The 72,089-nt window shown below is 35.0% G+C and overlaps 1 protein-coding gene and 1 long non-coding RNA gene across 2 annotated transcripts; both read right to left on the reverse strand.

Moving 5' to 3' along the window:
* Positions 1-7,166: 7,166 nt before the first annotated feature.
* On the reverse strand, positions 7,167-17,065 carry LOC149190164 (uncharacterized). The gene is made up of 3 exons (XR_016255958.1): positions 16,436-17,065; positions 14,369-14,755; positions 7,167-8,285 (listed from the first exon to the last, which is right to left on the reverse strand). It is a non-coding gene; the product is annotated as an uncharacterized LOC149190164 (long non-coding RNA).
* A 23,991-nt stretch (positions 17,066-41,056) lies between these two features.
* Positions 41,057-44,293, reverse strand: LOC149190165 (putative disease resistance protein At5g05400). The gene has a single exon (XM_089410445.1). The coding sequence runs from the start codon at positions 44,291-44,293 to the stop codon at positions 41,057-41,059; it is 3,237 nt and encodes a 1,078-aa protein (XP_089266571.1).
* Positions 44,294-72,089: the final 27,796 nt, after the last annotated feature.

Raw genomic sequence — 72,089 nt, forward strand, 5'->3', positions numbered from 1 at the left:
AATTCCTCTCCTTTAGATTTAAGACTATCAAGATTGCTAAGCAGAATTAATTCCTTGACAAACTCCTTTCAGAGTCTAGAATTCCTTCACGTAAAGAGAGACAACAACAAAGAAGCCGATGCCAAAGCCAATAAAGCAGTTCTTCTCCCTCTCGGAGTTCTTCTAAGAGACGGAGACGAAGGCTGGGATCCCATCCCCTAAATTGTCTAATAAAAATGTTTTACTGTCTAATATTGGAGTAGTTTGTTTGTATCTGCAAATTAGGAAAGATAGAGAAAGTCGCAAGTACTCCTTGGTGGCATAAGTTGTTCAAACCTTGTACTCCTCATTTGTGTGGTGACACATATTAAATGCACAGATAATATATAATATGTGTCGCCGCACAGATTATAATGATAATATATAATATGTGTCGCCACACATATTATAATTTTTTTTTTTATATAGGTTTAAAACCAACAATACGTAGGTTTACAACCAATTATAGAGGTTGAATCTTACCATTTATAGGTTTTCTTTTGAGAGTTTCACTTCCACACAAATCCTTCCAATACGTGAAATCCATTGTTGGGAGATGATCTTTCCATTTGTTGACCAAACTTGTTTCTCAAGTATACTATTAATTTTTCATCCCAAAAAATCAACTAATATTGTGGAAGGCAAACCCATATAGAAACAACTAAAAAGATATTGAATTTTGGATTGAGGAACATCCCTCAAGTACAAGTCACCCCTAAAGATTATATCAGTATCCTCCTTCACTTCAGACTGAAAAACCAAAGTAGCCTCTTCCAAAAAGATATGTGTTTTAATGCATCCACATGTTCAAATTCCCTAGCAGATGTCAAACCATATATTTGCAATGACTTAAGGAGAACCATAGGCATACAAATTTGTTATCAAAATAGTTTTGTGGTATGCCAAATATTTTATTTCCATAAGAGAGTGGGTGAAGCAATAGGATCTCCTTCAATTTGTTTACAAACTTCAATCGGAAGGAGATGGTTGGTGTGTCACTTGTTTGTAGTTGTGATGAGGGTTTTGAATGTCTTAATATCTTAGTGGAAAGAATTCACTACAAGGTCGAGGAAGTTTTTTTCCAATTATCAACATTGATTGTTCAAAATTATATATATATATATATATATATATATATATATATATATATATATATATATATATATATATATATATATATATATATATATATATATATATACTTGGAATGAAAGCATGAAAATTTTAGGAGTACTTCCACACATTTTATGGATGGTAAAGTGGCTAAATTGTTGACCCTAATTAACAACATTATTCTTTTACTTATAATGATACTGATGTAATAATCATTTCAATATCTTTTAAGTATTATTATTTTTGAAAATTAAAATTTGAGAGTTTTTAAAATATTATTAAGATACATTTGAAATCATAAAGACATTTATAATTCACATCACTCTTACATTATTTCACTTAAAAATTAAATAAATTTAAAATTATATAAATAATACCACACTTAAACTAAAGTTTCATTAAATATATATCACTCTTAAACTAGAATTTCACTTAAATGTTCAATAACTTATATATTAAAATTTCACTTAAATATAATTTTGATTTTACACACAAAACTAAATGAAATAAAGTGAAACATTGAAATAAAATGAGAATTCTTTGTGATTCAAGGACCCAGATGGTGATCACTACATCCATAAAATATTTGTACCACTACATCCATAAAATATTTGTACCAAATAAATCTACCCAAATTATTAACTGTCGGCTTAATCACAAAACTACCACTACATCCATAAAATATTTGTACCAAATAAATCTACCCAAATTATTAACTGTCGGCTTAATCACAAAACCTGACCCAAAAATCTTGAAAAAATTAAACTTGTAACCTCTAAATAATAAAAATGCTTTAACCACAAAATCTTAACCAATTAAACTAACCCTCAAAACTATTAACTATTTCAAATTTTATTTTAATAACCAACAAATATAAAAATAAAATATCACTTCTTTGAGTGCTTATACTTTATTCGAACAAAGTGAGCACTTTATTCGAACCAAACAAAGTGAGTAATTCAAGAAGAAAAGAATAATATAGAGTTATTTCGGACTCCATCCTTTATTTGAACAATCAAATGGATACTAATTCTTATATTCTTTTTATTAGGTTTATTTGTTCAAATGGATACTTAATTCTTTTTATTAGGTTTATTAATTTTTTTGTTTAAATATTATTAGTACAATTTATTTTTGTTTAAAAATATATATAAATCATGTTAATGTCCAGGCCAAATGTTACTTAGGTTCATTAATTGTTACTTAGGTTCAATATCAATTATATGCACCAAGGGTACTTAGGTTCATCAATTGTTACTTAGGTTCAATATCAATTATATGCACCAAGGGTTTAGTGGGATGCGTTATTTCACTAATTTGTTTCATAACAAAATTGTGTTTTGCATTATAGCTTGTAGAGTTTTGTTTTGTTTTGGTTTTTTTTTTTTTTTTATATATACACTAAGGTTTAGTGAGATCTCTCATTTTTACCAATTTGTTTCGTAATTAAGTTTTATATATATATCAGTTTGTTTTGTAATCAAGTTATATATATTATTATTATTGTAATGGTAGTATAATTACATATTTGGTTTAGAGGTATGGGTTTATTTAGTTTGATGATTATATGGTTTGTATACTTTAATTTAATATAATTATGTGGTTTTTATTTTTTATTTTGTTAAGTTTATTTTTACATGATTATTTAATTAACAATTTTTTAGTAATTTATAGTTTGATTATGTGTTTTTACTAGTTATTTTTATAATTAAGTTGTATTATTGGTCATTTTATTATAGTTGTGGTTTTGCGTTTCTAAGCATGAGCCTACTCAATTTGATAAATATAGAGGTTTTTATATTAATTTTGAAATTAGCTCTTCATATGGCAATTCAATTAATAATTTTTAGCAGTAGTCTATGGCCTAGTTTTTTCGTCCTTCACTAATTAGTTTCATAATTAAATTGCGGGTCACATTATGTTATAGAACTCCTACTAAGTTCTTATACATAACTTTGATTCATCATATTTACATTAATTATAGTTACGTTAACTTACTATTATTTCATTCTAGCTCTCTTTTTTTCTTATATATACAACAAGCAAATTCATTTGAATAATCATCTTACTTTGCATATTTGATGTATTGTAAACATGGCTTTCCCCAAAGAGGTTTCTTTTAAGTTAGTTTTTCACTTGATTTAGTCATGGCATTCTTGAATTTGGTCATTTTTGTGATTGTTTAGTTATCCATAACATTTAGTATCTAAGTAGACAATTCTTGGTTTAGCTACTTCACATGAGTCATTTTACCATTTTTGCTCTAACTATTTTTTGATAATTATAATTGGAGTAAACTTTCAAGTTCAATAGGGAACATATCAAATTACACTGGATAAAAAAATTATAGTTTAGTTTACTATATTTTCAAACTTATAAGCTATGTAAGTTAGGTTTTTTCATCTGGGCCTCAAACTAGGATTAAATAAGTGGTTTTGGTAGAACGATTATATCTTAGGTTTATGAGCTCAAAATTGAGTGTTAGTGATAGCATTGGATAGAAGAAAAAATCAGGTCTTTCAAGTCCAAATTTCATATGTGTTAGGAAATACTTATGAATTTGTGGTATATACATTTTTTCTCTTTGAAAATAGGGGGGAAACAAGTTCTTGTGATTTCATCCTAACTTTAATCTTAGAATATCCAAATTGCATGTGATCAATGCAATCCTTGACAATAAATATTATGTTACATCTTCTAAACATTTATCAAAATAGGAATAGATTTGGTGAGGTTATACTAGGTTCAATGTCAACTAGTAGAGTAGACCTTGCAAAATCTTAAGCACATCGTTTCTAGACTTAATAAGCCAAGTGTGACACCTGTAAAGGATTTTGAAGGCTCATCATTAATATAGAATAAGAATCAAGAAGTTGGATATAAGGTGTCCAATTTGAAAGAGCCAATAAAGATCATAGAATGTATAATGGCAAGAAAGTTTGACATCCTAAATATGGTAACCAAAATAAAACAATTAAAAATACACCTATGCCCATAAAAGTGAGATTGAGTGTATTGTTTAAGAAAATGCTAGAGGTTAGCATCATTTGACCTAGCCAACATGATTTCTCTTCACCGATGATGATGGTTTAAAAAAAAATTCTTCATGAAATCTATATCCAAATTATAGAAAACTCAACCATATAACAATTAAAATAACTTTTTATTCCTATAATTGATGAATTTTAAGTTGAATCATGGGGAGTTGTTTACTTTAATAATTTGGATCTCCAATATTAAAGATATTGTCTTAGTAGAATGAGAGCAGAAGACATCCTAAAAAATACTTTTAAAACTCATGAATGTCATTATGAGTTTTTATCAATGCCTTTTGGGCTTACTAATGCACCTTCCACATTTCAAATCTTGATGGATGTTATTTTCAAACCCTTAGTCCTAAAAAATATTGTCTCTTTTTTTATGATATTATAATTTACAATGAATGTTAAGAAGAGAATGTGCAACATGTTGGTATGGCCTTAAAAAAATTGGAGGAGAAACAACTATATGAAAACACTTCCAAACATGCCTTTGGCATTCAAAAATTGGGATATTGGGGTCATATTGTATCTCATGAGGGTGTCAAGGTCCTTTAGTGCCTAAAATAATTGTCCCCTAGAAGAACCTTAAAGATAGCAGGATAAGAAACTGACTAACAATTTGGATGGAAGGTGATCTAATGTCCAATCAAATAAAGCATCAAAGACATTGTAAATATGCATGAAAGAACCATAGGAAACAATGGGGCAAGGGAAGATACAATAACTCTTAAAGAAGGTGACCCAACGGTTTATCAAGAAAATCCATGATAGACATTGGAAATAGACCTCGAAGAGCCATAAAAGACCACAAGAAAAGAAAGGTCCAATAACCATGGTGGAAGGTGATTTGATGGTCAAAGTGAAATAAATTTCAAACAATATATAAAATAAAACCTTAAAATAGACATTGCATGAAAAATATATAAAATAAAACCTTAAAATAGACATTGCATGAAAAATATTACTTGATGAAAGAGGCTGATTAAAGACAAAATCAAAATAGACAACAAAGAGGTTTTATCTCATCTTTGAGTTATTATTTGCTTGATTTCTTATGTATCATATTTACTACTAGCTATCTTTTTTCATGCTACACTTGAATTATATAAAATGAATAAGATAGAGAAAAAAAATGTTATTAGAATTATGTAGTTGTTCCAATAGTTAGTTTTAATCATATTGTGGATTAGTTATTCTATTTTTTCAAACTCATATTGGTTAATAAAGTTGTTATTAAACATGTAACCAACCAAAGAAGGAAACACACACACACACACACACACCTTTGGGTATTATAGATTCAGTTTAACCACCTTGGGGAATTGTATAAAAATAGTGGGATGATCACTTGATATTCTGTAGAATTGGTGGTTATTAATTACTAGATTCCATAATGACATGTACTTTTGTTTATCATGGACTAAGGTAACTTCCTAACTAGCACCATATTTGGTTCAATTACCTTTTACATCCTATCTAGGGTAAAGCACAGTTGATATGTTATATCTTTTTTTGTGATCATATATCCATGAATATAGAATAAAATGGATTACCAAGCCTAATAAAATATTATAATCTTTAGGATCTAAGTCAACTAAAATTTACAGTGTTGTGAAAAGATATCCTTGCTCCATTTAGTAATGTGTTACCACCCTAGTATATTTTGAATGGGATTTCCCCTGTAACTTACTCGTAGTTCACATGATTAGTGTCTAGTGTTACAATTCTCTTGGTTGTGATAGGATTTCAAATTGGGAAGGGAATGCTCCCTAAATGTTGGTTATCAATATAGTCATAGTCCCCATTTTACCATAAATTGAGCTTATTATCCACATAACAAAATATATTTTTTCATATGAATTACAAAAATAAAATTAATGCGTTAAGTGAAATTCATTTAAGTAGAAAATAAACACATCCAAATCATTGATAGAAAAAATTGTGGTGGGAAAACCTCAAGATGAGGGAAAAACTCACTCTCAATGATAATATAACTTATCTCAATTTAGTCAATTGTATTTCAATATAAACCCTTATAAGTTCTTCCAATTTTAATAGTATAGAAAAATATCATCTTCCTTCTCATATAGTCATATAACATAAAATACTATAAAAAACTAACGTACACACACACACACATTCCATTGACTTTCTTAGGTTAATCCAACACCTTAGAAAGATCCCTTTGATATTCCCTTGTTCATAAAAAGTGTACATTTGATCTCAGTGAGGGTTTTTTATCCTTGGCACCATAGATTTATGATAATAAGACAACAAAGAGATAAATGGGATGCCAATGATGGTTCTAAGAACCCAAAGTGTAGAAGTGGGACATAGGGAAGTCTAATAACAAAAGAATTACTAGGACCTTTGATCATAGTTTGGGTCCTCTAACAATCACATAGTTAGTTAATATATAAAATTTTGTTGGACTTGGCTAATAAAAATGTCATGAACATCCTAGATAAAGACACAAACAAAAGGACACAAAGACCAACCAACAAAGAAAAAATTGGCATAAGTGTTTAGTCAATTTAACGTCTTAAATTGCTCTACATAAATTATCAATCCGGGTATCGTAAACTGATGAAGTGTGGTGCACTATATGTGCTTAGTTAACCTTTCTCTTACTTCGTTGTTTTATAGTTTATGTTCAACTCTTCCTAAAACTCTGCTTCAAACACATGTGCTGTGTAAAGCACGATTAAGAAGTAGTCAGAAATAAGTCCAAAAAGTAATCAAGCTCTAAGGTGACAAGTAAGAAAAACCACTTTAAAGACCAGTTATAATGTTAAACTCTTCCTAAAACTCTGCTTCAAACACATGTGCTGTGTAAAGCACGATTAAGAAGTAGTTAGAAATAAGTCTAGAAAGTAATCAAACTTTAAACTTGCAAAGAAAGAGCTTGAAAGAAATAACTTGAAATGAAACTGAAAGCAAAGAACTTGAAATGACTTGAAAGTAAATGACCACTTCCAATGGCATTAGACACCATTCATGCTGCTGCAAATAAAAGAAAAGAAAGTCACTTTTAAAACCAAAGATAAAGATTATCTCTCTCTAACTCGATGCTTCTAAGCACATGTACTGTGTAAAGCACGGATAGAAAGTAGCTTAAGTTGAATTAGAAAAGTGAGAAAAATCTGCTTTAAAGACTAATGATAATATTTTGCTCTTTCTAATTCTCTACTTCAGCCATATGTACTATGCAAAGTATGATTAGAAAGTAGTGAAAGATTAGTCTAAGAAGCACTTAAAACCAAAAATCTACTTTAAAGACTAGTAATAATATTTTGCTCTTTCTAACTCTCTACTTCAGCCATATGTACTATGCAAAGTATGGTTAGAAAGTAGTGAAAGAACAGTCTGAAAAGCACTCAAAGCCAGCTGCAAGTTAGTGATATTTTGATCTTAAAATATAACAATTTATGATGAAGATCATTTATGTGTTAGCAGCTCTTTGAGAAATAAAATTAAAAATCAGCTATAAAAACAAAGGCAGCAGCTTGAACCTGTCAACTTCAAATACCATTAGTTTGTAAAGCAAATACATAAACATAAAAACAAATCCCGGGAGAAAATAAAATGCAATAATTCAAACTGTACAAGGCAGGGGCCCCCTTCTACCTATGAAATCAAAGCAAACTTAAAATTGCATGAATGAAAATCTAATCTACCTTACATTCTACAAAGCAATATTTACAAAATGAAATCTAATCTACTTACATCCTAATATGCTCCATGACATCTACTTCACATCTCCTTCCATGTTGAGAACATCAAAGCTTTATTCAATTTCTTCAAAAGTGCAAAGTACAACAAAGCTCTCCAAAGAGAGACTAAAAGAGACTAAAAAGACCAACTAATGAAGGAGAGAGATCTCCTATTTATACAAAAAGATGAGAGCCATCTCATTAATGATAATCCATGAATCTCTCCCTCTACCTCTAGAGTCCTAATCAAAATAGGAACTGATAAGACACATGTCTTTTAGAGTTACAATACAATTAGGAGATGTGACACATATCCTCATGATCCCATGATTCTTTCCAACCAAATTCGAATTTGGCCTTAGAGTGCCACATAAGGGTCTTCTAGAAGTCTCCTTTCAACCTACACATGTCAACAAACTCAACCCATTTGTTAGGTATAAGCATATGCACATTATTTTCTAATGTTTAACCACAAATTCACTTAAAAGGCTTAGAAATAATAAATATTGGAAAAACATAAAGGTAGCCCAATGATAATGAAAGTGGGATGAATGTGGTGATATAGCAGTGAAATGTAGGTAAAATGGAGGTGATATAATGGACATAATAGTGAAAGTGTAATGGAAATGAATGACATTTTCAAGACTCAACATACCCCCCAACTGAAGCTATTGCATGTCCTCATGCAACATATATTACATTGACTCTTTTGATCCTTGAGTTTTGGCTTAACTTTGCATGATATCATTTGATAACTTCATATTTCTGCAAAGTGTTTCACTTGAATTGCAACATGGTTGGTTCTTGTGTTACAACCATTTTTTTTATTGTTGCCTTCTATTTTGATCTTTGAACTTTGCATAATGATATTTTGATTATTGTTGCAAAGTATATCTTTATTGGATTGCATGATGGTTGGTTCTTGTGTGACAACCATGATTTTGTTTGTATCCAATTTATCCTTTAAGCACTTTTTCAAAAGCCATTGTATGCTCATAATAGCAATGTAATATTTAATATATATTGGAAGTATGTGAGCTCTTGAATATGATATGGACATGGCAAGATATAAATATGAATGTATTCCCCCCCCAACTGATGGTATTGGCAATTTTATGAAATGAGGAAGAGAAATGTTTTTCCAACAATTATCATTCTAGCTTTTTATGGAATTCTATGGTTAAAAGTTAGAAAATGCCGTACCTTCACTTACCCTTTGGAATGGATGAGTTGTATGTGTGTGGTGGCTGAAAACTTCTGATCATATTCTTCTTCAAGTTGCTGAACAAGAGGAGTCATGGATAGAGAGATAAGATGGCTTTTTATTGCTTCTACTAAAACTTGTTGAATCTGCTCCAAAATGCTGAAAATAATAGTCTTCATGTCTTCAAAACTCATTGGCACAATTCCTACTATGTGAAAAGATGTTCTGATGTCGAACATAGTAGGAAATTGTTGGCTTAGTGGCCATTAATGGATGCCACTAGTCAACACGAGAACTCTCACCATTGATGACAATGAGAGTCAAGATGCCCAAACACATCTTGCTAGGTACGAATGAATTTGCTGATGTCGAGTCACCTAGAAGATCTAACGAACAAGGGACATTAATGTATTCCCATTGTTTGTCAGCATGAGGACTTGCCATTAAGGCATGCAAGTCTCAAGGTGTTTTTACAAAGAACTTAGACTCAAAGGACTATGGACTCAATAATTTGCATTGAAGCAGGGCTTATTTGCGGAATGAAAATGACAAGGAATGGAAAGTGAACATGGAAAATGGCAATGGAGAACAGAAATGACAATGGCAATAAGCATGTGAATGAGCCTTTTGCTTTTATTGGTGGGTTATGAATGGACAAAAAGAAATGGAAAGTGTATGTGAATGAAAATGGAAAATATGGAGTGGAATGAGGTGAATGGTTTATTATGAAGTATGGATGTGATGGATGGATGTGATGGAGACAATAGTATCTGAAAGTTTTTCAAGTGTTTGGATCTGATTTTGCATCAGCATATTTCCTCTTTGTTGCTGATCATCCTCTTATGAAACAAATTGGTCTCTTAGAGAGACATCATTCCCTTGTAGTCATTTGTCTTTCCTCCTGGAACCTGCAAAAAAACTAATACTTCTTCTGCAATGGAATGTAAGATTATCAAAGGAGAGAGGTGGCCAATTTCTCTAGTTATGATATTTACACACAAAACTAGGAATTTGTATTAATGAAACAAGTTCTCAAAGGGAAAATCAAAAGAATTTATACCTGCTTTGGAATTAGTGCCTCAAGTTGATGTTGCTTCTTTTCAGCAATTTATTTCATTATTTGCCATTTCAAACTCTAATGATATATTTCTCATTGTATAGATCTTGTTGAGATCTTTCCAATGGTACTTAAATCATCAAAATCTGATTTTGTATGAGAAAGATAGGCTGATTTGAACAATGAGGTTTTTCTGGCTGCGGAATTGAAGAACAGCTCTGTAGCTAAAAATCTTGAATAAAAAGTTAGCCATTCAATTTCATTATCAGTCCAAAATTAATCAATACCTTCAGAAAAGTGAGAAAATAACTTGTTCATTTCATTGATTCAAAATTATTATTTTTTCTTGACATGCAGCGACTTAGTGTGGCGACTTTGTTATAACACCCAATTTGACTTCCCTTTGACCGGGGTCTTTTTCAGCAAATTTGACCGAATGAATAGGACACCATCCATGTACTGACATTTCCCTAGCTACCCATGTGACCTGTTTTGCCTGATGACACCTACAACCTAGAGTTTAACAAAACAGCTGCGGGATCACTAAATGGCTGCGGGATCGCTAAATGGCTGCGGGATTGCAGAGTGTAAAAAATACTGTGAAATGGAGTGGCTGTGTGCGAACAAACTAAGCAATTTCTCCATCTCAAACTTCGGCTGAAAAATGGAACTGTGGAGTTTGAAACAGAGCTGCAGGGTTTAAAACATTATGATCATCAAAGGGGAAGCAAGCAACTATCATATCCTTTGTCTTCACAAGATCAAACATGTATTCACAAATTATAACAGCTACCAAAGTCTCTGATTTCCAGATCATAGAAAGCAATGAATGTACTATTTCAAAAGATTTACACAATACCTTTTTTTTTTTTTCAAGCAAGAGTGTGTATGAAATAGAGTCCCGCATATAAAGGTCATTAGTTACTCCAAGTTTCGTAGTGGTTCTGCAACCATAAGTTGACATTGTCCTGAAAAAGTTTTATGCTGGCAGAAATATAACAAACGATTTCGAATTGCTACAGAAAGCAAAAACAAAACTCTGTAAATCTTCATAGATTCGTGCATGGGTTCATAAATTATAACGGGCACGAGTTCATGATTTTCAGATCGGGGAACGGAATTCACTATCGAAAAATATAATCGAGTAGGTCAACACTAGAAAGAGTTTCACAACATTTCCTTCAAGCAAGAGTGTGGTATGGTTTTGATGTTTCTCATGTACTGGAAACTAATGGAACAACATCATAAATGATGTTTCTCATGCCTCGAGAACTAATGGAACATTCATTAAAGCTTACATACAGACCTCTTCACCATTCATTAAGGCTTCCACATCAGCTCTTCCCAACATTTAACCGACAGCGATTACTGACAGAGAGTTGTGTTTAATTAAAACACGTCTTCTAAACAGGTGTAAAGTTGTGTGATTTATTGTTTATGCCAGCATGTAATTGACCCCTATTAGAACTCTTTCCCTCAGGCACGCGGAGTTATTCAAACAACCAGTTAATAACCCAATTTTCACGCGCGGCAGTCAAAAACGGGCTCCAAAGAACCGAACATTTCTCCCAGACCACCACGAATTTTCCAAATCGGTTTCTGGGTTATCTAATTAACCCACCTGGCAACAAAACCCATGTTTTATTTTTTTGAAATTCGCTACCATTTGGGCAAATCGAGCGTGTAAATTTTGACGTTTTTCTGCTGTTTGCGTTTTTTTCCTGAGTTAATTTTTCTGTTCTGCACTCGGCTGTTTATGAATTTTCTTTTCTGATGCATCTGGACGCCAAGGATAAGCATTTTCACACATCCAAGGATCTTCCAGAATGTATTGTCATATCGCTTCGTATTGCTCCTTGGTTGGAATTAACCTCTACTTGAAACACCTTGCACACTGGACGGTGAATGCCCCTACAGAAGGTAAAACCCGTCTTGAAACGTCTCTCGGCATTGATAAATCATTAAATGGACTTTCTTGTACATCAATGGGATCTGAAACAGAGGCATAATCTAGTTCTTCAAAATAATTTCCACTGGGATTGTAGACTTCATTGCATGGAACATACTCAAATGAGGATGTATCTCTTGAATGCACTTCCTAAAAGGGTACGAGTTCATTAGAGATTAGCAGACGTGGATCTGATCTTGCTGAAACCTGAAGAGGATTAGTGTCAGGATTTTCCTGCTTCAAATATGGAAATAGCCTTACTACAGGAATCAACAGGTCAAAGCTTGAACAGGGAGGCATATTTTTTTTTTTTTTTTTTTATTGAAGCCACAGTGAAAACTAAGAATGGAGATAGCCCTAGATTGTTTTTCTCTTTTTTTTTTCTTCTCTGAAATTGTAAATTTTTTATAAAAAGGATTAATGATTTTCAATTTCAGGCAGCAAATACTTCAAGAAAAACATGTTAAAAACAAGACTTTGACTGAGGTCCTAGGCTGGTTTTTCATCGATCTGAGCTGGGTGACTAGGATAGGATCCATGTCGGGACAATTCTGGAGATGCCCATGTGGTCGGTTTTTTCATTAGATGCCTGTAACTTGTTAAACCTTGAAACAGCTGCGGGATTGTCAGATAGCTGCGGGATCAGGGCAGTTTCTGCAACTAAGTTGCAAAACCTTATTTGAACAAGATACAGTGTTTTGAAGACCACTACAAAGCATAACCAGACAATTTTGGACAATTTGAACCTATCAAAGCACTTGAGTTTTATTTTTTTCATTTTTTTTTCATTTTTTTTTTTTTTTGAATCAATTGAAGTGATGAAGTTTATTTTGTCTCCTATTTTTTTTTTTTTTTAACAATTCTTTTTCTGATCCTCCAGATCACACAGAGTGCAGGAGGAGAGCATACTCAAGAATTATTATTTTGTCTTTTTTACTTAACAATCTTTTTTCTGATCCTCCAGATCACACAAAGTGCAAGAGGAGAGCATACTCAAGGATTATTAATTTTTTTTCCAGATGTAAGAAATAAGGTCTCCTAATTACACTTCCCCGGCAACGGCGCCAAAATGTTTAGTCAATTTAACGTCTTAAATTGCTCTACATAAATTATCAATCCGGGTATCGTAAACTGATGAAGTGTGGTGCACTATATGTGCTTAGTTAACCTTTCTCTTACTTCGTTGTTTTATAGTTTATGTTCAACTCTTCCTAAAACTCTGCTTCAAACACATGTGCTGTGTAAAGCACGATTAAGAAGTAGTCAGAAATAAGTCCAAAAAGTAATCAAGCTCTAAGGTGACAAGTAAGAAAAACCACTTTAAAGACCAGTTATAATGTTAAACTCTTCCTAAAACTCTGCTTCAAACACATGTGCTGTGTAAAGCACGATTAAGAAGTAGTTAGAAATAAGTCTAGAAAGTAATCAAACTTTAAACTTGCAAAGAAAGAGCTTGAAAGAAATAACTTGAAATGAAACTGAAAGCAAAGAACTTGAAATGACTTGAAAGTAAATGACCACTTCCAATGGCACTAGACACCATTCATGCTGCTGCAAATAAAAGAAAAGAAAGTCACTTTTAAAACCAAAGATAAAGATTATCTCTCTCTAACTCGATGCTTCTAAGCACATGTACTGTGTAAAGCACGGATAGAAAGTAGCTTAAGTTGAATTAGAAAAGTGAGAAAAATCTGCTTTAAAGACTAATGATAATATTTTGCTCTTTCTAATTCTCTACTTCAGCCATATGTACTATGCAAAGTATGATTAGAAAGTAGTGAAAGATTAGTCTAAGAAGCACTTAAAACCAAAAATCTATTTTAAAGACTAGTAATAATATTTTGCTCTTTCTAACTCTCTACTTCAGCCATATGTACTATGCAAAGTATGGTTAGAAAGTAGTGAAAGAACAGTCTGAAAAGCACTCAAAGCCAGCTGCAAGTTAGTGATATTTTGATCTTAAAATATAACAATTTATGATGAAGATCATTTATGTGTTAGCAGCTCTTTGAGAAATAAAATTAAAAATCAGCTATAAAAACAAAGGCAGCAGCTTGAACCTGTCAACTTCAAATACCATTAGTTTGTAAAGCAAATACATAAACATAAAAACAAATCCCGGGAGAAAATAAAATGCAATAATTCAAACTGTACAAGGCAGGGGCCCCCTTCTACCTATGAAATCAAAGCAAACTTAAAATTGCATGAATGAAAATCTAATCTACCTTACATTCTACAAAGCAATATTTACAAAATGAAATCTAATCTACTTACATCCTAATATGCTCCATGACATCTACTTCACATCTCCTTCCATGTTGAGAACATCAAAGCTTTATTCAATTTCTTCAAAAGTGCAAAGTACAACAAAGCTCTCCAAAGAGAGACTAAAAGAGACTAAAAAGACCAACTAATGAAGGAGAGAGATCTCCTATTTATACAAAAAGATGAGAGCCATCTCATTAATGATAATCCATGAATCTCTCCCTCTACCTCTAGAGTCCTAATCAAAATAGGAACTGATAAGACACATGTCTTTTAGAGTTACAATACAATTAGGAGATGTGACACATATCCTCATGATCCCATGATTCTTTCCAACCAAATTCGAATTTGGCCTTAGAGTGCCACATAAGGGTCTTCTAGAAGTCTCCTTTCAACCTACACATGTCAACAAACTCAACCCATTTGTTAGGTATAAGCATATGCACATTATTTTCTAATGTTTAACCACAAATTCACTTAAAAGGCTTAGAAATAATAAATATTGGAAAAACATAAAGGTAGCCCAATGATAATGAAAGTGGGATGAATGTGGTGATATAGCAGTGAAATGTAGGTAAAATGGAGGTGATATAATGGACATAATAGTGAAAGTGTAATGGAAATGAATGACATTTTCAAGACTCAACATACCCCCCAACAATTCTTTTTCTGATCCTCCAGATCACACAGAGTGCAGGAGGAGAGCATACTCAAGAATTATTATTTTGTCTTTTTTACTTAACAATCTTTTTTCTGATCCTCCAGATCACACAAAGTGCAAGAGGAGAGCATACTCAAGGATTATTAATTTTTTTTTCCAGATGTAAGAAATAAGGTCTCCTAATTACACTTCCCCGGCAACGGCGCCAAAATGTTTAGTCAATTTAACGTCTTAAATTTCTCTACATAAATTATCAATCTGGGTATCGTAAACTGATGAAGTGTGGTGCACTATATGTGCTTAGTTAACCTTTCTCTTACTTCGTTGTTTTATAGTTTATGTTCAACTCTTCCTAAAACTCTGCTTCAAACACATGTGCTGTGTAAAGCACGATTAAGAAGTAGTCAGAAATAAGTCCAAAAAGTAATCAAGCTCTAAGGTGACAAGTAAGAAAAACCACTTTAAAGACCAGTTATAATGTTAAACTCTTCCTAAAACTCTGCTTCAAACACATGTGCTGTGTAAAGCACGATTAAGAAGTAGTTAGAAATAAGTCTAGAAAGTAATCAAACTTTAAACTTGCAAAGAAAGAGCTTGAAAGAAATAACTTGAAATGAAACTGAAAGCAAAGAACTTGAAATGACTTGAAAGTAAATGACCACTTCCAATGGCACTAGACACCATTCATGCTGCTGCAAATAAAAGAAAAGAAAGTCACTTTTAAAACCAAAGATAAAGATTATCTCTCTCTAACTCGATGCTTCTAAGCACATGTACTGTGTAAAGCACGGATAGAAAGTAGCTTAAGTTGAATTAGAAAAGTGAGAAAAATCTGCTTTAAAGACTAATGATAATATTTTGCTCTTTCTAATTCTCTACTTCAGCCATATGTACTATGCAAAGTATGATTAGAAAGTAGTGAAAGATTAGTCTAAGAAGCACTTAAAACCAAAAATCTACTTTAAAGACTAGTAATAATATTTTGCTCTTTCTAACTCTCTACTTCAGCCATATGTACTATGCAAAGTATGGTTAGAAAGTAGTGAAAGAACAGTCTGAAAAGCACTCAAAGCCAGCTGCAAGTTAGTGATATTTTGATCTTAAAATATAACAATTTATGATGAAGATCATTTATGTGTTAGCAGCTCTTTGAGAAATAAAATTAAAAATCAGCTATAAAAACAAAGGCAACAGTTTGAACCTGTCAACTTCAAATACCATTAGTTTGTAAAGCAAATACATAAACATAAAAACAAATCCCAGGAGAAAATAAAATGCAATAATTCAAACTGTACAAGGCAGGGGCCCCCTTCTACCTATGAAATCAAAGCAAACTTAAAATTGCATGAATGAAAATCTAATCTACCTTACATTCTACAAAGCAATATTTACAAAATGAAATCTAATCTACTTACATCCTAATATGCTCCATGACATCTACTTCACATCTCCTTCCATGTTGAGAACATCAAAGCTTTATTCAATTTCTTCAAAAGTGCAAAGTACAACAAAGCTCTCCAAAGAGAGACTAAAAGAGACTAAAAAGACCAACTAATGAAGGAGAGAGATCTCCTATTTATACAAAAAGATGAGAGCCATCTCATTAATGATAATCCATGAATCTCTCCCTCTACCTCTAGAGTCCTAATCAAAATAGGAACTGATAAGACACATGTCTTTTAGAGTTACAATACAATTAGGAGATGTGACACATATCCTCATGATCCCATGATTCTTTCCAACCAAATTCGAATTTGGCCTTAGAGTGCCACATAAGGGTCTTCTAGAAGTCTCCTTTCAACCTACACATGTCAACAAACTCAACCCATTTGTTAGGTATAAGCATATGCACATTATTTTCTAATGTTTAACCACAAATTCACTTAAAAGGCTTAGAAATAATAAATATTGGAAAAACATAAAGGTAGCCCAATGATAATGAAAGTGGGATGAATGTGGTGATATAGCAGTGAAATGTAGGTAAAATGGAGGTGATATAATGGACATAATAGTGAAAGTGTAATGGAAATGAATGACATTTTCAAGACTCAACAATAAGTAATATGGCACATTTGAAGAGGAAGTACAAATCCAAACTTTGAACTCATACCCATGCACTCTAGAATAAAAGAAGAAGAAAGTGGAGGAACTCAAGAAGATAGGGAAATGAAAAGGTTGAAAAAGAGCACAAAGTCATACAGGAAATTATCAAGTAACATCAAGTCAAATAAGAGGTTGATAAAGAGTGCAAAGCCAAGTAACATGTTGAAAATGAATGAGAAGCTAAAGAAGACACAAAAATAGAAGGGAGAAGAAGATCCTAACAAGGGACAAAAATCTAAAGTAAACAAAAAAAGGAGCACAAACCCAAAGAGGAATCTAATAAGGAGCATAAATCCATAGAGGAGGCGAAGTAGAACTAGCAAGGGAAGTAATAATATGACAAAAATAAAAGGAGAAGGAATTAGAGAAATTTTGAGGTCAAAATGAGCCCTAAAACAAAAAATGCGTTATCGAGGTCAACTTTAAAAAAATCTATACTAGCAATTACACCGAAAGGTGCAAAGGAACATCGATAGGAGGAGTGGGGTATTGTGAAAGGAAATAATCAAGTGAAATAGATGGACAATGAAATACAATCAAAATTTTAGTTTCTATATATCTTCTAAAGAATGTAGTAGGAGGTTAAATTTAAGAAAAAAGTTACAGTAACATAAATGTCCCAGAGCCATGGAAATCCTTGCAAACATAAGGTACATAGCAAAGGAGTTCAATTTCTTTACAGTTTAAAAAAAAAACATGAAATAAATTCTAAACATGGAAATTATGAGGTATCTATCAGCTAAAGATATCACTGGCACTTGGGAGAAACAACTTTTATCAGTAAGTTGTTGTGAAGATGAGCAAAAAATGGATTACAGATAGAATTGTTGTACCATGAATGTTGTGAAAATACTTGTCAAAAGCTATGTGATCAGGACAACTAAGTCTAGCACACCTTTTAAGAAATCAAGGAAGCAATGGAGGTGCATGTATGTAAATCAATGATGACCTTAAGCTTTAATGTTCTTGTAAAACACTTCATCACAAAAAAAGTGATCCCTCTTCGGTATATATCGGTACCTGGAACTCATTATGTACTTATTGGCATAATTGGAGCTGGAATAGACAATGCAACAATCACCTTTGGAGTTTTGTTTAGAATGCTAGAAGCCCCATTATTTTGGTTTGTCTGTGAATCTCCAACATTTTGGGTGTGTGTTATATTCTTTCCATGACTACCTGGTGTGCGGGGTGGTCACAAGTGGGGCATAGTCCCCCTACACGAGGTCCGCGGCAACGCCTCGAGAATTTTTTTTTTGTTGATCCTATATTAGGTGGGCGGACCTACCTATGGTTGTGTGCATGGATTTCACACATGGTTTTGAGCTTGACGGTTTTATCTCCATGGTATTTTTTAGATCTGGTCAAGGGAACTACGGTTATGTTCTAATCCAAGGTTAATGGATTGAGGTTTATGGATGCTTCGGCATGCATACATATGTATTGTAACATTGAAAGGAATATAATGAAAAATCAATCTGGTAGTCTTGGTTTTGGGATCCAAGGGAAAATATTTGTGTATATTTGTTTTATGTTTTATGCTCTCGCCATTGTTTATTTTCTATTTTTTAGAATTCGTATGCAGGTAATTTCTATATGGGGTTAAAACCTACACAACACTTGACATTGCTGGAGTAGGTTGGCTAGTCTGAAAATTTGTCTGTGAGTTTTGGGAATGTCCTTGTGGATTTGTTGGAGATGGTGCATTTGATAGTCTTGGGCCAATAGTGGTGCCTTTCCTAGCATGACCATTGGTTGCCACTGATATTGAAATTGTTGGGCTTTGAGATGGGGGAGTGGTTGTCTTTCCAGACCATAAATTTCCATTTCCAGGAAAAAACATAACTACTTGAACTTTCCATCAAAAGTTTCATTCACTTAATGCTTTAGGAAATTAATTGCATCAATTATATAAATGCAAATGCTCTCATACTAAAGAGAGCCTACACATTACAGAACGAGTATAATAACAGTAGCAATACCCACATGTTACCTAATTTGGTACCTTAACACTGTTCAGAGTGTCACGTGATAAAAAATGGTTTGATGGAGGAAGATGAAAATGGATGAATCTTATTGGTTGGGATGAATAGTTTCTAACCAGGCCAACCCCGTAAAGAGACACCTTCGATGTAACTAGTGAAAAGTGATCCAACCTTTGATTCTAGGTATCACGACAATTGTAGTACTATCACTTGCAATCTTGGTCTAATACCATCTATCATGGAGTGACAATAATAAAGAGTGTCTCACTTTCAAACCTTATTTTTGACTCTTATACCACTCTACATCCTACCAAAGTGTTATGTTACCACATGGCATAGGGACATAGTGGTGAAGAGCATCAAATAATCTTTTGTCAAACGTGCTCTAATACCACCTCTCATAATGCTAGAGGACCCATACAAATATGTGTGCTCTATTGACCTTTGGCATGCAACACTAACACCTTTCATCTTAGTGGCGTGAGAAACTCGACTATACTTTGCTTGTATTATGCCTACTTATTTACTTTTGTTATTAAAGTAAGCATTGTTTGCAATAATTTTACACTTAATCAATTAATCATGCCAATGCAAAGTGTCCAACAAAACACATTGAACACAAGTAGCTTTTGTGTGGGTGATGAAACTTAATCCAACACCCATATACAATAGTTACAAGGTGTTTACAACCCTAGGTGTAACATTACAAGAAATACAATGAGGAAATGGTCTACATGATCGTCCCAAAGGACGAAGTCATGCAACTCCCTAGTGCACACACTGTCCCAATTCACATGACTTGGGAAATGTATACCACATACAACCATCATACAATGTATCTCCCATTTATTTTGGTTATTCATGTGATCCACTACTTGCTACGACCTACATTATCCCTTGTGGTATAGTCTACACTCATATCACATTATGTCTTTCCTTTGCTCTTGTTCACTTACTCCTTATGACTTGCTCTTATTTGTTTGTTGCTTGTGATTTTCTCCCCTTATTCGAATCATGGTGTGGTATATTTATAGGTGCACTCCATCTTCTTAATGATTGGTTATATCTCCTTGTTCAAACTCAGATCAACCCATTTCATCATGCCTCTTTATGAGGAAACCCTAGTTTTTTGTGGGCTTCCCTATCCAACAGCTTGCAAATGTGTGCCCTTGCCCAATCTCTTTTGATATGTATTGAGTCAACTTTCCATTGTGTGCTGCTACTTTTCTAACATACCCATGATATGTTGTGTTCATTTATTTTACATTCACTCTAGCCCACAAAACCAACCCAACCACCTCAAAAATGTGTCAATGTCATGCAACCTATGAGTTGCTAACAACCATGATGTGATGGGCTTGTTGCACTCATTGTGCATGCCATCCACAAAATTCGACACATCCATGTGTACCATGTGCCTATCCAAATGCTCATATACTAACCAAGACACTGACTCAACTAACAAAGTGTTCCAAATCCTCCTCATGAGTCGTCCATGCAGTTCATGCATGGAAATGTCACCTCACTTACTAACACAACCAATATGACATGCCATGCTTGATATAAGTGGGGACTGTCATGGAATGTTCAATTTTCTCCCTAGTTGGTGTTGTGGCAACCCCAACTGTAGTCTTGATGAAAACTTTGGTGAGGTCATGTGCACCCATCTCAATGAATGCCTTAAAGTGTATTTATATTTGAATATAGAAGTAAATGTAATATTTTCATTGTGATATAAATCCCATATCGATATAGGCTAGTTTACATAGCATGTTATAACAAATTGAAGAAAATTAACAATACATTTATCGTAAAATAAATATTATCTATTTATTATTAATAACTAATATAAATCCATCTTAACTTAGGATCTATCAAAGGCCGAGAAGAATAAAAAAGAATCAAATATCTAGAGGTACAAACCTTTTCACAATTTTTGCACTCAAAAAAAAGTTTGTCTCGTAAGAGACTTAATCCCTCTTGACACTTGATAAATACAAAATTAAAAAATTAACATACACAATTTCTAAACAAATATACATTAACAATTTCAAATAAACATACATAACTTTTTATATAGCACCTATCAATAATATACCTAAATAAACTTTCTCATACCATTTCTATTACTCATTCTTAATTATTTTAATCCATACTTATTTTGTTGAATAATGAATCCATACAGGTGAGGATAGTTTTTAGATAGGAGGAATGACATGTTGTAGAGTTTTAGTGAACCCAACGTTTCGGACTACCAAGTGAGTCCATCATCAGGGGATGCGTCACTATTGACGCATCCCCTGATGATGGACTCACTTGGTAGTCCGAAACATACTTATTTTGTTTTATCACTAATTTCAATATTTTATATTTCCTTCCATAATTTAAAAGACTTCTTTTTTCCTTCCCTAATTTAAGACCTCCCTCATTTAAGACTAGGCCTCCCTTATTAGTCCCTGCCTGAGGGACTATAGCGTTCGCAAGAGCGTTGATTCTCTATTAATTTGAGTTGACTTCTTAAAATACATCTTATTTTGCACAATTAAACAAAGTTTTTTGTTAAAAAATATATATTTAAAATTATTTAATTTTAATTTGATTGGATAATCAGATTTGAAGTCTTATTGCGGGTTTTTCATTTTTCAATGTATTCAAAGTAAAAAAACCAAAGTTCGTTTTCTGGGATGCATATAAAGTTTGGTTAAAATTATGCCGAATTGGTTTTTCTCATCTACATGAAACTAATGCTAAGTTTTAAGTTAGCATTAACCCATAACATTAAATGTTATGTTTTAATGTGTGACTTATGCACCTGTAATTAATTAAGTGTCCGCTGTGAAATTTAACCTTCGAATGTACGACGATTGCACCGAATATGTTCAACTTTCGAATGTATGACGATTGCACCGAATATGTTCTTCGACGCTGCGTCAAGACTTTTAATATTCTCAGCTTTTAAGTTTCTAGACATCTGTTACTTGGGCGTCGCAATGCCAACGATATAACAAATGAAGACCTCTGCAACGTAACCGCACTTCTCAAAGCTGCGTGGAACAGACATCACTGCATTAATATGCAAGAATACGTTGATGGTGAATGAATATGGGACAAAGGAAGTGCATTTTAATTAAAGATTGAACGGTTCTTGTGAAAATTTAATAAAGATATTTTGAAATGACAAAAAAATAGTTAAAATACAAGGTTTAACAATTTTTTGCATGAAAGAGTTCAATATACTAAATATACTCCAAAAAAACAACCCTAAGTCTCACAAAAATGGCCATATTTTAAATTTCAAAAATTCCATTCGAGCAATTCAAATGAAATAACAAAAACACATAAAAGATGGTGAAGAAATATTTCTAATCCACTTCCTTGATCTTGGGACCAAGGCCACTTGTGCCCTCATCGCCAACTCTAGAAGCTCCACCAAAAGCATCAACACCAGTAAATCTCGCACCACCTTCACCTTATTACATTTTTGCAATGATATCATTGCAAGTGGACTCTAGCTCTTTCAACTTGTCCTCAAACTCTTCCTTCTCAACCAACTAGTTTCCATTCAACCAGTTGATAATTCCATCAAATGCATCCTCAATTTTCTTCTTGTTAACCGGATCCAACTTCCCTGCACTCTTATCATCACCGATGGTATTCCTCATGTTGTATGCACAGTGATTCCTTGGCTTCTACCTTCAATTTTAGTTCTTCATCCTTAGCCTTGCATTTCTCTACACCTTGAACCATATTTTCTATCTCATCCTTGCTTAGCATGCCCTTATCATTGGTAATGGTAACCTTGTTCTTCTGCCGATTTGTTTTATCCTTGACGGAGACGTTCAAGATACCATTGACATCAATTTCAAAGCAAATAGTGATACGAGGTACACCCCTTGGGAAGGATGAATACCAGACAACTCAAACTTACCAAAAATATTGTTGTCCTTCATTCTCGCTCTTTCACCTTCAAATACTTGGATGCAAACACTAGGCTGATTGTTAGAGTATGTGGAGAAGACTTGTTCTTTCTTCGTCAAAATCATTGTGTTCTGCTGGATCAAAAAAATCATCACTCTTCTGGCAGTCTCCAATCCAAGTGACAGTGGAGTGACATCAAGAAGCAAAAAGTCTTGAACCTTCTCATTTCCTTCTTCACTAATAATTGTAGTTTAAACCGCAACACCATAAGCAACAACTTCATCGGGATTGATGCTCTTGCACAGATCCTTTCCATTAAAGAAATCATGCAATAATTGTTTCACTTAATTAAAAAAACATGCAACATCATCAACTACACATATCACCATTACCAGATTATACCATATTATCATCAACATCTTTTATCTGCCATTCCCATAAAGACAAGAAATGTTTTTTTAAGTAAATTCACAAAATCAAAAAGGTCACACGCATGATATTATTGATATTAGTACCTTTATATTATCAATAAAAAGCATCAGATGAAAGGAATCGTACGTGATATAGTTTGTTGGCCTAACATGGCCATTTAAGTACTCCCTTACCTTTTCAATGAGATACTCAAATCAATGTAAGGAATTTTATTTGCCAAGTATCATGGGGCCAGCTTTGAGTTATCACGCTGAGGTGTTCGTGGCAGTGGTTGGGGCATACCATTATTTCCAGGTCGAGACCGTCGTTCTTGAGCACTCGCTAATCTTGGAGAGGAGAGTTCCCCGCTTATGGTAAAGGGATCTGAGGAAGGAAGAGGTGAAGAATGGTGAATGTGTTATCTGCCTTGAATGCCATGGCCTCGAATTATCTAACAATATATGTTGGCTTGTGTCTGAACACTTTCATCTCTTTGTTGGTTGACTCAAGCTTCCCATGATTAGCATAGTTTCCTCACGTTATCTTCTATTTGATTCCATGATTCTTTTTTCTTTAGAAAGTAAGTGCTCAAGAACTTCCTATTCTCTTGAAATGTTTGAATGATTTTTTTGCCATTTGTGTTTTATTGTTTAGAAATCATACAAGAATATCAATCCTTTTTGTTTCCTAATATTGTTGTCTCCCACTTTGAATTTCATCTTTTTCTCATTTGGAAACGCGTTGAGAGTGCATATATTATGCTCTTGAATGTACATTCTAGGGGTTTCGCAGTTAATTTTATCAATTTAGTTGATTTCGTGAGATTTATTTTCTAGTTTCCAGTTCCATATAGTCACGGTTCTTAAAATCTATTCAAGTAGAGAAAGAGAGAAGAATTCAATAATATCATTTGCAAATTCATAACCTTTTCCAGGTTTCTCAGTAATCAAATTTGCGGTGAGAGCTATGTTAGATTCTAGATGTTGAATCCAAGTGACTTTCCAGATTTTATGATCATTTTATTTTAGTTCGACCCTGCTAATTGATTATTTGCTTTGTGCTATGCAGAGACACAACATAAGCAAGATATGATATGGACAGATACATTCTTCTTGGGCGAGAGATTGTTGTTATATTTGCTGAAGGGGGTAGGAAGAAGTTAGAGGAAATGCAGAGCAGGTAGAGGTAGAGCCAAATATTCAGAAAAGAGATAAAATAAGTGTCCTAATAATTACATAATCATCTTTTAACCTGGTTGTGTAATCCATGATGACCTGAATCATGACAACAACCTTGCATAACATCATCTGAATCTCTACAGTGGTGGATGACAATGAATCTCTACAATGTCAGTAAATAGAACCTCATAATAAAAATGCCTATCGGTGTAATGAATCAAGATGATGATGTCAACCATAAAGGTGTTGGAATGTGTCCCTTTGGAAGGTAATAATTTCTAGTTTATATCGAAAGAAACTCTAATTTTATATAAAAGAGGTATATCCCACATTCATCATGGAGTAATTATCCTTGTAATAATTTATTATATAAATAGGTGAAATTACATTATCTCACATGTATTATTGGGATGCAATTTTTCCAAATATCTTGGTATATAATAGAGGTTAGAGAGTCCCATGAAACACACAAAAAATATCAAAGTCTTATCTTTCTAACAAGTGAAGTATTTATGAAAGTTCTGGAAGTGTTCTTTATAAGATTGGAGATTTCTAAAGATACAAAAAAGACTTTATTAACTTTCCATGGATGTTTCCCCAATTGGGGTTTTACCACGTAAATCTGGTGTGTTTGTTCTTTTGTCTCTTGTCTCCTTTCTTTTATTAATTAAGTGTTGTTATTATTCATAAGAGGTTAGATTAGTAGGGTTTTGTGATGTTTTGTATTGTTGTATGATTATTTCATATTCTCAATATTCTAACATGGTATCATAATGGGCTACTATTTTCTACCTCCCTCGGTAAAAAAAATTGTAACAATATTTTTTTTAATTTGAGCACTTATTATTTTGTAGATTTACAGTAAGATCTAGTGCCCATTAAGGTTCCTCTTTAGATCTAGGAATTTTCACTACGATATTGTATTTTTTCAAAAAATTTACTTCATTGTTGGCTCTAAAACAATGAAACCAGCTATGAACGAATATTGGTCTATTAAATTTAGCTTTGGTTTGCTCATTTTTTTAATTAGTTTTCATAACCTAGCTTTGGTTAATTTTTCTTTTAAACTACATTTTTTTAGGCACTTTTATAGGCTTGGTATTTACCAGGACTAATTTGTTTACCAATCCAGTGTTTTTTACCGACCCTAACAAATTCTTTTGAAACTGATATCTTTTGTTGCAGGAGTTTGTTTTTCAGTGATTTAGATATTCAGTCTTCTCACTCACCTCTATATACATCGTACAATCCTATATGAAAGTTGTACATTCTCATAGAAGTGTTTGTTGCAAATTCTTTTAAATGGGAAACTTCATATCTAATAATTTTAATCCTCTAGATGATTTATTTTTCGTTTGAGGTTGCTAATATGTTTATGTTGCAAAGCTAATCTCTACTAAAAACAGGCAGATGTAAGAAAAAATGATGAGTTGGGTATCGTTCAATCTCTCTACATCCAGCTTCTATGCCTATCAATGTGGTTTGTTTCCCTTGTGCTCACTTGAAGGAGTAATTGTTGGGGTAATGCCTGCACATGAAACCAGAGTAGTCCCATAGTTTTATTTTATTATTCATCCATTTGCTACACAATTCCTTTCTATATATCACTACCATGTAGCATAGAGGAGGTCAGCCTTGAGTGTTTTCCTTGGAATGTGTCTACACACTGTGGAAGCATGATCTTTGTTGGGATATTTTTAAATGCTCCTCTGAGCATCCTCGACCTTTCCAGCATTGTAATCATTGGGTATATGTTGTAGTTATTGCAAAATACAATAAATTATTTTTGCCACTTGGAACTAGTCCAATACGTGTAGCAAGCATTAACATGATTAAAGGAGTGGAACCATTAGTCTTGTCTAGACTTATTATTGACCTTTGAAGAAGTACTTCTTTACACCTTTCTTTGTGATTGTTGTAGTGATGATTTTTGTTGTAGGTGGTGGAAGCAAGGGTATCATAATATTTTTTTTTGGGATCCTCTTTACTTATTTGCCTTGAATTCTTAGTTTATTGTTTTATTCATCATGACTTCAGATGTTGTTCAAATTCCTAACTTTATTGGCACTAACTACCTTGTTTTTAAGAGGAAGCTAATCGATATTTTCAGGAGTAAAAACCTTTGTTGCATAGTTAGTGTGGTAGCAAGAAACCAAATGATGCCAAATATTTAACTATATGGGAGGATCATTGTAAATAGGAAAGAGATTTAATTGGGAAAACTATCTAAGATAATGTTGGCATTATGATGTATGTGTTGTACTTGATGGCAACCCTCTTGTAGCAGAACAACTCTCGTGTATATGGGAACTAGATGAATCTACATAAGAGATATCAGATGTGACAAAATGCATGGCAGTAGTGTTTACAGATGTGATGAAATGCAGGGCAGCTTCAAGGAATCAATTCAGAAGGCAACTCACTCAGATGAAAGATCACAGTATAGCAGGTAAACAACAAAGAATTACAAATCAGTGTTCACAGAATGAAGAAAGAGAGGTATACGCAGGTTCACCACTGACCAAGTTGTGTATACATGTAGGTTCATTGTATACAAGTCGCGTATATGTACACATGCACTTTCACAGAAGGAAAAGCGCGTATACCTTGGAAAAAATAAATGTTTGGTCCGAAGTATTTAGTCCATTGTATTTTGATTCATGGTATTGCTCCAAGGTATCGGGTCCGAGGTATTTCCCTAGGTATTGGTCCTAAGTGGTTTTGGTCCATGGTATTGAGAAAGGCCTACAAACTATAAAAGGAGGAGAAGATCATTAGGCTAAGGTGTGCAAGTATCGAATATCTGATGAAGTATGAGATCTAATATGCAGGTTATTGGCTTATGGTGTTGTGCTTGACCTGAACTAAGGATGAACCTTAGCATTTGATGAAGAATAATATCTAATGATGTATCAAGATCTTAAGGCTTGAAGTGAATTATCTTTATGTGGTTTGATCATGTATCTGAATAACTGGCGCATGTTATAGTCTGTAAATATGATGATATGGGTATGACTAAAGTCTGGAATAGTTGTTATGTTCAAATCATCATTTACAGATCTGTACGCAGGTTCACTTTAGAAAAGTAGCGTATACACGTTGGTTCTGCATATCAAAGCAACGTATACATCATAAATTTGATTTGTAGATCTATACGTTGGTTCGCTTTGAGGAAAGCACGTATGCACGCAAGTTCGACACATGGAAGTAGCATATACCTTATCAAATATGTTTTAGTTGCTTCTGTTTGTTGTTGCGGTGTTTTGGGTTCTAGTTACTGTATTCTGGTGACAACATTCAGAATGATCAGATTGATGGGTTGTCAAAGTGATTGATCGATTCGGTTGTGGTTGGTTCAAAAGGAGATTGGTTGATGCAGATATATATTTGATGATTGAATGATGTTGTTGATGGATCCAGTCTGAAAATTTATGAAACGTGGTCCTTGGAAGAAAAGAGAAGGTTGTAGCCTTCTACAGGTAGAAGCCTGCGTATTGGTATAAGACTGCACCAGTACAAAAATTTAAACAGAAATTTCTTATTACTAAAAAGAAGAAAAAGACGACAGCAGCATGTGGTTTTCACCCACATTGGGTTTCCACCTTATATCTTGGTGTTCATGTGTGTTTCTTATGTGTGATGCTTTATTCTGTTTTTACTGCACTGTCTAATGAATTCTTGATATACTAGTTAAAGTTCAATGCATGATAATTTGGGTAAATCAAAAGATCTCTGCATATATGCTGGTTGCATTAAGTATAGTTTTGTATACCTGTTATTTAAGCTGAAGTAGCGTATACAAATCAGTTTGAAAATTAAATTATTGATCTGATAATACTGATTCACCCCCCCCACCTCTTAGTATTATTTCCAACACCATTAGTCTTGTCTAGACTTATTATTGACCTTTGAACAAGTACTTCTTTACACCTTTCTTTGTGATTGTTGTAGCGATGATTTTTGTTGCAAGTGGTGGAAGCAAGGGTATCATAATATATTTTTTTGGGATCCCCTTTACTTATTTTCCTTGAATTCTTAGTATACTGTTTTATTCTTCATGACTTCAAATGTTGTTCAAATTCCTAACTTTATTGGCACTAACTACCTTGTTTTGAAGAGGAAGCTAATGGATATTTTCAGGAGTAAAAACTTTCACTGCATAGTTAGTGTGAAAGCAAGAAACCAAATGATGCCAAATATTTAACTATATGGGAGGATCATTGTAAATAGGAAAGAGATTTAATTGGGAACTACTATCTAAGATAATGTTGGCATTATCATGTATGTGTTGTACTTGATGGCAACCCTCCTGTAGCAGAACAACTATCATGTATATGGGAACTAGATGAATCTACGGAAGAGATATCAGATGTGACAAAATGCATGGCATTAGTGTTTACAGATGTGATGAAATGCAGGGCAGCTTCAAGGAATCAGTTCATAAGGCAACTCACTCAGATGAAAGATCACAATATAGCAGGTAAATAATAAAGAATTACATATCAGTGTTCACAGAATGAAGAAAGAGAGGTATACACAGGTTCACCACTAACCAAGCTGTGTATACATGCAGGTTCATTGTATACAAGTCGCGTATACGTACACACGCACTGTCACAGAAGGAAAAGCACGTATACCTTGGAAAAAATAAATGTTTGGTCCGAAGTATTTGGTCCATGGTATTGCTCCAAGGTATCGGGTCCGAGGTATTGACCCTAGGTATTTGGTCAAATGTATTGGTCCTAAGTGGTTTTGGTCCATGGTATTGAGAAAGGCCTACAAACTATAAAAGGAGGAGAAGATCATTAGACCAAGGTGTGCAAGTATCGAATATCTGATGAAGTATGAGATCTAATATGCAGGTTATTGGCTTATGGTGTTGTGCTTGATCTGAACCAAGTATGAACCTTAGCATTTGATGAAGGATAAGATCTAATGATGTATCAGGATCTTAAGGCTTGAAGTGAATTATCTTTATGTGGTTTGATCATGCATCTGAATAATTGGCATCCAATACCATGGACCGAAAACCATCGCATCCAAAACCATGTGCAAAAATCATGCACAAAACCATAGGTGGGTCCGCCCAACCTAACATAGGGTCCAAAACCCCTCAAACCCCCTGTGACCCCACCCCGCTACACAATTGGCACAATGAAGGAGGGGCTCCGCCCCCCCTATAACCCCCCGTTTAACTACGTGGGCTAGTCTTGGAAAGAATATAACACAACCCAACATCAATGCCTTGAGTTTGTAAGAAATTCCTCATTCTTGCTTCCCATATATTAAAGTTCCCATTGAACCATGGAGCCTTCTCAAATTGTTTGTCTTTTATTTTAGTGGTAGAGGGAGACACATCCTTAGGAGGATTTGAGGCTTTTTTCCTTGACTTCACCATTTGTGTTCTAAAGATCAACCTTCAAGCTGTTAGGCTTTGAATGAAGGTACTAGCTCTGATACCAATTGTTGGAAATACTGAGAGGGGGGGTGAATCAGTATTTCATTTTCAACTATTATTTTACCAGTTAAAACATTTATATTCAGAACACAAGATGAACAAGGAGTATCAATGCTTTTATTAATATAATCTTTGCAATAAAATATATATAATATATAAATGGTTGCAATTAGTTGCCAAGCACCAACTTGGACTTTTGTGAGGCTTCAACCTCTTGAGCTCCAGCTCTGTTTCGCCAAGGCAATAATCTTGGACTTAGGAGCACCAACTCCCACAGACTTCTATCCTTCTAGTTTCTGAGACACCAGTCCCAAGGACACTAATCCTTCCTACTTCTGAGGCACAAATCCCAAGGCCTCCCATCCTTCTTACTTCTAAGGCATCAACCCCAAGGACTCCAATCCTTCTTACTTCTAAGTTACCAACCCCAAGGGTTCCAACCCAATCTTGTCAAGGCATGTTTGATAGTAATGTTCTGCTCTCAGAACTCTTCTTTACTGAGTTATGTATGTTTATAGCTTCACTGTAGTCTCCATGCTACAACATCAATGACAACCAATCTTCTTATGAAAGAGTCTTTGCAACTCTTCATACTGTCCACACAGAGTCTCTAATAGATGACCTCTGATAATGTCTCCACATAGCTTTAGTGAGTCTACTATTAGCTGCACTAAGCTCTGCATAAGAACCAGCTTTCAGTTCAAGCATCTGTCCTTACTGCCACAGTAAATGCTTCGGCATGACTGCTTCTCTGCTGACTACTTCTCCCCTTCAACTGTCTCATGTCTTGTTGGTCCTTCGGCCCTTTTTCTGTTCTGTTGGACCCTCTGGCTGCCTCTATTTCTTCCAGCTTATTTCAACAACATTCAACACACTTTGTTCTCTATTTTTCCTGTTTTATACATTCCTGATGCCTCTATCTGTTGTTTTCCTCTTTCCACTTGCTCTTTGGCTTCCTCCTCAGTCGTTGTAGTTTCCTCTGCCTCACTTGATCCTCGGTCATTGTGGCTTCCTCTGCATTGGCTTGCTTCTTTGGCTTCTCGATCCTTTGGCTTCCTCTGTCTATTCAGGTTTACCAATGCTCATAGGACACATTCATTCATAAGAGAGGACCAAATTACACATAGAAAACATGTTCCATGTTAACATTGTAACAACGCTCCTTTTTCATTAATCGTAGACATACGCTGGACTTTACAGTTTAACAGAGAGACTATACTAATCAGGGTGGACCCACATGCCACTTCACAATTGCAATTGCAATCGGCTCTGTTCAGTCCTATTAAACTATGGGAACCGTTATCATAAGACTTTTGGCCTAAAAACCCCGCGCAATACAATTATTTGAATTACATAGGAAATATATGAAAATCCCGACTGAAATGCTAAAGGGCAGACTTCAAAAACATTTTACCCGCATCTATAACTGCTTCGGGTCCATTCTTTATTGCTTCGGGGCTTTTCCTTTGTATTTCGGTTTTTACATCGAAACCCGCCAATACACTGAAAATCCCTTTATGCGCGGAACTCAAAAATTGTACAGTCAGGTTTATAATACCCATCGGATCCAGCTGTGTAATCACAATTGGTAGCAGTGGCTTCCCGATGGCCGATGGCCGATTCACCTGCAGATGTGATATGATATTGAAACAAAACGCAATGTTGCATCGGGCCCGCAACATACATCACAATCGGCGCTTGGGGGTGACACCCCTTAGTATTATTGCGATGGGCAGATGCGATATATCATTAAACCATTGCATAATGTTGTAGCTGGTCCGCACATATCACAGTTATATGATATTTATATATATATATATATATATATATATATATATATATATATATATATAGATATATATATATATATTGCAAATTTGCATGTTTTAACGTGGCAAGACTTAAAGGCCCGCATATATGAAATACACTTAAAACCCGCTTTGAAGCACTTACCCGGACTTCACCTGTTTATACACCCAGACATATATGTCGTCGGGTCTGCACATATATATCGCAATCGGGGGTTTTGGGTAGTGGCACATAACCGAACCGCCGATTACAATATCGCCGATCTCTACATATTTCTCCGCTCCGATAGTGTATTCCTCTATATGTACATGTTTTTGCCTCCGATAGTGTATATAGCCTATATATATGTGTTTGCGCCTCTGATAGTGTATTTGCATGCATATACACTATATTGTTCCCGATAGCTCCCGATAGTGTATTCTTTGGAATTCTTTGCCATACTTTGCTCTGATAGCTCCCGATAGTGTATTTCGCATATACATATATTATATACAACTCCGCTCCTTTTAACTCTTCCGCTCTTCTTTATGCTCCGCTCCTTTAACTCTTCTGCATATATGTGTTTCGCTCTTCTTTGGCTAGCATACGTTATTCCCGATAAGACTCTTTGGCATGTATTACTCTCGATAAGACTCCTCCTGAGCTCCGATAGCTCTATCTTCTCCTCTGATGGCTTTGTCTGCTCTTTGCTCCTTCAATATGCTCTCTGATAGCTTTTCTTTGCTCTCTGCTTCCTCTGATAACTTTGTTTGCTCCATTTGCTCCTCTGTTTGCTCTGTTTACTCCTCTGTTTGCTCTGTTTGCTCCTCTATTTGCTCTGTTTGCTCCTCTTGCTCCAATGTGGCTCCTCTGGCTTGGCAATGTCTTTCAAAGACCTCCTCTAATACCTTCATACCTTGATGGCTTCTGCCTTTTCTGATATGCCTCTCTTGCTCTGATATTCTGCAATATGCCTCTCTTGCTCTGATATTTTGCAATAGCTTTGATATGCCTCCTTTGTTAACTCCTCCATTAAAAGACTCTTGCTTATGGTTTGGCTATCCTGATGGCCTTGCTCCTGTCTCTTCATGGATCTGCTCTGCTTCCCCTTGGCTTCATATCATCATCTAGTATCTAGAAGATTGCCATATTAACATTAATGACAACCTAGGTCAACAGACTCATCCTACCACCAATAGATCCACCTAGATCCCATTGTTGACTCATGCATTTCATGTCCTTCATGTCTAAGTGCTCCTATTCTGATATGCCCCTGACTAAGAATATCTTCTCAAGAATCACCCCATCAATAGAATACCAACTCATAATCTCTCGTCAATCCATCTTGTGGGAAGGATTGAATGCATTAACACTTGTACATGGAACAAGTTCATTATGCCAATGTTGCACCATGCTCAACTCATGTTGTTTTGCTTGGTGAACCCATAATATCCATCTAGAAAATTCTTCCCCTCTCTCTCCAACGTATAGAGGTGGGTTGATAGTGCTACAAGCCATGTCTATGTACTCCTCAAGAGGGTTGTGCTAAAAATCTAGAATATGCTCCCTTGGCTGCCCATTTAGGGATGTTAGCTATTATCCAATGCTAGATAGATTGGTCATTGACTTGGCATACAAAAATCCAAGCTCCTTAAGTTCATTGATATGCTGCAAGATGGTGCTTCAAAGTGTCTAGGTCTTCTTCTTCATTGCTACAAGATCTATCCAAAAATGCTAAATCGTCTCCTGGTGGCTATCATCTAGAAGTTATGTGGCCTTGTTGGATGTCTTTGTGTCTTCTTTCACCTCATCAATGGTTGGCCCTAAAGATGGATGCTCAACTCCCTCGACCACAACTCAAACTTGAGCCTTCAACAAGCTCTCCAAATACGAATCATAATGCACACTATGTATATCATACTTTTCCTATGTTCATGTACCTTTGGGTGCTCTTCTCCTTGGTTTGTTTCACACATGGGAACAATCTATTGGTTACTAGAAGTTTCATTTATCTCCTCCTTGTGCTAACCATTTTTAGCCATCAAATATCATTGGATGCATAGGTGAATTGCTATAAACATATTTACATGATTGTTCATACCCATCAAGGGTAATCTCATGAAAATCAATGGACTCAAGTATAGTAGAAGAAGCCATCTTATTCTCATTAGAATCATTAGAAGGAATCTCCTCTTGTTCTACCCCTATCATACACCATTTTAGTCAAGCATGAGTGATTAGGCTCCCAAGGTCCCTTACACCTGAAGCAAGTATTTTTCCTCCTTAATTCATTTTTGTTTCTGACTTGAACCTTTGCAAAGAAAGCATCATATTCTTTATCAACTCTACTCAAATGGTAAGATGAAAAAATTTGCTCCTTCCTTGTAACTTACATCCTCATCAATTCTTCCTTGGTCAATTGTCTTTTAAACAGTCTCATGTTCTACTCAACCAACCTGTTTGCTAGTTCATAAGTAGCAAGTGAGGCAATTTGTTCCTTTCTACAAATGGCCAACAACTTGGATTTCATCTACTTGCAAATGGAATCATGGTCACCCATAACTAAAGACAAAATAGTTTGCACATTTGTTTTGACATTGTGCGGATGATGTTCCTAAATGTTGGCAAAGTATTGGAACATTTGAAGAATCAAATCATTGCACTCTAGATCATGCATGATGGCATATGATTTGAATCCAACCATGATTTCCAAAATCTTGAGCCTCTTTCCCAAGTTAGGACCCACGGTGTTATCCAACCCTTGAAAGCTTTCTACTATCAGTTGGAAAAGTTTCATCATAATGTCATCATTATAAGTAGGTATAGGTGAATTTAACCTTATGATCTCACTAAGGCATGAGGATATAAGTCTTGCCCCACCACAAGGGTGCTCCAAGAGCTTTTGTTGTATCAAGGCGAGCATTGATGGTTTAAGGATCCAATTTAAACTCATCCAATTATTGCTTCACCTTGGAAAGATGTGAGTCTAATTCCTCCAATTTAAAAAGGGAAGCCACTGACACCTTCATGATCTTTAAGTTTGACCCAAGTGCAAAGAGTCAATATCATATTTCATGTTCTTTCTTCAATATCCATCAAGTGCTCCAACTGTAGAATAGCATGGACTCCTCTTGAGAAGGATTTGTTGTTCTACCTTTTTTTCTGGTTTATAAAAGCATTACAACTCAAAGAAACAACTGATGTATTGAAATGTTGTTGTTTCCTCTCTAATTTATATATGGCATTTGTGAGGCTTTCTAGGGCCTATTTCCATCTAACATCCATTTGAAAATTTTAGATTCCTCTTATGCTAATAACTATTAAAAGGCCATCATGGACATACTAATCCCTTGAATGCAATTTACCACAAAAGAGATATTTTAAAGACTCATAAACCATAAAATTTACTTCATTTTTTACAATGGAAAAACACTAGCTATCAAATAAAAATGTGCAACCCAAAAATGCAGTCATGTAGCTTCTGGCACTATTTTATTAAAGCGGAATTCTTTGGAGACTACTAAGATAGAACCTGATAAAATGTTGGGCAACAATTTATTCGACCTTTTGTCTTGCACAGTTATGATAATTCCAGACTACAGTTGTAGTATGGTCCTTCCTCCTCTACCACTCCTTGGAGTTGCCTCGAAAAATACTACAAGATGGATACATTTCTTAAACCCTTCTTTCACATATGAACATTCACCGCTTACATAAACAATTGAATAACTTATGCACAACAAATTTACTTAATTGATGAGAATCACTTTCAGTAAGAAGCTACAACTAATACACAATGATCACCCATGTTTTCACAATACAACCAACCACATTGTTTTGCAATTATCTCACACCCTCTGAAGATCAATATGAGGTACTCAATTGTAGTGGTCACAACCTCAGACTCTAGGTCATAACTCACTCAGGAATGCAAATCATTTACATATTCTCTTTTATATGCTCTAGTCATTGCAACTCGATCTCACCCTCTACAAACTTCAGTGGTCACAAGGTCTTTAACACTTAGAAAAATAAATCTTTTCACTCATATACTCTGATCCCGTAATAAACACAAAGATCTCTACTTAGTTTTACATGGCTTCGACACCGATACAAAAACATGGAAGCTAGCTACAATAGCCCATTAATTTGGCCTCATATTGCACTGACATTTGCACTATATAGCCTTCATACAATGCCTGCTACAACATACTTATGAAAAAACACTAGTAGCAAACATAATGACAGGGTATTGCAACAACATAAAATTTGTCCTGCATAGCACTTTGATCAAAGCCTCAACATCTCCACAAATATCCTAGCAAGTCGTTCTACACCCACACAGGCTAAATGCACCATCGCACTACATACCCATCCCAATTCACATTACAGGTTTCTACCAATGCACCATGCTAATCGCTTAGCTACAAGTCACACTCATTGATTTGCTTCATCGCACCTTCAAGAATACGCTACAATATTCATTGCGCACATGCACTAATACACAACTCCAATCACACTCCTCCATACAAACTTATATCCATGCACACGTCATATTGATTGCATTGTAATACATCTATAACCTAATATCTAACAATTATACGTTCAACACATTAAAACACATGTGAATACTTCTTTAGGCTCTCATGCACCCAGATCAACTCACGTTGAACCACGAGCCAAGGTACAAACCATCTAGTCTTGACATGGCACAAACATAGAAAGGAATTCCTTCGTTTACAGTGGTTGCAACCCTTCCACGATCTCGAATGAGCCTCAAACTCGAACTATGCTACATCTCTTATGCTCTAGTATACACCAACAACACTAGGTTGTGTATTTTGATAGCAGATCGAGGCCAAGAGCAACCCATGATATCTCAAGGACCTTCATCCTCGGTAAATATTTAGCTTCATCCATAACAAATTTATGTGTTCAGTCTGTCACGAATCCCTATAGTGATCTTGACTTCTGCCTCTGTGCGGGAAACTTGTTTGGTCACTCCATAAGTATGATAATACCTTGATTCTACCTCCAGTCACCTCATGCCAAAACCCACTGCCTTGCATACACATATAATCCAACAACAACTCAAACCACTTTGTAGTATTCTCACAACATTAGAGAAATTTTGAGGTCTACAATGGGTCTCCTAAGGAATATTATAAAACGATAGTGGAAATAATACAATAAGATTAGATTACCTCATCAAGTTTTGGAGGGAAAAAGGAAACAACTATTTTTTCAACTCGTATTTTTAACTTATCTCCCTACGATTTTACCCAAATTTGGAGTAGGAGCACTCATTAGATATGGAATTTAATTTTTCATCTAAGGACTACCCATGTTGCATACTTTCGATAGACCTTACTACACGAAAAATGTGAAATATAGGAAAAAATGTGATTGTAATCATGTTTTTCATGTATTTCACATTTTTTCGTGTAGTAGGGTCTATCGAAAGTATGCAACATGGGTACTCCTTGGATGCAAAATTAAATTCTACATCCAAGGAGTGCTCCTACTCGAAATTTGAGTAGAATCATAAGAAGATAAGTTGAAAATATGAGTTGAAAAAGTTATTTTTTTATTTATTTTTATCTTTTTACCTTTTTGCTCAAAAAGTGGTGACTCATCCCCCATGGTTGACATCATCATATTGAATCCTATTGGTTCTTATAAAGCTTATTTTTGTTGTACATTTTTGTTTTAAGGCCCATTTTTTACCTCAAAATTTCCCTAATGCCACCTGCATGCATGCCAATCCTCTCCGTGTGCAGACAAGTAGTCTCAAACAATAGCTCGTTGAAGAACAAATTGACGCTATAGGTGAGTCGATCTTATTCCTCTTCACCCAATTGTTCGCCCAGTATGCACGAAATCTAAGGGATGTCCCCCCAACATAAAATTTTAGTTTTCTTGCTTAGGGAATCTCAGTTTACAAAGGTTTTGAACTCTAACAAATACAAGCCCTACAATAAATTCAATCCAACAAGTGAACTCGATAATAATCCTTGGTCTAGCGATAATTTGACCTTCAAGAGTACCTGCAATTAAAACCCTTTCCAAAAAATGAACTTGGCCTAGAAAATTAAGAGGGTTCCAGTCTCCTTCGAAATCGATATGTAATAAAAGCCCTCACGTTGGGAGCATGCACAACTTTGATACCACTATAATGTTCCTTTGGGAAATATGGCAACCAATCTAGAAATAAAACTCAGAAATCCACGATAAAAGTTTTAAACAAGACAAAGCCCTCATTATAAATAAAATATTCCAAATGAATAACAAAACAACTAATTATTCTCTTCCAACAATTAGATAAAAATATTGCAATTACAAATAACACGAGAAATAGAAGTAAACTCAACTTTATTTTGTTTACTAGAGCAGGATTACATGTCAATACAAACTATCAATAACTCCCACTAAATGTCATGTTGAGCTAGAAAATAGCTAAGGAGATGACCTCCAAAATAATTATGGTAATACTAATCTTAGCTTCCCAAAACTGTAATTGGAACCAGTAGATGCACCTGTGAATTTTGAATGAATTCACCAAGGATTGGTAGAGATGGGTTTCCATCCAATCTAACCAAGGTACCCAATAGTTTTCATCCCAGGCACAATGAACATGTGAGAACAATTTCCCCAATCTTCACAAAAAACAAATGATTAACTCTAAATGCCCAAAAAAGCTTGTGTTCCCGCCCCCCTCCTCCTTTTAAATAATTGATGGATCTCTCTTCAACCTTCTAGAAGCACTTTTATTTTATTATTTTATTTCTATTCTAAACGTTTCTCCCTTTGAGATTTTATTTTATTATTTTATTTTCATTCTAGAAGCTTCTCCCTTTTATTTTATTTTATTTAAGTCACTTTTAATCTCAAAAAATGATTAGTCTACTCTGTGATTTCTCCAGCCATTAAAAACTACTTTTCATCGTCCCATCATGTAGATCTCTTCATCCTGGTTCCAACGAACTATTACACTAAGGTGTTTCTCCAAACAATCCACTCCAAGTAACACCTTTGGCACACAAAGGTGTTTCTCCAAATAATCCAAGTAACGCCTTTGACATATTTAATTAAAATATACTTGATAATAACCTCATTTTATGGGAATCGTCTAAATGCAACAAAACCAAGTACGAGATTGTGTGAAACTAACCTTGATGATGAAATATGGCAAGCAAACCACGTCGAGCCCCATTAAACTCCTCCAAAACCCTTCGAGCCCACTGATGACGTAATCTCGCTCCTATGACCCAGCTGACACAACCCCTGAAAATCCACCCTAATCCCACCATAAGGGGAACCAAAAATGAGGATATTACAACATCGTTATAACCAAGCCAATCTCTCCAACATTACAAATAAGATCTCCTACCTCGCGACATTACTATCATGCATTGGTAACATCATAAATCAGATAATTATACCAAATTATACCAAGTTATACCATTTCCAATCTCTTCAATAAAGAACAATAACATATTTCACACATCACATCGTTTTGATACAATTTATACTTTTTTTAGATACATCACATTGCACTTTTATACATTTGATGTTTTTGTTGAATTAGGAAAATGCTAATTGTGTTTAGATCATTAATATAATTTATAATCTCTTGGTGGCTTTACAAGAATTGAAACCAGAGTTGTGGTGAATTGGAACAAATTTATATATCAATTAGTTTAAGATGCATCAATCATGAATCACAGAAGCCTACAATCTTAAATACTTTATAATTATTAAATAATATAATTAAAAGATAATATAGAAATTGATTTATACTTTAAAATTATTAAATAATTTAATTTAAAAATGATATAGAAATTGATTTATTTATTAAATCATTTTAGCTTGAAATTATTACAATAATATTTATAAAAAAATTATAATCCAGTATGCCATTAGTGGAGATTTCAACCTAAGTAAAGAAAATAACAGCCATTTTATCAAACCACCCAAAATAAACAAAATTAGTAATTGGAATATTTTCTTATAAATAAATTATTTTAAAGTATTATAATATATATTTTTCACTTCTAAACAGATTAATTAAATATATTATTTATTTATCTTAAATAAAAAATAATTAAATAAATTATTTAAAAAAAATCAATATTAAATATTTATATTTTTAAAACTAAATTTATAATATAAAAGAATATATTTCTTTAATTAAAATGATTCTTACAAAATATGTAAAACTAAGTTTATGGTATAAAAGACTATTTATTTAATTATAATTATTTTTACAAAATATGTAAAAATAAATTTGTAGTATAAAATATATAGTTTTTTACTTATAATGATTGATAGGTGTCAGTATAGTATTTTATTTTGTAAGTTTGGTAAGACTATATTTTCATCATATTTAATTTTAAACTAGTGACTTTACATCAAGGAGTGTCTTCATAATCTATCCAATAATCAAAACTTATGAATACCAATCTATCCAAAACCCATAAACATATACATGTATAATATTAATTTAAAAAATAAAAATAAAAAATTATGTAACAATATAAAAAAAATTGTATACATATTAAATCTTTAATGCATTTTAAAAACGTTTATTAAAACATTTATGAACCTTAAAATTTTAAAATGTTTTAATAAATAAATAAACAAACATTCATTAAATAAAAACATTTATAAAAATTCCTTATAAAAATGCTTTAAACATTTATAAAGTTTATTAACGTATTAAGGTGTTTATTAACATATTAAAATATTTATTAAGCTTCTAAGCTTTCAATAAGATTATTGAAGCTTATCAAACTTTTGAAACAATTAGAATAACGTATATAGACACTTTAAATGCCTAGTGTTTATCAAAGCTAAGATTTATTTAACATTTAAATACTTTTTATTTAATAAACTTTTACAAACACTTTAAAAAAAATTATAAACTCAAAAAAGCTCAAATATAACTTGTAAATTATAAAGTCATATAAGGCTCAAATATAACAGTAAAAATTATGTAACAGTATAAAAATAAATTGTATTAAAAATTAAATGAATACATTTTTTAAATAAATATAATGAGACATAAGGATAGAAAAAATTAAATACATTATTCATTTAAAATCAATAATAGTATCACACAATTTCAATATAGGATAACAAACAAATAATAGTATAACAAAATTTCAATATGTAATACAACAAAAACATTAATTTCTATACTATCATAAATAATTTACCCAGACCTATTTCCAGTTTACCATCCGGCCAACTGATCCTCTGCCACCAATCTAATTCCCCATTAATTTGTTTCAAGTTAGATAATTTTTCTATTCCCTTTGGTAATGTCTTCAACAAAGGGCAATCAATAACTTCCAAGATTTGAAGTTTGGACATTGTTCCTTCATTCCACACGGTAGCAGGATCTGCTATCCTCTCTAACTTGTTTAGTTCATCCAATGTTAGCATCTCCAACATTGGAAAACCATCACTCCCAATGTCCAATTCCATCAATTCATTGCACATACTGATATGCAATTCTTTTAAATAAGGTAGCTTCATTCCTGATGGTAATTTCTTCAATGGGCAATTGATTATCACCAAGAATTGAAGTTTAGACATTGTTCCCTCATTCCAGATCTCAGATGACCCTGCAAGACTTTCCAATTTAAGTAAGTTTCTCAGAACTAATATTTCTAATATTGGAAAAGAGTTACCTGCACTGTCACTCCTCTCATCTGCACTTTCACTCCTATTCTTGTCCAAGGCAGGGAGCGCCTTCAATTGGTAACATGAGTGCAAAAGCAACATCTTCATATTTTGGAATTCACAAATACTGTTGGGTAGAGTTTCCCCCTGATAATTAATCAGATGAAAATTCTGCAACTTCTTCATATGTCCCATCTTTTGGAGAATAACATGCTCAGGTGCTACAGAATCTCTTTCTGCATCTGCATCTGCATCATATTCTAATGTTAAGTTTCTCATCTCCAACCAAGCAACCTCTGTATCCACTTTATTTTCTGATGTTACCACTGCCGTCAACTCTGTTAGATTGGAGAGCTTTGAAAGATCCTCCACACTCACTGCACAAACAGACTCCATTAATGGCAAGATGAGAGTGTTCAATGAAGTGAGTTGAAAAAGATCTTTTGGAAGCTCATTTAGACTGTAGCATGCATCCAATTTGAGATGCTTTAGATTCTTGAGCTTTCCTATCTGACTGGGCAATGAACGCAATGCCAAACAAGAACTAAGATTCAAAACTTGAAGGTTAGATAGAGTGCAAAGACTGTCAGGCAAATCAACAAGTTTGGTGCACCTGGCCAAGTTAAGAAACTTAAGCTGCTGAAGTTGCTGCACTGTGCCTGGCAATGTTCCTATGGATGTGCACGACAAATCCAAAACCTTCAGAGACTTGATGTCTGAGAAAAATCTTTCTGGAATCTCTTCCAACTGGTTATTAGAGGCTAATACCAAACTCTCAAGCTTTGAACATTTCAAATCATTTGGAAGATCCTTAATAGCAGTATGGCCAACCGATATGCGTCTGCAATCCCTCGTGTCTCTTTCACCAGGAAAGTTTTGCAACTTTTGACCTGCTAAAAATAAGCATTTCTCTTGGTCTTGGCTGCCTATGTAAATCGCCATTTCACGGAGAGCTTCATGAATCTTTAAATACTCCACTGTATGATAGTCGTCATCAACAATATACTCCACAGACTCCAGCAAGAACCTACTTACCAGTACTTTTATGCAATGCCGCCCAGCATCCATCAAATAAGGCGTCTCTGCCCCGTCGAGTAACCCCTCAGCGTCCCACATTTGCACCAGCGTCTCCACAGGAATTTCTTTATCTCCAAGAAATGCTGCACAACTTAGAAAACATTTCTGTAGGGAATCAGACAGATCATCAAAACACCATCTTAACTGTTGATAAAGCTCTGCTTCAATGTTCGTCTGGCTCCTTTGGAAGGAAGTATCTGTGCTTTCCATAAACTTCAATGCTTTTTGCCAATCATTCTGAGTCTTTTCGCAACTCATCGTTCCAGCAACTGCATTGATGGCCAACGGCAAGCCTCTGCAGAGCGAGGAAATATTTTTGGCTATAGTCTCTATATTCTCTGCAACAACTTTATCTGCAAAAGCTCCTCTTCTAAATAATTTCCAGCCTTCCTCTGAGGACAAGGGTTTTATTTCCAGGAAGTCCTTTGCCCCCATTTTTTCAACAACTTCTCTGTTGCGGCTGGAGACTAAGAGTTTGCTACCATTATCATCCCCAATATTGACGCCCACTTCATTAAGATCTACTTCATTCGACATGTTGTCTAATATCAGAAGAAATCTCTTTCTCTCCAGAGAATCATTCAAATTCATTTTCCGCGTCTCAGCTGTAGAAATCCCTTCCAGACTTAGATTCAGTGCCTCAGCGATGGAATCCTGCAACTGTTCAATCTCAAGGCTCCTAGAAACTGTAACCCAAATGAAGACATCAAAAAAACCACTGACCTCTTTCTTGTAGTAATTGTAGATGATTTTGAGAAGGGACGTCTTTCCCACTCCCGATCTACCATATACGCCGATTTTGCGACCTTTGCGAGGGCTTTCCTCCAGCCATTTCTGCAGCTGCTCCCAGGCAGATTGAATGGCCCTCCCGACCAAGTCGAAGTCGGGCAGAGCTTGAAGAAGGCGCTGAGACTGAGGCACAATCTGCTCAGTATTGGAGGATATCGAAATGGCCAATTCAAGCTCTTGCAAGAGGGCATCAAATCTGGTTTTCCAAACTCTATTTTTCGAGGAGGAGTTGCGGCGAGGGAGACAACACCCTCGCTCTTGCTGTTGATTGGTGTCATCGATCAGATTCAAGGCCTCTCGCAGGGCAACTTCTATCCTTTGCAAGCATCTTTCCACGGGGTCGGGGAGCCTTTTCTCCCGAGATTGGAACTGGTTGCTAGTCTGGATTAACAAGCCCTTCATTCTGCTAAAGTCAGCGTCCAGAACTTGGAGGCTATTCTCCAACTTATTAACATTTTCTATCGTCAATCTTTCTCTTGCATTATCTTCGTTCAGCACTTTAACAATAATTTTGTTAGGGCCTTCAAGCTCTTGCAGGAGGGCATCAAATCTGGTTTTCCAAACTCTATTTTTCGAAAAGAGGGGGTTGCGGTATGGGAGACGCCACCCTCGCTCTTGCTGTTGATTGCTTTCATCGATCAGATTCAAGGCCTCTCGAAGGGCAGCTTCTATCTTTTGTAAACATCTTTTCACGGGCTCAGGGAGCCTCTCCTCCCGAGATTGGAACTGGATTAACAAGCCCTTCATTCTGCTAAAGTCAGCATTCAGAACCTGGAGGTTCTTCTCCAACTTACTAACATTTTCCACTGTCCATCTTTCTCCTCTTGGATTAACTTCGTTCAGCAGATTAATAATCTTGTTAGTGACTTCAGTGGCCATTAAGTGCAGAATAGCAGAGAGAGAGAGTATGGAATGTATGTGAACACTGAAACGAAGCAAATGGCTGCAAAATATGGGGGGCCAATCCTAAACCTGAGAGAAGGGCACTTCCTCTGAAAGTGAAATTGGATTTGATGACACAATCAGGGAATGAATTTATATATAACAATTGATAACCCATGTGTTTTGTTGTGTTTTGTTTTGAAGCAGAGCATCCTATCCATGGAACTTCATCTAAAAGAAAGGAATAGTAGTTTGGACAATAGTAACTTCATCTAAAAGAAATAGATTGGGCATTTAGTAAATAACAAATAATAAAATGAATTGATATTTTAAAGTCGACTCGATTCTAAAAATATGGTCTATGGGAATAAGAATAAAGCGTCAAGGAAGAGTTTGTCGCAAAGTAAATAACAAATGGAATAACAAATGGAATGAGAATAAAGGTTAATAAATTATAATAATAAAATAATTATAAAAAACCGTGAATCAATTATTAATTTAATGTATTTTTTTTTCATAAAGAAAAATCGTAATTTCCATAATATATAATATTGAAAATTAGATGCGTAATTTCCATAATATATAATATTGAAAATTAGATGTTGTAGATGTTGCAATGGAGCATATCTCAAAAGTACTTGCCATATTTGTCACTTCATCATAAAGTTCATTAAGTAACATACTACATATAAGTAGCTGTAAAATATATATAATAGAGCAAAATAGCATATATAAGTTAACCCCAAAAAATATCAAAAAATGTCCCGACTATAATCCCCAAAGGATCATATGGTCGTTGGATCCTGTGTGTCAATGAAAGGCCTGTGATAGTATTGATAATGATCCTGCTACATCTGCTCATGTATCAACTAAATAAGAATAATCTAAATGAATAATTATTCAACTTATTTAACTAAATAAAATTAGAAAATCTCAATTAATAATTATTCTATTAAATAAGATAAGAATGAACTCAATCAATGATTATTCTACTTTTAAAAAAATAAGTAAAATAAGAATAATCTAAATCAATAATTATTCAACTTATTTAAATAAATAAAATTAGAAAATCTCAATTAACAATTATTCTATTAAATAAAGTAAGAATGAGTTCAATCAATTATTATTCTACTTTTATTTTAACTCTGGTTTATTGTTTTAATTTTAATATTAATTAAAAAAAAAAAGTAAAATAAGAATAATCTCCATTAATAATTATTCAATTTATTTAACTCAGTGAAATAAGAAAATCTCAATCAATAATTATTCTATTAAGTAAAGTAAGAATAAGTTCAATCAATGATAATTCTGAAGTAAAGTAAGAATAAGTTCAATCAATGATAAATCTAAAATAAAGTAAGAATAAGTTCAATCAATGATAATTCTAAAGTAAAGTAAGAATAAGTTCAATCAATGATAATTTTACTTTTATTTTAAGTCCGGTTTAAAGAAGAATAATTAGTTCTACTTTTATTTTAAGTTTAAAGAAGAATAATTAGTTGGTTAAAAGAGACATAATTATTTTACTTTTATTTCAGGTTCGGTTGATAGAGGAATAATTAGGCTGGCGGGAGTAACATAGTTATTATATTTTTATTTTGGATTCAATTTATAGAAGAATAATTAGTATGGTGTAAGGATATGAGGGTTAAAAAGTAATTATTTTGGAGCATCAAAATGATTTATATATACAAATTAATTAATTTAATTATAATATGAGAATTAAAATTTTAGATAATAAATAATAAATATTTATTTTATTTTATATAATCAGAATTATTTATAACTTATTTATATGTATAAAGTATTAATATAGATATTTAAAATAATTAATTTATTTGGAAAATATGAAAATTAAAAGTTTAAATAATAAATTGAGATATTGTATTAATTTTATTTTGTATAATTAAAATGATTTATATGTATGAAATAATCACTTGGGAGATAGTTTTAAATTACAATTAGAAATATGAAATAAAATAATATTTAAAAACTAAGAATAAATATATAATAATAATAAATTATAAGATTTTTTGTGAAAATAATTTTTTTGTTTATTAAGTTGTGCGAGTCTTGAGATGACTGCACATTTAATTTTTGCCTTGAGAACATGCGACTTAGGGTCATCTAAGTCATCAAAATCATACGAGTATGGTACCTAACTTAGGCCACACCAACCCTTAACATGATTGGATTTTTGCCCACAGAGTTTCGAACTAGTAACCTTCACATAAGGAGTGCCTTAATAGTACACCTTATAACCATATATTTTACGCCCTGTGGGAAAAAATAATTCTTAATGCCCATTGCATAGTGATACTCCTTTAGTTTTAATATTAGCACACCTGTGCACAAATTTGTGCACCTTTTGCAGATAAACAACATTGTACTTTTGTGTAACTGCATGTTTGTCAGGACATTGCAAATAGTCAAATGAATCAAATCAAATGAGATACTATACTATCACGTAGGGCACATTGAAAAATATTTATAAGAGATGTTAATGAAACATCCATCTGTATATTCACTCAAACAAGTCTAAAACTTTTTCTTTTTTTTTTTTTCTTTATCTTTTTCTTCTTCTTCTTCTTCTTCTTCTGGAAAAAGGGAAAAAATGTAAGGAAAATATTCAAATATGTGTATGTGTGTGTGTAATAATTATATTACCTTTTGAACAAGAGATAACATGAAAAGCTGAGAAATTTAGATTGGCTGGTCACTAGGGAATCCATCCAAATCCAAAAATAAATACAAGCTAACCTAAGATTGAAGATACAAATACATATATTGAGATTCTGGTCTTTGAGGCCAAGAATAATCATGAAGCTTTTCGAGGAGTTTTTCTTCCTTTCTTCTTATAAATGTCAATCCATCCCATGATGAAGTCTAAAAAATTATCTACAGAGTTAGTGGATGCATTTCCTTGAGACGATCCCATTTTTGTAGCATTTGCAACAATAGTTGCTTCCTCATCATTGTTTGAGTGATCTGATTCATGAAGACATTTGTGCTCATTTGTGGATGGGACCAATGTCATGGTTGTGCCTCTTTCTTTGCAATTTGAGGGATCAAAACAAGAGTGGGGAGATGATGGTAGAAGGGGAGGGACCCTGGAGTCTAAGGGATGACATGGCATTGCATGGGGTTGAGCTGAGGTTGAATGACAATATCTAGTTCCATAAGTTTTTTGTTGATGCATGTTGTCATGCTTGTGAGTTGAGGAATTCTTAAATCCTTTTGGATCTTTTGGGTCTTACTAACCTCGATTCTTTTTCTTAGCATCAAGGGGGGTGAGAGTGCCTTTGAAAAAAATGGCAACCATTCTAGAGATGATCTTGTTGTTGAAAGGACCTATAGCGAAAAGTTGTGTTTTCGTAGTCCACCACTTGCAAAAAGGATAGGCCATTCCAATTTATGATGATTCTATCAGGCATCCCTTTATTGATATCTATTTCAACACAACTGTGTACAAAGGTTATAATACCTCTCTCAAGTTTGTATGTGTCTATCTAAATAAAACAACCAAGAGAGTTTCCTACAAAAGCTAGGATATATGAATTTAACAAATGAATGGCATATTAAGGAGTCTTACCTAGACTAGAGTGGCCAAAGCTGGCATGGATAGGGTGTTGAAAGCAAGAAACCATGGTTGAAAGGAGAGCCTAGAGCTACCCCAAAACTAGGGTCCTTGATCAAAAACCTTTTGACAGTCCCCTTGATTTCTAAAATAAACCACAAAGAAACCCTTCGAATAGAAATATAGATCCATATTAAAGGACCAATTTTAGTGTACCCATTCTTGGAGTGCAAATGCAGACGGCCAAAGCCCATCGGAAAATGATGGAATTTGGCTCATAGTCCATGCAAGAAAAAGCAGATTGGGAGTCTTCCACCTATAGACTTGGAATATCTTCTGCTTGTCCAACAATGAAGGTTGGACCTAAGATATCTTTGGGAGTTAGTTGCAAGATCCTTGGCTTTAAAGTATCCTTAAAGGATCATGAATAAGAAGATGAGGGGGCACCCCAACCTTTGGCTCCTCCATTCAATCATGAAGCTAGGAAGATAAAGGCATCCTCATCTATATAGTAATCTTTAAGTGAATGCCCTTCAAGAAGTTGTCTACCCCCATGTAGAAGTCACATTAAGATGGAAGGGATTCCTATCCATTCATTAATATTAGTTGCAAGTGTAGAGACAAAGTCGACAACTTTCACCTGCATACAGAGGGTACCCTTGAGGTCGGCCTCACAAAAGCTAAAAAACCTCGAGATATCGGGATATATTGCATCACTTTGGAAAGGGGAAGAATCCTGCTAGAAAGGAAAATTCACCTATATTAACAAATTTTCAATAATGACACTAAAATCCCCCAGATACAGGGTCGAGGCTAAATGATTTAGGGTTTTTAGAAGATGACTAGTAAGAATAACCTTGGCACCATTGTGAATAAAGTATTTGATGGTGGGAGAAACAACCCTGATACATGTATCATTGGTGGTGTTTTGATTTTCATCAAAGGGGACATTCAACTTAGCTCGAACAAAAACCCTCTTGCTCTTAAGATCGGGTTCTGTCAAATCCTCAACACTCTTCTTTTCCATGGAGATAATTCCAAGGTTTGCATCACCAAATTACACTGCGATAGTAGAGGCGAGATCATTATAAGAGGTGAATAGGTTGGATGTGGATCTGAATTTGAACCTAAAGCTGACCTCCAGCTGGGGGAGGAGGCAATGGAATAGAGCCGGTGGAGAGGCAAGATCGACCACTATTTGGATCTAATGGCGAGGTGGCCCATGGGAGGACAAGTGACCGATGATGAAACAACTTCCAAATTTGGTATTAGGGCAAATCAACCAAGTGTTGCATCAACTATGGTTGTTGAGGCCATTAGGGTTTCACCTAGAGAGATCTTGTTTTTGAAAGTGTTGTTTTTGAAAATGTTCATATATTCAATTAAATGGATATGTAATTTTATTTTACTATTATAATATTTATTAATTATTAAATATTTTTAGGTGTATATTTATATAACTAGTAAAGCATTGGCATTTATGGACTACAGAAGTGTATATATAGAAATTGGCATGTTGGATTATAGAAGTTTATTTATATTAGAGTTTTATTTTCACTACCTCAAATATTCTTTAAAAGTTCAACAAAGTGGGAGTTTTTTAAAAATATTACGCATTCTTTTCTACTATAAGGTGATTGTGTTGTTTCACAAATATAAGCTAACAAAAAGTGTGCTACCTACTACAGTGATTTTTACCAAATCTATGTAAGCATAAAAACATGAAGGTGTGCTTGGTTCTTGATTGGCCCTTGTGGGCGGATAAACTTGGGGTGATATCCTTTCCATTGAGAGATAAATAATATAGAGAGCTGAACAATGATTTCCAATATAGCTTCTAGTTCCTAATTTTTCCATATGAGGCTACTCAAGAAGACTCATGCCTAAGCCTTCAATCAAATAAACAATCGATTTGAGAATGGATGTCCCATCCATCCATTAAGGCAATGGCATTGCTATTTGTTATTACAACAATAAATGATTCCTTATTTCCCTAAGCTAAAAGGGTCACCTTAGTAGTGATAATGAGTGATGGTTCACCAAGGGCTCACATTACCACAATCCTCATTTAAGGTGTTTTAGATTCGGGTGAAAGTAACATTTACAACAATGGTGAACCATTTTCTTAGTTAGGTGGAGGAGAAAGCCCAATTTTAGTTCCCAAATTAAAAAAAGGGAGAGCTAGAAAGAGTGACCAAAAAATTCACAACAAACCAGCGCGAAGGTGTTTGGTTCAATTCTTACAAGTAGATATGGTATCTTTCTAGTGTTGATGGGGCGGCTTTATGCCAAGGGAATTATTGTTTGGATAGAGATCAAATAAGAACCCACCTATGTAGGCCTAGGGAGAATTCTCTCCACTGCATGCAAAGTGTTCAAAAGAAGAGGGATGACAAGAAGTAAAACACCTTTCCATTTTTCAGGACAAGACCACGACAACAAGTGACACAGGGTTGAGCAAAAGAACCCTCCTTAATAACCTCTTGATGTAATGGGGATGGGTGGAGCTTTCCTGCTCATGTGCTTGAAAAAACTTTGGAGCCTTCACAAGGTGTCTCAACCCAATAATCCATAATTAATAGTTTTTTATCATGGAGAAAAAATATGGGTTGGGACCTCCCTGCTTCCAATGACATGAAGAAGGCCCTCGACAAAAGTAGGCCCTCCATTTTCCATTTAATCCACTATTTCATTATTGAAGCAAGGTATTTTAAATATGGCTTCCCATTCAAAAATTTGAAGGAAAGTAAACGACCTTGTATTGCTCATTTTTTAAGATTTTTGATGATGAGGAATTTGTTTTGTGCTAGTAGCGAACAAATAATTATGACCTTCAAAATAACCATCTCCTCACCAAATCCTCTGCCATGGCTCCAAAATGGAGGGATATCTTCTTGTGCCAACAGGGTCACCTCACTTGTCATTGTGTAGACTCTTTCATCCTCATCCCATTGACTTGTGTTGACTACCCCTTTCAATAGTTTAAGTGGTTTATCTGCTAATAAACGATGCTACATCGAGGGTACGAGTAGTTTCCATTACCTCAATCTCTCTTCTCCCTTTGAATTCCAAAGAGATAGATCTCAGAGACCCTCCACTTGCAACCAAGGGTGGAAATATAAATTTATCGGAGAGTGATTATTTCCTTGGGACTTTGTGGTTACAAATGCTAATAGACATTCCATTACCGATCTTCCATGAAATATTGTCCTTAATGAGGTTGATTGGCATTTTGGAGATGAAAAATCTAAACGCATGGTTCTTCAAATAGAGGAGAATATAAGTAGATTTTCCTCAGAACGCTCTATAGGTATTTGATATGAATTCTTTCTTTCGACCATTCCTCTTTTCCTTTTACCAACTATCATGCTAATTTATCTCCAAATAGCTATATTCATCATGGTGCATGATGGCTAGTCATCCATCTACATAGGGGAATTTGATTATTTTCCATCTAAGGGGGCGTGATTTTTATTTTTCATTTTTCCCTCCTTGCCTTATGATTTCTTTGATGACATGTCCCAAAGATTGTAGGGCGTATATAGGAGCCAACAAAAAGAAGTAAATAAATAGACATTGAAGATAGAACATATTTGATCAGAACTAACCTACAATACGTGTTTATAGTTCTTTCTCTCCAAGGCAACATCCTCTATTTGATTTTGTAGGTAATAGAATTCCATATAGCCTAAATAAGGTGAGAACTAGATATTGGAATACCCAAGTACTTGATGGACTTATAATTCACTTCAAGGGTAAATTCCATTAGAGGCACCTGTTGAGTCCCAAACTTGCATCTTCCCTATATACCTTTTCAGCCTTCTTTTCCATTTACTTGACCCACCAAGCTATCAAATCATTGCATATTAGTTTAAAAAGAGCTTATAAAATGGTTTCCTAACTATGTTTGTGACTGTTATTTGATTTAGATTTTTGTTCAATCAGCTGCGGAAACTTGTCACTTTCCGCAGCCAGCTCAAGTTTCCGTAGCCATTTTGTTGAAGACTATGTTACAGGTGTCCAATGGAGAATCCGGCCACATGGGCAAGCTGCAAATGACATGTACATGGAGCGTGTCCCCTTGGTTCAGCCAAATCACTCACAAACAGCCATGGTCAAAGACGGTCAAAGGAGTGGTCAAACCAAGAGTTTTGCGGTGGCACGGCTCTGTTTTGCCCACGTGAAGTTTTGCGTGGCAAGATCCTCAATCTCTGGAGGTGTGCTAACACCTGTGGATCAATCCGTGAACCAAATCGAACAACCACCACTCCATAGATTTATTTGTCATGATTACCATACTGCTAGATCTCAGGACGTGGAAATTTACGTGTCTGGTTGGCAGCGTAGAATTTAGGAATCAGTTATATCATTTTCACTTATAAATAACGCGTTATCATACGCTTGATAGCTAGCTTTTACATGTAATCTTGACTGTGTTTACGAGCCCACTGTGCCGTGCTCTATTTCTATGTTTTGACTGCACTTTAATATATGAGAAGACAACATTCTTAAGTTCAATTTGTGACTGAGTATTGATTGGCCGAGGTTGCAGAGGGCCCCTGTACACCAAGGCTCCATATCTACTGTATAGTTTCTTACTTGCTTTCATTATGTTACTACTTTTATAATCATTTGCTTGTATATATTACGATGTCCTGATATTTATACTAATTGTTGTTCATCTTTTCTTTTATGCTTTCTCATGATTGCTAGCTGATCAGTATTTGTCTTTCAGGTTCTTGTAGGCAGCGCGGGAAAATTACATAGTTTTAATAACTAATGACATGAGATCATCTTGTCCTTTCTGCTGATTCATTTACTGAGTTTTAATTCCAACATTGTCATTTCTTTTAGTTTTGCTTTGCTTATTTACTTTTCTGCAACTTAGATATCATATTACTCATTTGTTTATGATTTCCTTCCTATAGCCAAGCGACTCAAATAGTGAGGAATCATAATATTACTTGATGTAGTATGATTTAGTTTACTTTCCTGCAAGTTAGTGATTAAATTATTTATTTCATTTTCAGGAATTGAAATATGAATGAGTAGTTAAATCTTAGTTTCATTTTATGCAATTTCATTTCCTGCAATTTAGATATCATATTACTCAACTTGTTTATGATTGCTTCCTATAGCCAGAGTGAGTCGAAAGGTGAAGGGTCAGTATATGGGTTGAAGTAGTGTGATTTAGTTTGCTTTGCTTTCAGTCTTTGAATTGCTTTGAGTTCAATTTTTATTTTCTTTTTATACAATAGTAAGGATACTGGGCTTCATTGTCACTAGTTCACTGTTTTGGTACATTTTTATTTTCTTTTGAGAATTGTTTTGAGAATTGATTTCATCACAGCCAATTTGGAACCTTCTTTTTGAGAACTTTAAAGTTTGGAAAATCATTGTAGAAATCACCATTGCCATCCATACTTGACCTTCAATTCTGCCATCTCACATTAGGGAATCCACAAAAGATAAACCCAAAAACAAACCAAAAACTCAAAAACAACAAAGAACTAAGAAATCGATTATCTTGCATATACAGTGCACTTCACTTCAGCAGTTTACGACTCTCGGATTGACATTTTAAATAGAAATTTAGGACACACTAAATTGACCAAACATTTTGGTGCCGTTGCCGGGGAAGTGAAACTAGGTAGCCAATTTCTTAAAAAAAAAAAACAAGAAAATTTCAAGGAAGGAAAAATTGATAACTTCTCAAAGTATGCTCTCCTCTTGCACCTAGTGTGATCTGGAGGATCAGAAAAGAGAGAGTTATTGGTTTAATAATTTCTTGAGTATGCTCTCTTCTTGCACCTAGAGTGGCCTGGAAGATCAGAAAGAGAATTATTAGCCCAACTTGAAGAAAAATAAAAAAAAAATGACATGCATAGAGCAAGAGATTCTAGGGGAAGGTTTTTAGCTAGGGCCAAGAGTTCGATTTTTACAACTCCATCTACTTCAAGGAATAGACAAGAGACACCTCCATCATCTCCAACTCACACTCCTAGCCTTAGGATTCCTGGAATTCAAGAGGCAGTAGTTGAATTAGGAGACTCTCCCACACCATCCATCGAATCTGAACTAGGAAAAGACCCTTTCTTTACTTCTACAGGAAAACACATTTTAATTGAAGAAGTAGAATCACCTGAAGAAGAAGAGGGGGAAATTCCTCCTCGTTCGCCATTAGTAGAGGAGCCAGAGGACTCTAAAGTCTGTGAGGAAACTATCATGACAGAGGAAGTAGTAAACGGATTTGGTAGAGGTAGAGGTAGAGGAGGAGGAGGAAACAATGGAGGAGGTAGAGGTAACAATGGGGGAAATAGGGATGGAGATAACTCATTCGGATTTCCTATAGTTGATGAGGATTCTCGAGCAACAATGAAAAACATCTCACCATCTGTCCTCCCAAACTTTCATGGGTTAAGAAATGAAGACCCTGAAACATTTCTATTTGAGTTTGAAGTCGTGTGTCGAACTTATGATTATCTGGAAGACTCTCAAAAACTTAAATTGTTTCCTTCAACATTGAAAGGAGCTGCTTTGAAATGGTTCATGGGATTAGTCACTCAATCCATTAGGACTTGGAATGATATGAAACAAACATTTTTGGATAGATACCTGGACTATTGTATGCCCACCAATCACAAGGATGAGGTATTCAAAATGGTGCAAAGAGAAGATGAAAACTTGGAGGATTTACTTGAAAGATTCCAATACAACCTAAAAAGAGCAAAAATGAATAACTTAGATGAGGAAACCTTGAAAGCCCTTCTATTAAAAGCCATTAGAGATGAATGGATAGATATTTTGAACATGATGGGAAAAGGAGATATATCTCAACTTCCACTTCATGATATAGCAGAGCTATGTGTCCATCTCTCAAGGGGAAAATATAAAACTGGAAAAGGGCCTAGAGATCCTTCTCTCATTAGAGCAAACAAATCTGCAACTGGATCAGTAAGTAGGGCTGAAATTGGCAACATGCTTGATGAATTCAAAACTGATATCTTAGGGAGTCTTAGTGAGCAACTAGACACCCTTAAAATACAAAACAAGCAGAAAGCAGAAGCTGAAGCTTTGGCCATCTTTTGCCCAAAATGTAGAAGAAACATGCTCTAAGGGAATGCCCCTTGGATGCAAAAGTTGTAGAAACATGTGTGATTTGTTCAAAAAACCATGAAACCAAGGATTGTCGTCCAATTCCTGGGCTCAAAGCTGTCTTTCAAGAAGATCCAAATTCAATTGAGTCTCTCTGTTTTGTTGCAAGGAGACCTTGGCAGGGGCAACAAAATCAAGGGTTTAATAACTCTATGAACTTTCAACCCCCACCAAATTGGAATCCTTGGCAACAACCTTGGTCCCAACCTCAAAATCCTTTTCAATCATGGGTACAAGGTATGCAAAATCCTTATGGGAGATTTGCTCAATTTTATCAATATCCTCCATCTTTTCAAAATCAACAAGCTCCACAACTTCCAAATCAAAATCCACAACTATCATTGCCATTTCCACAACAACAACAACGTTCTCAACAGAATCCAAATTCTCAACTCTTGCTTCCATTCCAACAGAAGACAAATCAACTACCTTCCCAGCCATTGCCGAACCCCAACAATAAAAACCCTCAAAATGCTTACATGGTAGAATGACAGCAATTTCCTACCTATATGATTGTTCCTCTCAATGATGTACAACTCAGATCTGGTAGAGTTTTAGATAAGCCTTCTATAGATGTTCAAAAGCAAAGCATTTCTGAGGAAGATTCTCTTGAAGCCAATAAAGGTTCTGAAGCATCTCTTCAAAACCCAAGCACTCAAAAAGAAAAAGAAAAAGAGTCAACCCCCAGAACTCCTATAGTTGAGCAACCTGCATCTTCATCCACACCTCCTTTTCCTGAAAGATTACAAATTGACAAAGGGGTGGAAAAACAAATCTTGTTGCCTGACTATGATTTTCTAGATGAATTAAAGAATGTCTGTATCAAGATTCCCTTGCTACAAGCCATTAGAGAGATTCCTATTCTAGTAAAAACAATAAAGGAGTTGAGTCTTAAAAGACCAGGAAGGAAACCAAGAGATACAAGAAGAATCCACCTGGTAGGAAAAATTGCAGATATCATGATGGGAAAAATTACTATGCAGAAGTATGTAGATCCCGGTAGTCCAATTGTCAAAACACATATCAATGGGGTAGAAATTCCAAATACTTTGATTGATTTAGGGTCTGCTATCAACATTATGAGTAGACAGACTATGGAACAACTAAAACTTCCTAATCTTCTTTTTACACCTACTTTACTACAACTTGCAGATCGATCCATTATCAAACCAGATGGTGTATTAGAAGACATTTCGGTCTCCTTAGACTCTTGGGAATATCCAGTAGATTTCATGATTTTAACTCCCAAGAGTAATTTAGGAAGACACCCTCTCATCTTAAGAAGACCTTGGCTAGCCACAACTGATGCTTTTATCAGTTGTAGATCTGGGGATATGTATATTCCTGATGGTAATTCGACAAAGAAATTCAATCTATATCCTCCAGCAAAAGTAATTACAGAAATAGGAGATAATGAGTGGGTTGATGATGAGGATACTATACAACCTGTCTTTACCATTTCTGAAATCAGTGAAGATAGTCAAATTCTGAACACATTAGAAAACTTTGAAACATCTTCAGAATATGACCACACACAATTTCAGTTTGATTCTGACATTGAGTATCTATCATCTAGACAAATGTCTTTTCTCTATGGAAGAGTTTGGTAGTTCCGCCATTGAGATCTTTCCAGGTAAAACATTGAATATCAACAAAAACTTGGAAAAATCACAACAGGGAGAGCTAACCAAAATCTTGCAAAAACATTCTACTGCATTTGCATGGGAGTATACCGATATGAAAGGTATTGACCCTAATACTTGCATCCATCACATCTATATCGAGGAAAATAGTAGACCAATCAGACAACCTCAGAGAAGGATGAATCCAAACCATAGGGAGATAGTGAAAGAAGAGCTTCAAAAACTACTCAATGTCAACTTCATTTATCCAATTTCAGATAGCCGATGGGTTTCTCCTTTGGTTATAGTACCTAAAAAGAATGGTAAATGGAGGGTATGCATTGATTACAGTGAATTGAACAAATCAACTTTGAAGGATCACTTTCCTTTACCCTTTATCGATCAAGTATTAGATACTTTAGCAGGCAAAAAGTACTTTTCATTTTTGGATGGTTTTAGTGGCTATAATCAAATTCAGGTAGCACTTGAAGATCAAGATAAGACCACATTTACCTGTCCATGGGGAACTTTTGCTTACCGAGTACTTCCTTTTGGATTATGTAATGCACCCGCAACATTTCGAAGGGCAGTACTAGGAATCTTTTCTGATCTAATCCATGATTGTGTAGAGGTTTATATGGATGATTTTACAGTTTATGGTAATTCATTTGAAGAGGCATTAGAGAATTTGGAAAAAGTCCTTATAAGGTGTAAAGAAACAAACCTTTCATTAAGTCATGAAAAATGCTTTATGATGTTTACTGAAGGTATTGTTTTGGGACATCATATTTCGGGGGATGGGATTAAAGTTGATAGATCAAAAGTTGAAGTCATCTCCAAGTTGCCTATTCCAAATTGTCAAAAAGATGTTAGAAGTTTTCTTGGATTTACTGGATACTATAGAATATTTATCGAAAACTTCACCAAAATAGCATCTCCACTCTTCAAATTACTTACAAAAGACTGTGAATTCAAATGGGATCCTGATTGTCAATCTGCATTTGAAACTTTGAAAACAAAAATATCTTAAGCACCCATTTTGAGAGGGCCAAATTGGAAACTTCCTTTCCATATTTCTACAGATGCTTCAGATACAGCTCTAGGAGCTGTGTTGGGTCAAAAGGATTTAGTTCCTTATGCCATTTACTACACCAGTAAAAATTTAACTCCCACCGAGTTGAACTATACTGTGACTGAAAAAAGAGTTCTTAGCTGTTGTTCATGCAATCAATAAGTTTAGACATTATATAACAGGCTATGAAACTTTTGTCCATATTGATCATTCTGCATTTAGATATCTAATGAACAAACATGTTACTAATGGCAGAGTTACAAGATGGCTCTTACTTTTACAAGAATTCAATATTATTGTGTTGGATAGACCAGGGAAACAAAATACAGTAGTTGATTTCTTGTCTAGGATCCAAAATACTAACGAAGATTCTCCTGTAGAGGATAAGTTTCCAGATGAATATTTATTTGCAGTAACTGCTAAGACTCCTTGGTATGCAGATATTGCTAACTATTTGGTTATAGGGAAGCTACCTCCACATTTATTTCCTAGTGAAAAAAGAAGAATTATTCAGGAGAGTTCGAATTATTCATGGATTTCTAACAAATTGTTTAAAACAGGGCTAGATTGTGTGATCAGAAGATGTGTTCGGGAAGATGAAATTCCTGACATCCTCAAGGCATGTCATGATGAACCATGCGGTGGACACTTTGCTGACAAAAGGACGGCCTATAAAATCCTTTCTTTAGGATATTATTGGCCTTCCCTTTTCAAAGATACAAAACAATATGTCAGAAGGTGTGACAGCTGCCAAAGAGTTGGGAGACCGAATCTTTCAAATGAAATGCCATTACAACCACAGGTACTCATTGAACCCTTTGAAAAATGGGCTTTAGATTTCATTGGACCCATTAATCCACCATCTAAACAGAAGAAGTATATATTGGTATGCACTGATTATGTCACTAAATGGGTAGAAGCCAAAGCATTGCCTTCTGCCACTGAAAATTCAGTTGTTAATTTTCTTTATGAGGATATTTTTACTCGTTTTGGTGTCCCAAGAGAAATTGTGACAGATCAGGGAAGTCAATTTACATCTAACTTGATGGAGAAGCTGATGGAAGAATACAAAATCAAGCACAGAAAATCTACTCCTTACCATCCACAAGCAAATGGCCAAGTGGAGTCTACAAACACAGTTCTTGAGAGCATCATCACCAAAACTGTTCATCTACACAGAAGAGATTGGGCAGAAAGGCTTCCTGAAGCCTTGTGGGCCTACAGAACTACATGGAGGAATACAACAGGACATTCTCCCTATGAACTTGTTTATGGGAAAGAAGTCCTGCTCCCCATTGAATTTCAAGTCAAGACTTTCAAGATGGCAGTTCAGTTGGGGATGAATCTATCAGAAGCCCAAAATCACAAAATGGGGCAACTGAATGAGCTAGATGAGATCAGACAAGAAGCAATTTTAAGAACTGATCTAGTTCAACATCAAAGAGCTAAGTGGCATGACAGATACATCAAAGAGAAAAAGTTTCAAGAGGGAGATTGGGCATTACTGTTTGATTCCAAGTTTAAAGACTTCAAAGGTAAATTTCAGACCCATTGGCTTGGGCCATATGAGATTGAAAAAGTCTTTAGCAATGGAGCGGTAAGAATCAAGACCATTGATGAATTTCAAACTCCTCTCATTGTGAATGGCCACCGATTAAAAATTTATCATAAGCCACTCTCAAAAGAGGAATTTGTCAAAATGTTTCAAGAGAATTCTGCAATAAGGCTGGTGAAGAAGAATCCTTCTTCCCCACCAGCCTAGCCTTTGTTTCTTTCAGTTAAAAATAAATAAATAAATAAAATTGTATAAGACTGAAAACCAATCACAGATTGGCGGTCTTATACAGAAAATGTAGAGTGAAAATCAGGGACACCTGACACTCTATATTTTCCAAAAAAAAAAAAAAAATCTTCTCTCCTTCTTCTTCCATCTTCACTCCACCTCATTTGCCATTCCACTCCATCTCCATCTCATTTTCATTTCACTTCACTTTGCTTCATCTCACTCCATTTCATTCATTTCATTCCATTTCATCAATAAATGTCCCTTTCAGGACCATTTTCACTCAGTTAGTTATTATCTAACTATCTTTGTTCAGCTAAGTGGGTACTGTGTCAGTTTCCGTAGCTGGTAGCAGTTTCCGCAGCCAGAAGCAGTTTCCACAGCCAAAAGCAGTTTCCGCAGCCACCACTCTGTTTTTCAAATCCACAGTCAAAATGTTAGTGCAATAATCATGAAAATGCAGGTGTGATTGAGCATATGCTATGAAGACATGGAGCATCTCCAGACATCAATGAAGAGCAGTTGGTTAAAAGCTAATGAGCAACAAATGACAAGGGTTCCAAAGGTATGATGAGTCCCAAACTTGCATCTTCCCTATATACCTTTTCAGCCTTCTTTTCCATTTACTTGACCCACCAAGCTGTCAAATCATTGCATATTAGTTTAAAAAGAGCTTATAAAATGGTTTCCTAACTATGTTTGTGACTGCTGTTTGATTTAGATTTTTGTTCAATCAGCTGCGGAAACTTGTCACTTTCCGCAGCCAGCTCAAGTTTCCGCAGCCATTTTGTTGAAGACTATGTTACAGGTGTCCAATGGAGAATCCGGCCACATGGGCAAGCTGCAAATGACATGTACATGGAGCGTGTCCCCTTGGTTCAGCCAAATCACTCACAAACAGCCATGGTCAAAGACGGTCAAAGGAGTGGTCAAACCAAGAGTTTTGCGGTGGCACGGCTCTGTTTTTCCCACGTGAAGTTTTGCGTGGCAAGATCCTCAATCTCCGGAGGTGTGCTAACACCTGTGGATCAATCCGTGAACCAAATCGAACAGCCACCACTCCATAGATTTATTTGTCATGATTACCATACTGCTAGATCTCAGGACGTGGAGATTTACGTGTCTGTTTGGCAGCGTAGAATTTAGGAATCAGTTATAGCATTTTCACTTATAAATAACACGTTATCATACGCTTGATAGCTAGCTTTTACATGTAGTCTTGACTGTATTTACGAGCCCACTGTGCCGTGCTCTATTTCTATGTTTTGACTGCACTTTAATATATGAGAAGACAACATTCTTAAGTTCAATTTGTGACTGAGTATTGATTGGCCGAGGTTGCAGAGGGCCCTTGTACACCAAGGATCCGTATCTATTGTATAGTTTCTTACTTGCTTTCATTATGTTACTGCTTTTATAATCATTTTCTTGTATATATTACGTTGTCCTTATATTTATACTAACTGTTGTTCATCTTTTCTTTTATGCTTTCTCATGATTGCTAGTTGATCAGTATTTTTCTTTCAGGTTCTTGTAGGTAGCCCGAGCAAATTACATAGTTTTAATGACTAATGACATGAGATCATCTTGTCCTTTCTGCTGATTCATTTACTGAGTTTTAATTCCAGCATTGTCATTTCTTTCAGTTTTGCTTTGCTTATTTACTTTTCTGCAACTTAGATATCATATTACTCATTTGTTTATGATTTCCTTCCTATAGCCAAGTGACTCAAATAGTGAGGAATCAGAATATTACTTGATGTAGTATGATTTAGTTTACTTTCCTGCAAGTTAGTGATTAAATTACTTATGTCATTTTCAGGAATTGAAATATGAATGAGTAGTTAAATCTTAGTTTCATTTTATGCAATTTCATTTCCTGCAATTTAGATATCATATTACTCAACTTGTTTATGATTACTTCCTATAGCCAGAGCGAGTCGAAAGGTGAAGGGTCAGAATATGGGTTGAAGTAGTGTGATTTAGTTTGCTTTGCTTTCAGTCTTTGAATTGCTTTGAGTTCAGTTTTTATTTTCTTTTTATACAGCAGTAAGGATACTGGGCTTCATTGTCACTAGTTCACTGTTTTGGTACATTTTTATTTTCTTTTGAGAATTGATTTCATCACAGTCAGTTTGGAACCTTCTTTTTGAGAACTTTAAAGTTTGGAAATCATTGTAGAAATCACCATTGCCATCCATACTTGACCTTCAATTCTGCCATCTCACATTAGGGAATCCACAGAAGATAAACCCAAAAACAAACCAAAAACTCAAAAACGACAAAGAACTAAGAAATCGGTTATCTTGCATATACAGTGCACTTCACTTCAACAGTTTACGACTCTCGGATTGACATTTTAAATAGCAATTTAGGACACACTAAATTGACCAAACAGCACCAAGGTGTTTCTATAGGATATACTTGAATGTCTATACAATGGTGAGGGAGTCCCTGTTGGTTAGGAGAGTACCATCAACAAGACATGTGTGGTTGATAACATTAATTACTCCAGTTATGTTGACTTGAGAGAATCATCATGTCTTCCTTTCCTTGTCTATAGTACCACCTATTTTTTTTGCTCTTAATATCTATGTGAAAGGAGAGAGGGGGAAACCTTGCCTTACTCCCCTTTAGTCATGGAAGTAGGTTGTCAATATTCCATTTACTAATGGTGCTATCAAAGGATCCCCACACATGTCCTTATTTAGTTGATGTAGAAGGAGATAGAGAATTCAAACTCTTAAATAAATTCAAAAGGGAAGTTTTATCATACTTGGTTAAATTTGTTGACCATGTCCACTTTAACATCATTCCTTTATCATAGATTGATTGAGTGGATACTTTCCTATACGAGGATGATATTTTCATAAATTAAACTGATGGCCTTATACAAAACCTACTTTCTTTGGAAATATTAGATATGACAATAAGCAATTGATTCGATTGGATAGGATTTCTATTAATAACTTATATGAGTCATTGCAAATAGAGATTGGGTGGAACCTATTGTGAGAAGCTAGATTATTGGCCCTTTGGATAACTTCCATGAAAGATGAGATAATAACTCTTCTAATTCCTCTGTTTTTCCTCAAGTATTCTAGTATTTGCTTTAGATTCTCTTTAATGATATTTCGGTAGGTTTTATAAAGATGAGTCGAGAATCCATCAAGCCTAGAGGACATGTCAAATTCCATTTCCTAAATTGATTTTTCCATCTCTTCATTTGTGATTTGGTTTAGGAGGCATTCATTACTTTCCTTGGAAACGAATTGAGGAATTACTGATATAATCTCATATGTCACTAGCGTTGACATTGGGCTAAGGAAGGGAGGTTGAAGGCTTTTGATTTATATAACTAATAGCTACAAACCTATTTTGAGAGTACAACATATTATACTTGTGGTCTTCCAACATCTTGGGTGGACTTGGGGCCTACTTTTTACCTTTATCATGCTTCGATGAATTTAGCATTGCTAACCTTTTCATGTTATTTGGTAAATCCTTGGAGAAATGGCCATGTTATAGTAATTGATGCATTTGAAGGGAAGTTACTCATAATCCAATACTTGTTGTGCATGTGTTATCTTATTAGCACAGTTAGAATAATGCATGATTCACATATGCAAGGCACAACAAGGGGGGGCAGGGGGGAGTTTGTTGGGGGCCAGAGTCATCAAGAAAAAATATGGGTAGTTTTTTGGATTTGTTTTTAGCAATTTTTAGTACAATTTTCACTTTTAGTAATTTTGTGGCATATGCTGGTTCAACCCATGCTTCTTTAATTTTAGTTAAGGAATTATGGTTGTAATCTAATCCAGGTTAAATGGTTTAGGTGTTTGTGAATGCCACGATATATACATATTTTATTGTAATATTGTAAAGAAATGATATACTGAAAAATATTTATGGTTGTTGCAGTTTGGATTTCTAGGGTGAAATCTCTATTTTAGATGTGTGTATGTGTCACTGCAGATTTTTCTAATATTTATTAAAAATATGTTCGCAATAATTAACTGCACAAGATTAAAAACAAAAATACTTGGATCTACAACCAATTATCGATGTTGAATCTTACCATTTCTATGTTTTCTTTTGAGAGTTTCATTTCTACACAAATCCTTCCACTTGCGTGAAGCCCATTATAGGGAGAAGACCTTTCCATGTGTTGATCAATATTATTTCTTAATTCTACTAGTGATTTGTGTAACCACCTCTCCCACATTTACCTAGTTTCACTGGCCTACAAGGGTAAACATGAGACAAAGAGTTACTACGACATGACCTGACCTCCTAGATTCATTTATGGAAGTAGAGTCAACAACTAACCACATACTCACATCCTACAGGGGCTAAAAGTCACTGAGGGGATGAAAAACCACCCCATGTGGCCAAACCTTGAGTTGGACCCCATTTTTTTTACCCTGGGTCCACAACAACACGCACAACAAGGCCTCCATGCAATTGGAGGCCTCCAACCACATGCACAACACTACATCCATGCGATTGTAGCCTAATTTCTCCAATTTTGAGCATGTGGTCTCGGGATTAGTGCCACCTTTTCAGGCCTACCTCTAAACCACTTCCCAAAATTTCTTGAGACTTTCCAGAATCATATCTAACATGGAAAAAAAGCTAAACATTCAATATCAACTCAAAATTTAACCTAGACTGACCATAACATACTAGGCATTTCGTCAAACATATGGAAAACATGTAAGATACAGGTCATGAATGCATATATGATCATAAAAGTCTGAGATTCATCTAAGAATCGGTTAGAAGGCCCTATGCTCTCTCCATATAGTTGCAATAACATTGATTAGTCCATAAATTCATCAATTTATCAATAACTAAACAATTCATGACAAGAGTCATAGAAGATACACATCACATGAACAACATATAACCAAAAAAAAACCAGCGTAGAAACCATGGAAACTCAACCATAATATCGCCAACATAATTACTAAAAATATACATGAATCCAAGTAGAGAAATAGCTCTTATTAATAGACGAAAATACCAATCAAGTCAGGGACTTCCACGTACCACCCAACCATAGATTGGGTTGAGCTATATCTCTCTTTCATCCAATCACCCTCGCACCATATTCCAAGCATGAATGTGAGATCTCATGGAATAAACCAAGAAAAACCAAACACAGGCTTCCAAAGGCCAAAACACCTCAATCATCAACTATTGATTCCACCTCACGGTCGGACATCAATAACACCAACCAAATTAGTCTCTCCCCATATTGTCCAGGGCTCCAGGAACTAGTAACTCAACCCATAGCCTTGTAGGGCTTCAAAGCGTTTTTCCAACCTAGCTCTAGGACTAATAACTCAACCCACCAAGGGCTATAAATTGTTTTTCCAACCTAGGCTCCAAGACTAGTAACTCAATCCAAGATGTTACAAGGCATCCAAAGTGTTTGTTCCAACCCACATCCATAAGGAATTATGAGCACCAACCAGAAAACAATCAAGTGGAAAAACCTAAAACACCATGGTTATCCAGGAAATGGCAATGCAAGGCTAACTCCATTGTCAATCCAAGCAATCCTCCTTTCTAATGACTAGACATAACCAGATAACCACATATATATATCATTCATCCATAAATCAACAAGGAGATCGTACATGCAACTTGTTACTTACAAAGAAATCTGGCTGTAGTTGTTGATCGTGTTGTCCCCTTGAGCTTTCCTGCTTTCCTTTGCCTTCTTTCTCCAATCCAAGTGAAACTAGAGTGCTCCAATCATGCTCCAAGATTCTCTAAGTGTGCAAGAGTGTGATAGAATGACATAATAGAAGATAGATCCAAGCTAAAATTGACAAAATCTATGAATTGATCCTCATAAGCCTTTTATTATTGAGGCCTCTATTTTCTTCAATTTCCTTCATTTTTCCTTCAATTTCCTCTCATGAAAATCTATGACCTTTCATCTCCCTTTTCTCCTATTTCCTTTATTTTCATAAATAAAATGCCAATTATTGCCACTTTTCCTTTGCCAATTTCCATAGCCATTTATTAATCACAAGCGATACCCATCACTATGATTTTACCCAACATTAAGCTTGGAATACGTGTCCCAAGACTTTGGTCTTATTTTATTTATTTATTTGCATAGTAAATAAACCAGGGGTTGTTACAAACCCCTCCCCCTTGGGAGAACATTGTCCTCGATGTTCAATGACACTTATAAATCAACAAAACATATATTTCCCATGGAGCTTTATAACACAAGTCGTTGCAATATTTACATCATATCATACTCCTAAATACATAACCAACATATCATGAACACCATACTGCTTATTAGAGCTTTATAACATAGCTCGATGTAGTATTTACATACCTATGCATACATATAGACATAACCAAAACACAACATCACACACATATATTAGAATGCATCTGCTCAACCAGTGAATATACAAGGATACATAGCCTACATATGATCAACCATCTCCGATGTAGCTTAATCAAGCCCAAAGTGCTTCCACTTCACTTTAACTTACTCGATTGCTCGATTTTGGGGCAAGAGCATCTTTCGTTGCAAAATGCACTGAGGTTTTGGTTGGAATTCTCCTTCTGGTTCCACCTGCAATACAGACCAATCAATCACATGATTAATATCTTCCACATAATTCTTAAGCAATGACACATGGAAAACATCCAGGACTTTCACTATCGGAGGTTGTGCAAGTCAGTAGGCCACTAGTCCAATCCTCTCAAGGATCTCGAAAGGCCCACAATACTGAGGTGCCATCTTGGCACTTAACCTAATCCTCAAGGAATTCCTCTTGGGCTTGACACACAAGTACACATGTTCCCCAACCTGAAACTCCTTAAATATGTTGCGTTGATATGCATAACTCTTCTTCCTATCCTGTGTTGTCTTAATATTCTTCTTGATAACCCGCATTTCTTGTTCCATCTCTTCCAACATGTCTGATCCAATCAATACCCTATTCAATGGATCACTCCATCTGATGGGATTATTACAACTCCACCCTTAAAGTGCCTCAAATGGACTCATCTTCAAAGATTATTGATACCCATTATTGTATGCAAACTCTACCAGTGGAAGATATTGTTCCCACTTTCGTTTTTGATGCATGACATACATCCTCAACATGCCCTCAAGGATCTTGTTGAAATTTTTTGTCTGTCCATCTATCTGCAGATGATAAGTTGTATTGAAGGCCAACTATGTCCCCAATACTGCAAACAACTCCTTCCAAAACCTAGAAATTTACTTGGCATCTCTACTTGACACAATATTCCTAGGAATACTATGTAACCTCACTATCTCCCTGATGAAGACCTGTGCTACCTCACTAACTGAATTCGTAGACTTAAATGGAATCAAGTGAGCTACCTTAGTCAACCTTTTAACCAAAACCATAATAGAATAATGTTGCTTAGATGTCCTCAGAAAACCTATAATGAAATCCATGGAAATGACCTCTGATTTCCACTCTAGAATCAGAATCAGCTGTAATAAACCACTTGGATGCTTGCACTCTAATTTTACCTATTGGAAATCCAAACATACCACAACAAACTCAACCACCTATTTCTTCAAGTTCAGTCAATGGTAAAACTTCTTAACCGTTGTCAATGTCTTTTGATATTTTGGGTGACCTGAATATGACTTAGCATGAAATTCCCACAAGATAATCTTCTTGAGATCACTATTGTCCAACACATAGATCTTGTCTCGAAATATGAAAAAAATATCTGTCGTGAGGAGATAATCCACTCCTACTCACTTGTACCCTGTTATTGTAACCTGAGCATAAGCTACTGGTACTTGTCATCCTGTTGTCCTTCTTGTAAGATCCAATCCTGTAAATTTGTTTGATATGAAATCATAATTGCAATGTGATTTACATGTACTCTTCCATAAGAGCATTTTCAACCTTATTCTCTTTACACTTAATGTACTTGATCTCAAATTCAAACTCACTGAGCGTATCCAACCACCTACCTTGCATGGCATTCATATTAGGTTGGTCAAACAAGTACCTCAGCCCACTATGATCACTCATCAAAATTAACCTCTTACCAAGAAGATAGTGTCTCCACATCTTCAATGCACGAATGATTATTACCAACTCAAAATCATGTGTCATGTAGTTTTGCTCATGTTCATTCAATTTCCTTGACTCATAGCATACTACCTGTCCTTCCTGCATCAAGACTCCACCAAGTCTTCTCTTGAAAGCATTTGTATATACCACAAACTCTTTTTCTGGATCTGCAATCTTCAAAATCGGAGCATTTGTAAGCAACTACTCAAAACTAACTACACACTCCTCTGTCCATTCAAACTTGTTTCCTTTCCTCTGCAAAGACATAATAGGATAGTCAATCTGTAAGAAGCTCCTGATGAACCTCTTGTAATAACCTGTTAGTCCCATGAATGATCTGACCTCATCCACATTCCTAGGAGTTTCCCATTCCAGATAGCCCTGATGTTTTCTGGGTCCACTGTTATACCTTCCTTGGAAACCACATGCCCCAAGTAATGAAATTTTGTCTAAAAGAAATTGCATTTACTAAGTTTGGATACAATTAATGCTCTCTTAGCAATTTCAAGATTGTTGCTAGATGTTATGCATGCTCTTCCTCTTTCTTAGAATATATCAATATGTCATCAATGAATAATATCACAAACTTGTCCAGATAAGGACGCAACACACTATTCATCAAATACATGAAAGTAGATGGATCATTGGTCAAACCAAAAGGAACACAATAGACTCATAATGACCATACTTGGTCCAGAAAGTAGTGTTGTAGATGTCCTCTTCTTTGATGTGTACCTGATGATATCCTGATCTCAAATCAATCTTTGAGAACAATGCTTCTCCCTTCAACTAATCAAACAAATCATCAATCCTTGGCAAAGGGTACCTTTTCTTAATCGTCACCTTGTTCAACATCCTATAGTCAATACACAACCTGAGAGTACCATCTTTCTTCTTCACAAATAATATTGGTGCACCCCAAGGTGATACACTTGTCCTAATGTATCCCTTATCCAGCATTTCCTTCAACTGCAACTTCAGTTCCACCAACTCTAGAGTGCTCATCTTATAAAGTGCCTTAGATGCTATTGCTACTTGCGGCATAAACTCAATAGAAAATTCCACTTCCCTATGAGGTGGTAACCCTAATATCTCTACTTGGAATACATCCTAAAACTACTGTAAGACCATATACCTCTTCAAGACTTCAACATCATCAACATCCTTACCTTTATCACTGGAAATATCAACTGCAAACATTACACACCCTTTCCTGCTATTGCACTTTTCCTGCATATTTGTAACCATTCTCACGGATGTAGGATTCTTCTTACCCTGCAAGATTCTCTTCTCTCCATCATCGTCCAAGCACTCAATAACCTTATCATAGCAATCCACCTTAGTCATATGAATTTACAACCAATCCATACCCAACAACATATTGTATGATCCCAATGGAAGCACAATTAAAATCGCTAATGTATACATACCGTTCAACTTAAATGCACAAGATATTACCCAATGATGAACTATTTTCTTAGTACTTGTAGCCAACTGCACTAACCAATATTCTGCATGCACTTCTTTATTCAAGAAACACTTATCCACTAGGTCAAGACTGATATAATTATAGTTAGATCCAGGGTCAATCACAATAGAAACAAGTCGATCAAGAAGCTTACCTTCCATCTCAATCATAGATTGTTGAAGATCAATCTGCCTATTATCCAATGTTGCATAAATACGAGGAATACTTTGTCTAAGATCCCCAACTATCTATGCCTCTTGAGCACTATAGATCTGCGATCTGCCACCATGATGTTGTGGACAATCTCTCCTACGATGATCCTGTCCATAATTATAACATTATAAAGGCTTCCTTTCCTCTCGCTTTTTCTACTCCTCAAGTTGAAATCCCTGTCCTCTGTCAACTCTGTTGAATTTCTTGTACAGTGTTGCATTCTCCTTGTCATCTATATCCCGAGGTTTTCCTCTCTTCTTAGCCCACTTTCCTTTATTCTTCTCATTACCTTTCCAATCCTACTTAGACTTAGTATTGTGCTTCAATTTCTCATAATAGTGCTTCAAATTTCTGATGGATTCCTCCAGCAATCTAGGCTCATCAAACTCAATCCTGTCTTTGAATGATACTAACAACCCACTGATGAATCTCTGAATCTTTTCTTTCTCCTCCTTAAGATAAGGCACATATATTAACAACTCCAAGAATCTGCTAGTATAATCCTCATCAATCATAGATCCCATCTTCAACTCATAGAATTCCTTTTCCCTGTCATCATAGTATCTCTTAGATATATACTTCTTCCTAAAATGTCTCTTGAACTCACTCCAAGTCAACTCCTCTTCTCGAATGCCTCTGACATTATTTACATCTTCCCACAAAATGTTTGTTTTTCTGTTAAGGTTGTAAGTAGTTATCTTGACTTTCATATTTTATAAATAATCATGCAATCTAAAAAACTTATTCATCCCAAGCAACCAAGCTTCTGCATGTTGTGACTTATTCTTACATCAAATGTAGGAGCCTTTTCTTTCTTGAACTCCTCTGGAAAGTAATTCTTCTCACTCCTCCCGTACGGATGGTGACGGTGATGGTGATGTTGTCTCTCTGAACCAAAACTAGAATATAACCCATGGTCACTACCCCTCCCTTTGGGTGTATCCAAGAACCTAACATCTCTGACTGTGTCACCCTTATCAAACTTGTATCTTGATTGAGACCTGCTGCCATATGCCCCATTGGTCCTTTCCTCCTATCCATGACTGATCCTAAATGGTCATTGTCTCTGCAAATATGATAGACTCTAAAGGGTTACTGCATTAACCTTTGCTTGCTTTTCATGTGCCCTAGTAAGTCTTTCCTATGACTGAATAATCTTGTCATTATCTGCCTTACAACTTCTTATTACTTCTTTCAAACTTCTTAATGTATCTGTTATGTTAGGGGAGTACTCATCATCATGTTGTTCATTTGATCTGTAGGGAGAATCACGTGAATTGTAGTACACCATTTTGCTTGTCATCTTTGATCTTATACTCCATGCAAACATACCATGTCAGATAACCTAATATAAACATGATCAACATACCTCACTGAAATTCTGGGGAGGTTATTTCATCTGTAAAATAAATACATATTAGAACAACAAATGTATATATTATGAAATCAACATATTAATCATCTCAACATCAACATCACCAAACTCTAAATGACGACACTACTACAACAATGACTATCACAATGCATGCATAACAAACACATATACAATTAACATGCATGCATGATATCTAGTCCAAGTGTTGAATCTAGGAGCTTTGTTACCAATATGTAACCACCCCTCCCACATTTACTGAGTTTCACCAGCCTGCCAGGGTAAACATGATACAAAGAGTTACTATGACATGACCCGACCTCCTAGATTCATTTAAGGAAGTGGAGCCGACAACTAACCACATACTGACATCCTACAGGGGCTGAAAAACCAACCCGCGCGGCCAAACCCTGAGCTAGACCCCCTTTTTTCTACCCTGGGTCCACAACCGCACCCACAACAAGGTCTCCATGCAGTTGGAGGCCTCCAACCGCATGCACAACACTGCATCCATGCGGTTGTAGCCCAATTTCTCTAGTTCTGAGCATGTGGTCCTGAGATCAGTGCCACCTTTTTTGGCATGCCTCCAGACGACTACCCAAAATTTCCTGATACTTTTTAGAATCATATCTAACATGGAAACAAAGCTAAACATTTAATCTCAACTCCAAATTTGACCTAGACTGGCCATAAAATACTAGGCATTTTGTTAAACACATGGAAAACATGTAAGCTATAGGTCATGAATGCATATCTGATCACAAAAGTCTGAGATTCATCTAAGAATCACCGAGAAGGCCCTATGCCCTCTACAAATAGCTACAATAACACTTATTAGTCCATACATTCATCAACTAATCAATAGATAAACAATTCATGACTAGAGTCATATAAGATACACATCATATGAATAACATATAACCAGGAAATAACCAACATATAAACCATGGAAACTCATCCATAATATCACAAACATAATTGCTACAAATATACACGAATCCAAGTAGAGAAATATCTCTTAATAATATATGAAAATACCAACCAAGTTAGGGACTTCCACATACCACCTGACCATAGATTGGATTGAACCGAATATCTCTTTCATTCAATCACCCCCATGCCATATTCTAAGCATGAATGTGGGATCTCATGGAATAAACCAAGCAAAACCAAAACATGGATTCCTGAGGCCAAACCACCTCAATCCTCAACTAGTGATTCCACCTCACGGTCCGACATCACTAACACCAACCAGATCAGTCTCTACCCAAGTTTTCCACGACTCCAGGAACTAGTAACTCAACCCAAGTTGTTCTAGGGCTTCTAGAGCGTTTGTTCCAACCCACAACCATAAGGAATTATGAGCACCAACCAGATAACAATCAAATGGAAAAACCTACAACACCATGGCTATCTAGGAAATGGA

The sequence above is a fragment of the Pinus tabuliformis genome, chromosome 3_1, assembly GCF_031772625.1.
Source record: "Pinus tabuliformis cultivar Carrire ecotype Pingquan chromosome 3_1, CPIR1, whole genome shotgun sequence".
Taxonomy (NCBI): Eukaryota; Viridiplantae; Streptophyta; class Pinopsida; order Pinales; family Pinaceae; genus Pinus; species Pinus tabuliformis.

Bases quoted from the DNA above. Each gene is read 5' to 3' on its own strand.
- LOC149190165 (XM_089410445.1), bottom strand. From the start codon at position 44,293: ATGGCCACTGAAGTCACTAACAAGATTATTAATCTGCTGAACGAAGTT.